Source organism: Rutidosis leptorrhynchoides, chromosome 11, assembly GCF_046630445.1.
Source record: "Rutidosis leptorrhynchoides isolate AG116_Rl617_1_P2 chromosome 11, CSIRO_AGI_Rlap_v1, whole genome shotgun sequence".
In the NCBI taxonomy this organism is placed as follows: domain Eukaryota; kingdom Viridiplantae; phylum Streptophyta; class Magnoliopsida; order Asterales; family Asteraceae; genus Rutidosis; species Rutidosis leptorrhynchoides.
In genome coordinates, this window is record NC_092343.1 from 73,097,545 (window position 1) to 73,169,633 (window position 72,089).

At 36.4% G+C, this 72,089-nt stretch overlaps 1 protein-coding gene across 1 annotated transcript; it reads left to right on the top strand.

Annotated features, from left to right (window-relative positions):
* Positions 1-30,355: 30,355 nt before the first annotated feature.
* On the top strand, positions 30,356-32,235 carry LOC139874682 (uncharacterized). Its single transcript, XM_071862091.1, has 2 exons — positions 30,356-30,839; positions 30,899-32,235. Exons 1-2 carry the CDS (start codon positions 30,356-30,358, stop codon positions 32,233-32,235), a joined length of 1,821 nt encoding a protein of 606 aa, XP_071718192.1.
* The last annotated feature ends 39,854 nt before the right edge of the window (positions 32,236-72,089 follow it).

Here is a 72,089-nt window from a genome sequence, read left to right on the forward strand (position 1 = left end):
CTAACCAGTTTAATTTCTCGATTCCGACATATATTATCTGCTGAAATTAATTTACCATTTGCTAATTCGAGTAAAAATTTACTATCTAAAGGCGTCAATGGACAACTTAATTTAGCACAAAAATCTCTACTCATATAGCTTCTATCCTCACCCGAATCAAATAAAACGTAAGCAGATTTATTGTCAATAAGAAACGTACCCGTAACAAGCTCCGAGTCTTCCTGTGCCTCTGCCGCATTAATATTGAAAACTCTTTCACGGCCTTGTCCATTCGTGTTCTCCTGGTTCTGGCAATTTCTAATAATGTGGCCCGGTTTTCCACATTTATAACAAACTACATTGGCATAACTTGCTCCGACACTACTTGCTCCGCCATTACTCATTTCGACACCATTTGTTCCTTTCGTTCTGTTAACCCCTGGTCCGTAGACCTCACACTTCGCCGCGCTATGACCATTTCTTTTACACTTGTTGCAAAATTTGGTGCAGAACCCCGAGTGATACTTTTCACACCTTTGGCATAGCTGCTTCTGATTGTTGTTGTTGTTGTTGCGGTTGTTATTGTTGTTGGGATGATTGTTGTAGTTGCTGTTGTTGTTGTTGTTGTTGTTGTTGTTGTTGTTGTTGGGCCGTTTGTTGTAGTTGCGATTGTTGGGATAATTGTTGCGATTATTGTTGTAATTGCTGCTGTTGTTGTATTGGTGATTCTTATCACCGTTTTCCTCCCACTTTCTTTTGACTTGCTTCACATTGGCCTCTTCAGCCGTCTGTTCTTTAATTCTTTCCTCAATCTGGTTCACTAGTTTGTGAGCCATTCTACAGGCCTGTTGTATGGAGGCGGGCTCGTGTGAACTTATATCTTCTTGGATTCTTTCCGGTAATCCTTTCACAAATGTGTCGATCTTCTCTTCCTCATCTTCGAACGCTCCCGGACACAATAGGCACAATTCTGTGAATCGTCTTTCGTACGTGGTAATATCAAATCCTTGGGTTCGTAACCCTCTAAGTTCTGTCTTGAGCTTATTGACCTCGGTTCTGGGACGGTACTTCTCGTTCATCAAGTGCTTGAATGCTGACCACGGTAGTGCGTACGCATCATCTTGTCCCACTTGCTCTAGATAGGTATTCCACCATGTTAACGCAGAACCTGTGAAGGTATGCGTAGCGTACTTCACTTTGTCCTCTTCAGTACACTAACTTATGGCAAACATCGATTCGACCTTCTCGGTCCACCGTTTCAATCCGATCGGTCCTTCGGTTCCATCAATTTCTAAAGGTTTGCAGGCAGTGAATTCTTTGTAGGTGCATCCTACACGATTTCCTGTACTGCTAGATCCAAGGTTATTGTTGGTATGTAGCACAGCCTGAAATGCGGCTATGTTTGAAGCTAGAAAAGTACGGAATTCCTCTTCATTCATATTCACGGTGTGTCGAGTAGTCGGTGCCATTTCCTTCAAAATAGTCAAATGGAACAAGTTAATCATACAGAATATTAAGAGTAGTTAATAGTATTTCGTAGCATAATATGAACTCATTTATAAAAGCTTTTTCTTCATATTAGCGTTTTATAAGTTTAAATTCGGGTAGTACCTACCCGTTAAGTTCATACTTCGTAGCTAATATACAATTCAACTACTACAATTCTATATGAAAAACTGATTATAATAATATTTCGCGTTCAAACTTTTACACAATATTTTACAAACTTACAATACCGCTTATTTTACATATAGCATGAAATATAGCACACAATAAATTTGATACAAGATGGTTGTGAAGATAATTCTAGCTAGTACACAAGTCGTTCAATAAAGGCAATAAAGACACGTAATTCATACGTCCAGAAACAAGTCATGCATTCTGGTTTTACTATGACTACTTCCCATCCTTGGTCTTGTGGAACATAATCGTTATGGCCGTTGATAAGACAGCGTGTTGTAACATCGTCAAAGGGACGAGGGTTACGTAATGACCAACAGTCTCGTAATAACCCAAAAACCTCATTTCTTACCCCAATTACCGACTCCGTCACTTGTGGGAGTTGTAGCTCGATGTTCTTTTTCTCACTTTGGTGAGAAGCGAACATTACTAACCCGTAAGCATAGCTTGCTTCTTTATGTTGCATGTTAGCCTCTTTTTCTAAATCATGAAGTCCTATATTCGGATACATTGAGTCAAAATAATTTCTTAACCCGTTGCGTAAAATAGCATTTGGGTTCCCCGCTATATATGCGTCAAAGTAAACACATCGTAACTTATGGGTTTCCCAATGTGATATCCCCCATCTTTCAAATGAAAGTCTCTTATAAACCAAGACATTCTTGGAACGTTCTTCGAATGTCTTACAAACTGATTTCGCCGTAAATAGTTGTGCCGAAGAATTCTGACCGACTCTAGACAAGATTTCATCAATCATGTCTCCGGGTAGGTCTCTTAAAATATTGGGTTGTCTATCCATTTTGTGTTTTTATACTGTAAAATAGACAAGAGTTAGATTCATAAAAAAAATACTTATTAATACAAGCAATTTTTACATATATCATAAAGCATAAGCACACTATATTACATATATTACACCACACGAATACAACTATCTTATTCGGACTCGCTCGTTTCTTCTTCTTCGATTTTGGTTCGTTTTGCCAAGTTTCTAGGGATATATGATGTTCCCCTAATACGAGCTGTCGTTTTCCACAACGGTTTAGAAAAACCTGGTGGTTTAGAGGTTCCCGGGTCATTGTTACAACTTAAGGGCTTCGGGGGTTGACGATACATATAAAGTTCATCGGGGTTGGAATTAGATTTCTCTATTTTTATGCCCTTTCCCTTATTATTTTCTTTTGCCTTTTTAAATTCAGTTGAGGTAATTTCTATAACATCATCGGAATTCTCGTCGGAATCCGATTCATCGGAGAATTGGTAATCCTCCCAATATTTTGCTTTCTTGACGGAAACACCATTGACCATAATTAACTTTGGTCGGTTGGTTGAGGATTTTCTTTTACTTAACCGTTTTATTATTTCCCCCACCGGTTCTATTTCCTCCTCCGGTTCCTCCTCTTCCGGTTCTGATTCTTCTTCCGGTTCTGATTCTTCTTCCGGTTCTTCTTCGGGAACTTGTGAATCAGTCCAATATATATTCGACTCTTCGTTATTATTAGGTGAGTCAATAGGATTTGTGCTACAGGTAGACATCTATCACACAATATCAAACATGTTAAGAGATTAATATATCACATAATATATACATGTTAATAATATATAGTTTCCAACAAAAATGTTAAGCAATCATTTTTAAAGAAAACACGATCGAAGTTCAGACTCACTAATGCATCCTAACTAACTCGATAAGACACACTAATGTAAATTTTCTGGTTCTCTAAGACCAACGCTCTGATACCAACTGAAATGTCCCGTTCTTATTGATTAAAAATGTTCCATATTAATTGATTTCGTTGCGAGGTTTTGACCTCTATATGAGACGTTTTTCAAAGACTGCATTCATTTTTAAAACAAACCATAACCTTTATTTCATAAATAAAGGTTTAAAAAGCTTTACGTAGATTATCAAATAATGATAATCTAAAATATCCTATTTACACACGACCATTACATAATGGTTTACAATACAAATATGTTACATCGAAATCAGTTTCTTGAATGCAGTTTTTACACAATATCATACAAACATGGACTCCAAATCTTGTCCTTATTTTAGTATGCAACAGCTGAAGCTCTTAGTATTTACCTGAGAATAAACATGCTTTAAACATCAACAAAAATGTTGGTGAGTTATAGGTTTAACCTATATATATCAAATCGTAACAATAGACCACAAGATTTCATATTTCAATACACATCCCATACATAGAGATAAAAATCATTCATATGGTGAACACCTGGTAATCGACATTAACAAGATGCATATATAAGAATATCCCCATCATTCCGGGACACCCTTCGGATATGATATAAATTTCGAAGTACTAAAGCATTCGGTACTTTGGATGGGGTTTGTTAGGCCCAATAGATCTATCTTTAGAGTTCATGTCAATTAGGGTGTCTGCTCCCTAATTCTTAGATTAACAGAGTTAATAAAAAGGGGCATATTCGATTTCGATAATTCAACCATATAATGTAGTTTCGATTACTTGTGTCTATTTCGTAAAACAGTTATAAAAACAGCGCATGTATTCTCAGTCCCAAAAATATATATTGCAAAAGCATTTAAAAAGGGATTAATGAAACTCACTTTCATAGATTTTTACTTCGTCGGGAAGTAAGACTTGGCCACTGGTTGATTCATGAACCTATAACAATATATACATATATATCAAAGTATGTTCAAAATATATTTACAACACTTTTAATATATTTTGATGTTTTAAGTTTATTAAGTCAGCTGTCCTCGTTAGTAACCTACAACTAGTTGTCCACGGTTAGATGTACAGAAATAAATCGATAAATATTATCTTGAATGAATCCACGACCCAGTGTATACGTATCTCAGTATTGATCACAACTCAAACTATATATATTTTGGAATCAACCTCAACCCTGTATAGCTAACTCCAACATTCACATATAGAGTGTCTATGGTTGTTCCGAAATATATATAGATGTGTCGACATGATAGGTCGAAACATTGTATACGTGTCTATGGTATCTCAAGATTACATAATATACAATACAAGTTGATTAAGTTATGGTTGGAATAGATTTGTTACCAATTTTCACGTAGGTAAAATGAGAAAAATTATCCAATCTTGTTTTACCCATAACTTCTTCATTTTAAATCCGTTTTGAGTGAATCAAATTGATATGGTTTCATATTGAACTCTATTTTATGAATCTAAATAGAAAATGTATAGGTTTATAATCGGAAAAATAAGTTACAAGTCGTTTTTGTAAAGGTAGTCATTTCAGTCGAAAGAACGACGTCTAGATGACCATTTTAGAAAACATACTTCCACTTTGAGTTTAACCATAATTTTTGTATATAGTTTCATGTTCATAATAAAAATCATTTTTCCAGAATAACAACTTTTAAATCAAAGTTTATCATAGTTTTTAATTAACTAACCCAAAACAGCCCGCGGTGTTACTATGACGGCGTAAATCCGGTTTTACGGTGTTTTTCGTGTTTCCAGGTTTTAAATCATTAAGTTAGCATATCATATAGATATAGAACATGTGTTTAGTTGATTTTGAAAGTCAAGTTAGAAGGATTAACTTTTATTTGCGAACAAGTTTAGAATTAACTAAACTATGTTCTAGTGATTACAAGTTTAAACCTTCGAATAAGATAGCTTTATATGTATGAATAGAATGATGTTATGAACATCATTACTACCTCAAGTTCCTTGGATAAACCTACTGGAAATGAGAAAAATAGATCTAGCTTCAAACGATCCTTGGATGGCTTGAAAGTTCTTGAAGCAGAATCATGACACGAAAACAATTTCAAGTAAGATTTCCACTCGAAATAAGATTGTTATAGTTATAGAAATTGAATTAAAGTTTGAATATGATTATTACCTTGTATTAGAAAGATAACCTACTGTAAGTAACAAAGGTTTCTTGATCTTGGATGATTACTTGGAATGGATTTAGAAAACTTGGAAGTAAACTTGCAATCTTGGAAGTATTCTTGATTTTATGAAACTAGAACTTTTTGAATTTATGAAGAACACTTAGAACTTGAAGATAGAACTTGAAGATAGAACTTGAGAGAGATCAATTAGATGAAGAAAATTGAAGAATGAAAGTGTTTGTAGGTGTTTTTGGTCGTTGGTGTATGGATTAGATATAAAGGATATGTAATTTTGTTTTCATGTAAATAAGTCATGAATGATTACTCATATTTTTGTAATTTTATGAGATATTTTATGCTAGTTTCCAAATGATGGTTCCCACATGTGTTAGGTGACTCACATGAGCTGTTAAGAGCTGATCATTGGAGTGTATATACTAATAGTACATACATCTAAAAGCTGTGTAATGTACGAGTACGAATATGGGTGCATACGAGTAGAATTGTTGATGAAACTGAATGAGGATGTAATTGTAAGCATTTTTGTTAAGTAGAAGTATTTTGATAAGTGTCTTGAAGTCTTTCAAAAGTGTATGAATACATATGAAAACACTACATGTATATACATTTTAACTAAGTCGTTAAATCATCGTTAGTCGTTACATGTAAATGTTGTTTTGAAACCTTTAGGTTAACGATCTTGTTGAATGTTGTTAACCCATTATTTATTATAAAAAATGAGATGTTAAATTATTATATTATCATGATATTATGATGTATAAATATCTCTTAATATGATATATATACATTAAATGTCGTTAAAACGATAATCGTTACATATATGTCTCGTTTCAAAATCATTAAGTTAGTAGTCTTGTTTTTACATATGTAGTTCATTGTTAATATACTTAATGATATGTTTACTTATCATAATATCATGTTAACTATATATATATATATATATCCATATATATGTCATCATATAGTTTTTACAAGTTTTAACGTTCATGAATCACTGGTCAACTTGGGTGGTCAATTGTCTATATGAAACCTATTTCAATTAATCAAGTCTTAACAAGTTTGATTGCTTAACATGTTGGAAACACTTAATCATGTAAATAACAATTTCATTTAATATATATATAAATATGGAAAAGTTCGGGTCACTACATTTATACCCCCTGAAAGTACACTTGGCAAGTGCGTATGTCTACAAAGTATTAAACACTCATTAAATGCTAGCGCTACTAGCCCGACTGGGGATGTCAAACTCTATGGATCCATATCTAAGATTCACGGTTTAAAAACCAATGATTAAACGTTACCGAGCTAAAGGGAATGTTTATGCCTTTATATAACCCACACATATATAAGTTTAAGTACTCGTGCCTAGTATGTAAAACATAAAATCCGCATGTATTCTCAGTTCCCAAAATAATTAAAGTAAAAAGGGAATGCTATAACTTACAATGATAAAGTAGTCGTAAAGTCGAGTCGGGAAAAGTGTGCAAGTAATCGGTCCGAAAGTCCTCAACCTAAGTCAAACAGTACTAAGTCAGTAAATCATCCGAATAGGTTTAAAAGTATGTAAATAAGGTCTTAAGGGTCATCATCATTCATCATCAAACAAAAGGCGTAAAGTAAGTTTCGTTTATGAAAGTAGTTTACAACAAAGGCTGAATTTAGTCAGTCACCACGGCCTCTACCCTTACTGAATTAAGGTGAGACCAGTGGCCATGGCTCCGTCTATGAGTCCTTTAGTTGTGGTAAAATTTACAGAAGCAAACTCGTCTTTGTTTGGCCGTGGCGACGGTCTAAGTGTGAGTAGGTCAGAAATTTCTGCACAACGTTAAAAGGACATAGTGACGATCGGAGGGCCATAAATCCTAAACCGTAACTCGGATTAAGTCGAGTCCTATATGAAAAGTTATCTACTCGAAAAGATCTATTTGAAAATCATAATCACAACAGCCCAAGTCTACTTTTCTGTTAAAGAAACCATAAAACAGTAGGCAGAAGACAGTAAGCAGAAAATTAGTGGGTTCTGGTGGGTTTGGTGCTTGATGTTCATCATGGTTCTCATCCTTGATTCCTATAGCTTCAAGTGTACAACTCATTGATGTGTTTACATCATCTTTACCAAGGTTGGACCATCATAACCCTTGTGTAAGTCTAAGACATGAAGCACAACTCACTTAAGAGTTGTATGAAGTTTGATGAACCAAAGTTACATCAAAGTCTTAGATCTAACAGATACATGAACTTTAAAGCTAATAACAAGTTACAAACTTGAAAGTAAACTAACTAATCAAGATCTTAAGATGTAGAACATAGTTCTTAGTTAGATCTTGAAGTTCCAAGACTCAAAAGTCTAGATCAAGCATAAGTATACAAAGTTATATTTAAAGAAAACTTATTTACATGTTCTTGAATTTTAAGTTAACTTTTAGTTCAAGATTAATGAGATCAAAGTTAACTAGTAACATTTGACCAATCACAACCAACAAACAAGAAATTAAAGTGTATAATATGAAGAAATAAACTAAGTAAATAAGTAAAAGGTTCATGGTTGTTCATACTTTTAAAGGTTCAACCAAAGTTTGATCTTTAAGTAAAGTAAACTTTAAGTTTACTTCAAGAACTACAAGTATGATTTCAACACATGAACTTACAATCTTTGAAACAATAAAAGTAGAATCATAAACTAGTAAGTTTATGTTCTTGTGTTCTTGATAAATACAAGATATTATGAAGAATCAAACTAGTAAGTTTGATCTTGTAACTAGTAAAGAACAACTAACAATTACATGTAACAAACTAACAACAACAACAAGTAATCAAACTACAAGTAACAAAAGATGATCATGATTGTGGGTTGTTGGTTCGGTTTTTAACAAGAAAAGAAGAAGAGAAAGAGCTTCAAGTTACTTACTATCTTTTAGAGAAAAAGAGAGAAAAGAGAGTAAGTTTGATGAATGTGTGTGAAGTAAAATGGAACTAGTGAAGAGTGTAAGTAATAAGTGAATGAAAAAAAAAATATTTGAACTCCCCTACACCATGAAGGCCACGGTTCAGCAGAAAAAAAGGTAGGGGGGAGAAGGTTCAAAGGTTACTAGTATGTAAAGCTTCAAAAGTGCGATAAAAGGGGTGGTTACATGGGGATTAAGAGGTAACAAGATTCCAAGTATTCTAACTAACTAGTTCACATTTAATTTGGTACTTACACATGAAAGAGTGGGCTAACTAAGTCCACTAATAATGTAGGGTGGGCTTATAAGCCCAAAGTCATAAGTCCTTAACACTAATAAAGCCCAAGTTCACTTAATTAACAAATAAACCCAATCAAAGCCCAAGTAATTAACTAATAGCCATAGTTAATCAAAATGATTAATAAACCTTAATCATGAATGCAAATAATATCTAAAAATATTATTCGTGAAGTTTCGTGTGTCACAAAGACGTTTCGGGCACTTAAAAGTCAAGTACGGGCAATCATGGCAACATGTAAATGTAATCACATACATTCGTTTAATCACAAGTATTAATAATAACAATTATTAATAAATAAACGTTGGAAAATCCAGGGTCGTTACATTACCCACCTGTTAAAGAAAATTTCGTCCCGAAATTTAAGCTGAGGTAGATGGAGGAGTCGAGAAAAGGTAAGGATACTTCGACATCATTTGATCCTCTCGCTCCCAAGTAAACTCAGGTCCTCGCTTGGCATTCCATCGTACTCGGACGATCGGAATCTTGTTGCGTTTCAAAGTTTTGATCTCACGATCCATAATTTCAATAGGCTCCTCCACAAAGTGGAGTTTGTCATCAATCGTAAGTTCTTCAAGTGGTATGATAAGTTCAGGTGCAGCAAGACACTTCTTCAAGTTTGACACATGGAAGGTAGGATGAACTGAGCTCAATTGTGGTGGAAGGTCCAAACGGTAAGCAACGGGTCCAACACGTTCCAAGATTTCAAAAGGACCAATGTATCGTGGGTTTAACTTTCCACGTTTTCCAAAACGAATCACACCTTTCCAAGGTGCAACCTTCAACATTACACGATCACCAACGTTGAATTCAAAGTCCTTACGTTTAAGATCGGCATAACTCTTTTGACGATCATGGGTAGTCTTAAGTCTAACTTGGATCTGAGCAATCTTCTCTGTGGTTTCATGGACTACCTCGGGTCCGGTGATTTGCTTTTCGCCTACTTCGGCCCAACAAATAGGAGATCGGCACTTACGGCCATACAATGCTTCAAAAGGTGCAGCATTGATGCTAGAGTGATAACTGTTGTTGTAAGAAAATTCGGCGAGTGGCAAATGCCTTTCCCAGGTCTTTCAAAAATCGATGACACGTGCACGCAACATGTCTTCCAAGGTCTGAATAGTTCGTTCACTTTGCCCGTCAGTCTGAGGGTGATAAGCAGTACTATGTCAAGACGAGTTCCCATGGCTTCTTGCAAAGAACGCCAAAATCTGGAAGCAAAACGGGGATCACGATCGGAGATGATCGATAAAGGTACACCATGACGAGATACAACCTCTTTGATGTATAGTTGAGCAAGTCTTTCCATTGTATCCATTTCCTTCATCGCTAGGAAGTGTGCAGATTTGGTAAGGCGGTCAACAATAACCCAAATGGTATCGCATCATCCCACCGTCTTTGGCAGCTTGGTGATAAAATCCATTGTGATCCTTTCCCACTTCCATTGTGGGATCTCTGGCTATTGAAGTAACCCAGAAGGTCTCTGATGCTCGGCTTTAACCTTCGAGCAAGTCAAATACTTACCTACATAAGTTGCAACGTCTTTCTTAAGATTCGGCCACCAATACTGTTCTTTAAGATCGTGGTACATCTTGCCCGCTCCAGGATGAATCGAATATCTTGATTTGTGTGCTTCATCGAGTATTAAATTTCGTAGATCTCCATAACAAGGTACCCAAATTCTTCCGGCATAACATCGGAGTCCAGACTCCCTAACCTTGAATTGAGAGACAAGTATGTTCAAATGTTCGTGAGATATGTTCTCCTCCTTGAGAGCCTCGTCTTGGGCTACTCTGATCTGGCTGTTGAGGTTCGAATGGATGGTGATGTTCAGAGCCCTAACACGAAGAGGTGCCGTCCTCTCCTTTCGGCTTAAAGCGTCAGCTACAACATTGGCCTTACCAGGGTGATAACGGAGTTCACAATCGTATTCGTTGAGCGTCTCGATCCATCGACGCTGTCTCATATTCAGTTGCTTCTGATCGAAGATGTGCTGGAGACTCTTGTGATCGGTGAAGATAGTGCTCTTAGTTCCATACAAATAGTGTCTCCACAATTTGAGTGCAAAGACAACGGCTCCAAGTTCAAGATCGTGAGTAGTGTAATTCCGCTCGTGAATCTTCAATTGTCGGGAGGCATAGGCAATAACCTTTGATCGTTGCATCAGTACACAACCAAAACCACTCTTCGATGCATCACAATAAACAACAAAGTCGTCACTGCCCTCAGGAAGTGATAGGATAGGTGCGGTGGTTAACTTCTTCTTCAAAGTTTAGAATGCTGATTCGTGTGCGGGTTCCCAAATGAACTTCTTGCCCTTGTGAGTCAGCGCGGTCAAAGGGCGCGCAATCACAGAAAATCCTTTAATGAACCTTCGGTAGTAACCGGCAAGACCTAGGAATTGGCGAATATGTGTCGGAGTAGTGGGGGTCTCCCACTTGCTGATAGCTTCAATCTTGGCGGGATCAACTTTAATACCCTGGTCGCTCACAACATGACCCACAAACTGTACTTCCTTCAACCAAAATTTTCACTTGGAGAATTTGGCGTAAATTTGCTCTTGCCTTAAGAGTTCAAGTACTAGCCGGAGGTGTTGCTCATGTTCTTCTTCGCTTTTGGAGTAGATGAGGATATCATCTATGAAGACGATAACAAACTTATCCAAGTACGGCTTGCAGACACGATTCATGAGGTCCATGAACACGGCAGGTGCATTTGTCAAACCGAATGGCATCACGAGAAACTCATAATGACCATAACAAGTTCTAAATGCAGTCTTCATTACATCGCTTTCCTTCACCCTCAACTGGTGATAACCGGATCGCAAATCGATCTTTGAGTAGACACTCTATCCTTGTAGTTGATCAAAAAGATCGTCAATTCGGGGCAGGGGATACCGATTCTTGATAGTCAATTTGTTGAGTTCACGGTAGTCGATACACATACGGAAGGATCCATCCTTCTTCTTCACAAACAGAACAGGTGCGCCCCAAGGCGAGAAACTTGGTTGGATAAATCCTCGATCAAGTAGTTCTTGCAGTTGGCTTTGTAATTCTTGCATCTCGGAAGGTGCGAGTCTATAAGGTGCGTGAGCTACAGGTGCAGCTCCTGGCACTAAATCAACCTGAAACTCTACTGCTCTCTGCGGCGGCAATCCAGGCAATTCCTCTGGGAAGACATCGGAAAATTCGTTCACAATTCGAACGTCATTCACGCTCTTCACCTCAGTTTCCACCGCTTTCACATGTGCTAGGACAGCAAAACGTCCCTTCTTCATAATCTTTTGCACTTTCACGCAACTAATGAGGTTCAACTTCGAGGTACATCTCTCTCCATAGATAACCAGTGGTTCGCCATCTCCTTGTGGTATGCGAAGTGCTTTATCTCCACAGATAATATCGGCCTTTATCTTGCTCAACCAATCCATACCGACGATCACGTCAAAACTTCCCAGTTTGATAGGTATCAAGTCAATTTCGAAATCTGTACCAGCTATGTTGATAATAGCTTCCCGACTAATATGGTCAACCTCTTCAAGTTTTCCATTGGCGACCTCGACAAGCATACTCTCTTTTAACGGGACTAATGACCAATTAATCTTATCGCAAAAATGTCTACATACATAACTCCTATCTGCACCAGTATCAAACAAGATAGAAGCTAAAAGATTGTTGATTGTGAATATACCTGTCACCAAGCCGGGGTTTTCCCGTGCATCCCTTGCATTAACATTAAAAGCTCGCCCGCGGGGTGGTCCGCCGTCTTTTTGCTTGTTTGGGCACGCATTTCTGAAATGGCCCGTCTGCCCGCATTCGTAGCACTTCTTCGGCCCATTGGTGTTTGGCTTCCCATTCAAAGTGGTGACCTTGCAGTCCTTTCCGATATGCCCAGACCGTTGGCACTTCTCGCAGACAACATTGCAATACCCAGTGTGGTGTTTGTAACACCTCTTGCATTGTGGTAAGGTTCCCTTGTAGTTCGGGTTGGAGTTGGTGTTGTTGTTGGGGTTGGGGTTTCCACCATTGTTGTGCCTCTTGGCAGGGGGTCTGGTCATAGGTTCTCCCCCTGTTGTTGTGGTGGTTGTTGTTGTTGTTGTTGTTATTATCCCACTTTCGCTTTTCGCTACTACCAACCTCAAACTTAGCCTTCTACGGCTCATCAATAAGAATCTGATTCATGAGGGTATGCGCCATGCGCATTGCTTCGGGAACATTCGGTGGTTTGGACGATGTGACGTTTCCTTTGATAGACTTAGGGAGTCCCCAGAAGTATCTCTTCATACGCTTGAATTCCGGGGTGACCATTGTCGAACACATAAGAGCTAGTTCCAAAAATCTCCTGTTGTAACCATCAAGGTCGTTCCCAACTGCCTTTAACTGCATGAATTCCATTTCCATCTTTTGGATTTCGGTTCTCGGACAATACTCATCAATCATTGCCGCTTTGAATTCCTCCCATGGCGTAGCATACGCCTCATCGATACCTTTCGCTTGAGCTAACGTGTTCCACCACGTTAGTGCGCCGTCAGATAGCGTGCAAGATGCAAACTTGGTCTTGTTGTCCTCCGAACAGTTGCTAACTCGGAATACTAATTCAAGTTTCTCGAACCATCTGGTGAGACCAACCGGTCCCTCGGTTCCACTGAAGTTATGTGGTTTGCAGCTCTGGAATTCCTTGTAAGTACACCCATTTCGAACGGGTGGGATAACCGGTGGTGGTGGCGGTGGAGCTTGGAGGTTTCTTTCTGCTAGGGCTGCGACTACACGTTCTTGGATCATCTCTTCAATTTGAGCAGCAGTAGGTGTGGATCGACCGTTAGCCATGATGTTCTAAACAAAAATTTTGACTCAAGTCAAAATCTAGTATTTAATATATAATAATACAGTATATAGTATCCAACGTGGAATCAAAACATCACATGTTATTAAATAACGCTTCTAGGTACAAATACCACAGAATCATTCTACATTAATGTAAATAGAACATCGTGCAAGAATTAAATAACGCAAAGTTCCATTAATAATAATAAGTTTCATACATCCGAATAAGTCTGTACAATACATGAGTAATACAACAAACTACAACTAGATTACACAACGAAATCTAAATATAAAAGTCCTACGGTGAAGGTGGGTGAAGGATGTCCATAACCTGAGACATCTGCTCCTCAAGCTCAGCTACCCGAGCTCTGAGGATCTCCACCTCCCTTGTCAATTCCTCGACAGTGGGAGATGGTGGAGCAGGTGGTGCTGGTGGTGCCGGTGGTGCGAGTGGTGTAGGTGGGGCCGGTGGTGCAGACCGCACGAAACGGGGTGCAGATGTCCCGGCTCCAGAAATAGTCAGCACGTAACGAGGTGCCTTACGTATGAGTGGGTCAGCAGGGTACGGCACAAGTCGCTTACGGGCAGTAACCCTCCGACGCCGACCAAAAGCGTCAGTGAAAGCACGACCTCCATTCACCCCTGGAATGACGGTGCCATCAGGACGGTACCGCTTCTTCGGCGGGGTGGAGGGTGCCTGAATAGGTATATCAGCAGGGTCCTCATCATCACTGGAGTCTGATGAAGAATCATCTGATGAAGAATCGGCAGATGATGAGTCATCCGAATCATGTGGTGGTGGTACGGGTGGCTGAACTGGCAGTCCGAAGGCGGCCAACATCTCTCTGTGTCTGCCTGGCGGAATCGGCACTAAACGTCCATTAGCAGCGCGTCGGCACGGCATGCGCATATGGTTACGGAATGGCCCTTCCCCGAACTCCGCGGGGATCACAACTCCACCGATGCGGGGCTGTGACTCCGAGGGTCCGGGAGCAGACGGAGCTGGAATATCCGTAGGGTCCACGTGTCCATCAGAAGTAGCCACTGGTGCAGGCGGCTGGCTGCTAGTCCCGGAAGATGAAGCGCCGAGGTCACTCGTGCGTATCGGGATCGGTGGATCGGCAACGGTGGTAGTTGGGGTAGCTGAAGAGTCTAAACTGCCCAAAATGCTAGCAGGTGGTACATCCGACATCTGAACAAGGAAAAATAAATTTTCCATGTCAGTAAGTCATAAAGCAAGCACGTATTAGGCCAACAGTTTAAATCGGTATAACAATAAGTAGCATGGCAATAATAGCAAATCGTACGAAGGTAGCATGCAATCGAGAGCAAGTAATAGCATGCAGTAGTGAAATCATGTAGCAGCATACGGCATATAGCAGTAAAAGTAAGCAGCAGCATGCAGTAAGTTCAGCAGAAACACGTAAACTAGCAAGTTGTAGATTAGTCCTATTAGTGAATCCTACTCGGGTCGGTCTTAGACTCACTAATGCAACCTAATTCCCTACAACCAATGCTCTGATACCAAATGTGATGCCCCGTACAAAACCATCGTGTACGAATCATCAACAACAGGATCATTACAAGGTTAAGTACTATATGCTGTAATAAAAGAAGTTGCATTCATTAATAAAGTGATGTCTAAACCAACATCGAAAGTTTTACAATCCAAAAGCATGCTTCACTAAGTAGAAGCAAATAATAAGTGTATGTGACCACAATGGTCGTTACAAGTCATAGTTCAAAAGTACTAAAGTTTGAATGCAAGGTAAAGTAGTTCATGCGATGACAACTCTAAGCAGCGGGTGTCTACAGCACGACTAGTACACAACGGAAGCTAACCTCAAGCACCTGAGAAAAACATGCTTAAAACGTCAACACAAAGGTTGGTGAGCTATAGTTTAAGTATAACAGTAAGTAAGGTAGGCCACGAGATTTCAGTGCTACAAAGAGCGTTTCAAAATAGTATGATAAAGTATATGTTAACCGTGGGCACTTGGTAACAAACTTAACGTTTATACCCCCTGAAAGTACACTTGGCAAGTGCGTATATCTACAAAGTATTAAACACTCGTTAAATGCTAGCGCTACTAGCCCAAGTGGGGATGTCAAACCCTATGGATCCATATCTAAGATTCGCGTTCACGGTTCAAAAACCAATGATTAAATGTTACCGAGCTAAAGGGAATATTTATGCCGTTGTATAACCCACACATATATAAGTTTAAGTTCTCGTGCCTAGTATGTAAAACATAAAATCCGCATGTATTCTCAGTTCCCAAAATAAGTTAAAGTAAAAAGGGAATGCTATAACTCACAATGATAAAGTAGTCGTAAAGTCGAGTCGGGAAAAGTGTGCAAGTAATCGGTCCGAAAGTCCTCAACCTAAGTCAAACAGTACTAAGTCAGTAAATCGTCCAAATAGGTTTAAAAGTATGTAAATAAGGTCTTAAGGGTCATCATCATTCATCATCAAACAAAATGCGTAAAGTAAGTTTCGTTTATGAAAGTAGTTTACAACAAAGGCTGAATTTAGTCAGTCACCACAGCCTCTACCCTTACTGAATTTAGGTGAGACCAGTGGCCATGGCTCTGTATATGAGTCCTTTAGTTGTGGTAAAATTTACAGAAGCAAACTCGTCTTCGTTTGACCGTGGCGACGGTCTAAGTGTGAGTAGGTCAGAAATTTCTGCACAACGTTAAAAGGACATAGTGACGATCGGAGGGCCATAAATCCTAAATCGTAACTCGAATTAAGTCGAGTCCTATATGAAAAGTTATCTAATCGAAAAGATATATTTGAAAATCATAATTACAACAGGTCAGGTCTACTGGTCTGTTACAGAAACCATAAAACAGTAGGCAGAAGACAGTAAGCAGAAAATTAGTGGGTTCCGGTGGGTTTGGTGCTTGATGTTCATCATGGTTCTCATTCTTGATGCCTATAGCTTCGAGTGTACAACTCATTGATGTGTTTACATCATCTTTACCAAGGTTGGACCATCATAACCCTTGTGCAAGTCTAAGACATGAAGCACAACTCACTTAAGAGTTGTATGAAGTTTGATGAACCAAAGTTACATCAAAGTCTTAGATCTAACAGATACATGAACTTTAAAGCTAATAACAAGTTACAAACTTGAAAGTAAACTAACTAATCAAGATCTTAAGATGTAGAACATAGTTCTTAGTTAGATCATGAAGTTCCAAGACTCAAAAGTCTAGATCAAGCATAAGTATACAAAGTTATATTTAAAGAAAACTTATTTACATGTTCTTGAACTTTTAAGTTAACTTTTAGTTCAAGATTAATGAGATCAAAGTTAACTAGTAACATTTGACCAATCACAACCAACAAACAAGAAATTAAAGTGTATAATATGAAGAAATAAACTAAGTAAATAAGTAAAAGGTTCATGGTTGTTCATACTTTTAAAGGTTCAACCAAAGTTTGATCTTTAAGTAAAGTAAACTTTAAGTTTACTTCAAGAACTACAAGTATGATTTCAACACATGAACTTACAATCTTTGAAACAATAAAAGTAGAATCATAAACTAGTAAGTTTATGTTCTTGTGTTGTTGATAAATACAAGATATTATGAAGAATCAAACTAGTAAGTTTGATCTTGTAACTAGTAAAGAACAACTAACAATTACATGTAACAAACTAACAACAACAACAAGTAATCAAACTACAAGTAACAAAAGATGATCATGATTGTGGGTTGTTGGTTCGGTTTTTAACAAGAAAAGAAGAAGAGAAAGAGCTTCAAGTTACTTACTATCTTTTAGAGAAAAAGAGAGAAAAGAGAGTAAGTTTGATGAATGTGTGTGAAGTAAAATGGAACTAGTGAAGAGTGTAAGTAATAAGTGAATGAAAAAAAAAATATTTGAACTCCCCTACACCCATGAAGGCCACGGTTCAGCAGAAAAAAAGGGAGGGGGGAGAAGGTTCAAAGGTTACTAGTATGTAAAGCTTCAAAAGTGGGATAAAAGGGGTGGTTACATGGGGATTAAGAGCTAACAAGATTCCAAGCATTCTAACTAACTAGTTCACATTTAATTTGGTACTTACACATGAAAGAGTGGGCTAACTAAGTCCGCTAATAATGTAGGGTGGGCTTATAAGCCCAAAGTCATAAGTCCTTAACACTAATAAAGCCCAAGTTCACTTAATTAACAAATAAACCCAATCAAAGCCCAAGTATTTAACTAATAGCCATAGTTAATCAAAATGATTAATAAACCTTAATCATGAATGCAAATAATATCTAAAAATATTATTCGTGAAGTTTCGTGTGTCACAAAGACGTTTCGGGCACTTAAAAGTCAAGTACGGGCAATCATGGCAACATGTAAATGTAATCACATACATTTATTTAATCACAAGTATTAATAATAACAATTATTAATAAATAAACGTTGGAAAATCCATGGTCGTTACAAAGTATTCCGAAGCTCGGAGTAGTGGTGATATGAAGCGTTGTCTTAAGAGCTTCATGAGGACTAAACCCCCGATGTACGACGGGAAACCGGATCCTTTGGTGAGCACAACTTGGATTTCGGATGTTAAAGGGTGTTTTCGTACTATTGATTGCCCTCCCGAGAAAAAGACGAGACTCGCTACTAGTCTGTTGCGGGGCAGGGCAAGGGATTGGTTGGATGGTAAGATCGATCTTGTCGGTGGCGAAACATTTATGGCCTTATCGTGGATCGAGTTTAAGGAGGAATTCTTCGAGGAGTTCCGGACTTCGGCCGATTTGTGGGAATTGCGTAATGAGTTGCGAAATTTGCGACAAGGATCTATGGATTTGAATACTCTCAAGACGACCTTTATGGCGAAGGCTCGTTTTTGCCCGGAGTATTTGGGGAATGATCGTTTGTTAATGGGGGATTTCTATCGGACCATGAATGATGACTTGAAAAGTAAAATTAGTCGGGGTTAAGCGAAATCGTTTGCGGAATTATTCAACTTGGCTAGAGGTTTCGAGTCGTATACGCGATCAAAGATGTGTGAACCTTCAAGTATGAGGAGGGTTGATTCGTACGGCGCCCCGGGTAAGAAAAATAAGGGTGCAAGTGCGAGTACGGGTAATGTGGGAAAAGGCACGGTGGATTCTCGTGCACCTAGATGTTTAAATTGTGGTGTTAGGGGCCACAAGTTGTGGGAGTGCACAATGCCGAGAAGTGATGACGGAATGTGCTACTATTGTCATAAGGAGGGGCATCGCAAGCCGGATTGTCCCGAGTTGGCGGTGAATGCCGCAAGGAGACGTTGAGGTACGTTTCGTTTTAATAAATATGTCATTTAAATATTTATGTGGCGTTTAAGTTCGGATTTGTTAAATGCATTGTGTTGTGCATTGTGTTGTTATGGGTGACGTTCCTAATGGAAGTACCCTATGGTGATGTTTGATTTTTTGGACGAAGGGCATAAGACTTGGTGCAACCAAGCATTCCTTAGTACTGGGAAATGTTTCTACTAAGCCTTGGGAATGGGCTTTGGTGTTCGATTGTTAAGAGCGTGTTCGCTTTCGTGTTGAAGTTGATGAACCATGAGGTTCGTCGGGTGAATTGGAACCTGAAAAAGATCGAGTGTTTGATCTCGATGTATGTTGGTGAAGGAGTCTACGTGACGCGACATTAGGTGCCTCTTTCATACCTACTAGCGTGGTGTTCGACTCCGATGGTGATGCGGTTACGTTGTACTTAGTGTATCGGAGAAACCCTTAGGTACATGAGTGACTGGGTTGAATTCTGACAAACTAAAGCAATTGGATGATTGCGAGGGTATAGTTTGTGTAATTGTGGTACACTTTTTCGTTCAAAGTGTTTAAGGATAGGTTAAGATCCTTAGTATGCTCAAGGTTGGAGCAAGATATGGTGATGGGTCGTGTGAACCCAAATTGTTGGTAAAGTCTACCTTTGGTAGCATTGTACGGTTGTACGAGTTGTGGATATGGGACATAGATCCAAGTGGGGGAGTTACACTCCAGCACGAGGAAGTTTTAGTGTGAGATTTCGGATGATGCTTTTGGTAGATCCGGAAAATGTTGTCGAGACCTGGTTTTGGTCGATTTGTGGTAGATTACAATTGCGGATAAATTGTACTTATGGTTTGGATTTGAATTATCACCGAGGTGGTAATGTGGTAAATCTCGTTGAGAGATAATGGACGTGTTTGGTGAGCAAGGTGAAATCCTTCGGTTAAGGGAGGTGTGTATCGGATTCTCTTCTAGAGAATTATTGTTTTGTGCCTATGTTTGATATAGGTGGTTCTTGTTCGAGTGTGTGAATGGTTAGTGGTATCCGTTAGGATTCACTATGGCGTAGCAGAGCGCGATGTTACGCTACTCGTCGTTCGAGGCCAAAAGGGCGTTGATTGATGAAGCATGACTTTCGGAGTCCTCTGACTTCATCATGGTATTGGTGATTGATGAAGCATGACCTCCAGGGTCCGCTGACTTCATCATGGGAGTACGTGATTGGTGGAGCATGACTTTCGGGGTCCGCTGACTTCATCATGAGCGCGGTGTTATATCGGTGAAGCATGACTTTTGGGGTCCGCTGACTTCATCCGGTGTTTATATTGGTGGAGCATGACCTTCGGGGTCTGCTGACTTCATCAAGGGAGTAGTGTTACGTCGGCATGGCATAACATTATCGGGAAATGCGAGTACCGGTGGGAAATGAGAGTACCATTCTTGAGTTGTGTTGTGGGACGTGAATAACGGGTTGTTCGTATTCACAATATTTCGGGTAGTACGATTGTCCCTGTTGGTTGGACACATGGTTTGAGGTAGTGAATGTCGGGTAGTTCGGATTCACTAAGGCTCGGGTTGTACGACCATCCTCGGTTATACTATGTGGCAGTGGTAGTGAATATCAGGTTGCGCGTATTCACGATGACTCGGGTTGTGCGGTCATTTCGTTGTGAGATATATGGACTGGGTTGGTGAATTTCGGGTTGTGCGAATTCACTAAGGTTCGGGTTATTTCGACCATCCTCCATATGTGTTTAGGCTCGGGTTGTTTCGGCCATGTTGTGTTATGTGACGATCGCTCCAAATCCATATGAACAATACGTCATTCATTGATTTCATTGCGAGGTATTTGACCTCTATATGATACGTTTTGTAAACATTGCATTCTTTTGAAAAGGCACACCATAAATGAATATTTAAATCAAAGGTTTTCGACATCTGATGATTTCTACATATAGACAATCACCGTAAATAATAGTTTACAATAGTACTTCCATTGACAATGCAGTCAAAATAAGATACATGGTGATAATTTGGTGAATGCAACGTTTCCTTGAAAAGTATGTCATGTAAGACTCCATGCACATAGCTTGTCTACCATATAAGCAACAGCGGAAGACTTCTAGGAAACCTGAGAATAAACATGCTAACAAGTGTCAACACAAAGGTTGGTGAGTTCATAGTTTTAATGTTTCGCATAATCTGTGTATAAAGGTGGATCACAAGATTTCAGTTGTTTCATCCAGAAACGTTTATCAAAATATTCTACAAAATTGAGCACCCTGGTAACTAAACTTAACGTATATATAATTTGTACCCTTTGTATAATCATCTTAATAAATACACGCAAACTAACGTGTACGCTTCTCAAATAGCATACGACCGTTAAAAGGCTAGTGCTCTAGCTCGGACGGGGATATCAAGCCCTATGGATCCATATACTACTACTCGCGCCCACCAGTTCTTATAACTGGCAGTTACTAGTTACCAAAGCTAAGGGATTTTCGGTTCAAACTCAGTGTAGAATTTAGTATGTACTTGTATCCATTGCGTTTAAAATAAATTGCATGTATTCTCAGCCCAAAAATATAGATTGCAAAAGCAATTAAAAAGGGAGCAAATGAAACTCACGCATATAAATATTGTAAATCAGTTAATAAAGCATTTGCATGTATTCTCAGCCCAAAAAATGTAGAGAGTAAAAGGGATCCTATGAAACTCACCTTAGCAGCACATAAAGTTGTTCACCAAAACGTGACCGAAACTCGAAATATCAAATAACCGTAGATCTCAACCTAGAGAACATATGTTGGTCAATAAATGTCTATCAAGCTAGGTCGGGTCATAGTGTATAACAATCCTAATGCTCGAGATCGACATACAAAAGTTATCCAAAGTCGTTTCAAAAAGTCAATTTTGACAATAGTTCAACAAAACGAGACATACCTTATATAAGGATTCATTTACTCGGTTGGTAATATTCAAAAATCCAATTTATCAATCTCGTAAACAAGTTGTTTAAATCTTAATTGTAGATTCAAAAGAAATTTCAATTAACGTTAATCATAATTCAGTTGATCATATCTTTTAATCCGTTCATCGAAATTATTCGATATCTAAATGAAATGTAATTGATTTTTCGCCAGCTTTCCAAAACCATGTATATCATATACCTTTTACCAGTAATATATGTATTTACTTCGTGATTCATCATAACTGTTTAACGACAAAATTTAGCATACAAGCATGCATAAATATATATACTCGAGCACTAGACATGGATACACAATTAATGTATAAAAGATAAAATATGAGTGCTTACGTATCAATATTGAGATTCAATATTGTAGGAAAGTACGTAGACGCAACAGAGATGATAAACACTAGATTTTATTCACAAATATACCCTCGAACATTACCCATAACCTCCTTGACAATAACCCATAATTTCCTTAGCTCTATCCCGCTCAAAAACCCATTTTGAAGGTGAAACGCTCATAACCTCGTCGTAGTATTTTAGGTATATATACTACTAATAATAATATTATAATAAGATTAATAATAATAATATTAATCTTAATAATAATAATAATAATAATAACAATAATATAATAATAATATAAAAAAAAAATAATACAGAGGAATGAATCGAGCTTTTATAGTATGTGGCCTGCTACAGTACCTCATGCGATCGCATGAGTTTTCAGTGTTTTTACCATGCGATCGTATGGCCGCCTTATCCTGTTTTTGTTTTCTAGTTCGTCGATTTCAAATAGTGTTTACTGTAGCAAATAGTGTACTGTAGCATATAGTGTTTACTGTAGCAAATAGTGTTTCACTGTAGCACTGTAGCAAAATACGGTTTCACTGTAGCAAATAGTGTTTTACTGTAGCAAATAGTATTTTACGGTAGGAAAGTCATTTTACTGTAGCAAATAGTATTTTACGGTAGAAAAGTCGTTTTTACTTGTACATATATATATATATATATATATATATATATATATATATATATATATATACCTATAATTGTTCATGAATCGTCGAGAGCAGTCAAATGTAATTTAATACATGAAACAGTTCTAAAATTTTAAGATTCAACTTCATAGACTTTGCTTATCGTGTCGGAAACATTAAATCATTTAAAGATAAAGTTTAAATTTGGTCAGAAATTTTCGGGTCATCACAGTACCTACCCGTTAAAGAAATTTCGTCCCGAAATTTAAGTGAGGTCGTCATGGCTAACAATAGAAATGTTTTCATGACGAATATGAGTTGATAAATAGAATTTTATCACCGTTGAATTATATGGATAAAACAATCTGATTTCTCGAAGCGTATAAGAGAAGTTATCGTAAAAGAGTGAAATGAAAGAATAGAGATTCGTCTTAGCTTTTGACGTAGTTACGATTGATTTCCGGAATTTAAGGAATAGAAAATCTTCATAATCTAAATAAGATTTGATTCTTCGGAATTTGCGGAAATTATGATTTTCTTTGATTAAATGCGTAATCTGTCTCGATTGCTATAAATTGACCTCTTCCGTTTTATTTATTTTCACCGCTCCTATAATCTTCTTTCTTATTTCATACATCCCAATAGATTGTGAAAATGCTTAATCCAGTTCTGATTCTTGATATTTTCCTGGCTATCGTATCCTTCATTCTTCTTTTTCATCTGCCACCAGAGGAAGTTATTTTCTTCTACTATTACTTTGGGTTTATAGTGTTTTTCATTCTCCCGTGTCTTTATATTGCTATACGCATTGATATACACGATTTGTAATTTCGGGGTTGTTATCGGGCTTTATGTTCTCCATTATATTTCGGAGCTTCATGCTTTCGTTTTCTCTTCCCGACCTTAAGTCAACCGAATAATGGTCCAGAATTCGTAGGTATGAATTTCAGAATAAACATAATTAATGTTCTAAGAAAGAAACGGTAATGGCACAATCCGACTTGTCAAATTAACAGAATATCCGGAAAAGACCGAATCATCAAGAAATATATTTTCTTGATATATTTAGAGATTATATAGAATGAAAGAGTTATGTAACATGATTTATGATGAGGGTGTGATCTGTGAACCTTTGTCACATTCCATTAGAAACTCAACATGACTTACTATAATATAATCACGTTGATCAAGTGTCATTATATTATACTAACTCATGCTTCAGTTCCCAACATTACTTCAAAACATCCATTTTTTTTTCGAATTTTTCAGATTTTAGAAACTAAAATAGTTTCTTTTATGATGTAACACAGATAGCGCGAAGAGGTAATGATTTCAGATAAGAATGGTTTCGAAAAATATCTTCAGAAATATGGAGGATATTTATAATGGGAGATACGATGATATCTTAGAATATTTAAGATAAGATGATGATGAAGAATATTATCCGCAAAGGTTTTAGAGTAAGGAGCAAGGTATTCGCTAATGATTTCAGCAGACTCTGAATCATTTGGATTCTTTGAAGGTATATTTAGTCTTTGTGATTTGTCCACAGCCTCCTTCATAGTCTGCTCAATCCGTTTTTCAATTCCAAACCTTCTCTTTTTCTATGCTTTACCACTATACTATTCTTTATTATCAAACTTTTGACTGTTAAGGTCGTTTACAGTTTTTGCTGCTTCATCAACATTTTTCCAAAATTCGGAGAACTAGTTTCGTAGTTTGGGGTGTTTTTCGGAAACTTCACATTCGAAGTATGTAAGTCCAGGAGGTACATGTTATATGTACACATATAACTGTTGGCGTAGACGTGCTACAAGATTTCAAGATACTGATTGCTAATTCCCGATAGTTGGTATGGCAATTGCCGTTACAAGATGTGGATGAGTACATGATACAGTTTCAATGAGTATAAGGATTTTTCGGAAGGTCAAAGATCAATAAAGTTGTTGGTAAATTTACTGCTAATGTGGTAGAACATGAAAGGTTCCCCAGTAACGAAAACGTATATGCCAAAATTACAAGTCTGAAAGGTCATCGTTGACTGGTTGAATGGTTGATAATACTGGATACTTTGAAAAGGAATTGCAAGGTTATTTTTGGTAAAAACAATACCAAAGGATCTTTCACAGTTTTGAAGTCAAAGTATAGCTTTGAAAGATGTAGAGATCTAAGAATGATTTCACCGGTTCAGAGTTATGACTTGGATTCTGATCCGTCAATATCAGAATATGTAATTGAATTTGTATGAAAACGATTGTATATCGCTGTGAGCATAGTTAATAATTTTTGAATCAAAGTTGAAGAATGTACAATATAACATATTAATTGTGAACTTATATATTTCCCGAGTATTTCCTTAGCTCTATCCCGCTCAAAAACCCATTTTGAAGGTGACACGCTCATAACCTCGTCGTAGTATTTTAGGTATATATACTACTAATAATAATATTATAATAAGATTAATAATAATAATATTAATCTTAATAATAATAATAATAATAATAATAATAATAATAATAATATAATAATAATAATAATAATATAATAATAATAATAATAATATAAAAATAATAATAATACAGAGGAATGAATCGAGTTTTTATAGTATGTGGCCTGCTACAGTACCTCATGCGATCGCATGAGTTTTCAGTGTTTTTACCATGCGATCGCATGGCCGCCTTATCCTGTTTTTGTTTGCTAGTTCGTCGACATCAAATAGTGTTTACTGTATCAAATAGTGTTTTACGGTAGGAAAGTCATTTTACTGTAGCAAATAGTGTTTTACGGTAGGAAAGTCGTTTTTACTTGTACATATATATATATACATACATATAATTGTTCATGAATCGTCGAGAGCAGTCAAATGTAATTTAATACATGAAACAGTTCTAAAATTTTAAGATTCAACTTCATAGACTTTGCTTATCGTGTCGGAAACATTAAATCATTTAAAGATAAAGTTTAAATTTGGTCAGAAATTTCTGGGTCATCACATGTTGTGATCTATTGGTTGTTTTATACACCAATGGTGGGGTCGTAAGGACCGTGTGGTGTGATCTATCGGTTGTTTTATACGCCGATGGTGGGGTCGTGAGGACCATGTTGTATAATTAGTGGTGCGATAGCCGTGTTTCGCTCACGTGTTGTTACGGGTGTGACAATAGTCGATTTGGTACACCTTGGGATTTACGTTGCCATAGTCGTTTGGGCGCTATCGGTTTTAACCGTTGGATTATGATGTTACGGTAATTGCGTATTGGTTGTGTTGCGCAATACAATGGATGGTTAGTGATTTGGTGTTATCCGTAAGGATTCGTTTGGTTCGGTCTTCATCGTTTCAGGTTGTTGACCTTAGGTTGAGACTTGGTTGCTTTTAGCATTGTACTTGGTAATGGTACGCTAGAGGGTTGGAATCTCGGTTCGAGATTGGTTGAGAGTTTCCCGATGTGAGGGATTGATCAAGTTTTAGTGCTCGGATTGTGGAATTTATAAATCGCGGGTGACGATTTAGTTGGTAAAGGCAATTCATTGGGAAGAATTGCTTAGGAAAGTCGGTTGGGACTTATGTTTGAGGACCGTGAAGTGTGGTCCGTTTGGTTAAGTGACGAGGATCACGAGGACGTGATCAAGTCTAAGTGGGGGAGAGTTGTAACACCCCATTTTCCCCGTATATGATTTATAGGTGTATTGTGTATGTACGATAGGCGTGTGAAGGGTTCGAGACATGTTTGGGTGTTGAGGTCTTGTATGCAAGGAAAGGTGTCAGACCACGTTGAACGTCGCGGCGCGACGAAAGAGGCCGCGGCGCGGCATTTAACTGGAATCCAGATAAGAAGCTTGAGAAAAAATGATCCCAGACCTAGGCAAAGGTCGCGGCGTGACGATTAAGGCCGAGGCGCGACATTCTGGGCAAACTGGTGCCGGATTTTTGTAATATTAAATGAGAAGCAAGGGCATTTTGGTCTTTTCACGTTTGAGCCAGATTTGAGGCTTTAACCTCATCCACCCATTTCATTTCTCATTTTATTTTTCCTTTTCTTTTCATTTTTCCTCTCAAACTCAAACACCCACTTGATTTCAAAGGAATTTTTGGAAAGGAAGAAGCGGGATTTGATCTTTGGCGTAGTTGACAAGTTTGTTCTCCTCGTTCTTATCTACACGGTGATACTAGTGGTAAGCTCTAAATCCGAATTTCATTCTTGTGTTCATCATTCAATTTTGGGGCTTTTGATTGTATGATTCATAGATAGTACCCATTTAGTTGTTAATTGAAGGTTAACACCAAGATTCGGGTTTATTGTTGTTAATGTCGGGTTTTGGGTTGGTTAATGATTTAACCATGTTTAAGACTTGTAAATGGTGTACAATCACTAGCATTAGTGATTATTGGTGATTTGGAGACCTTTAGGGTTCTTGTGGTTGACTAACTTTGACTAGAGTCAAAATTAGAGTTTGTTGAGGATTATGACCCGAATGTCGATTCGATGAGGTTTGTAAACTTAAAATGGATTAAGTTGAAGTATAAAACCGAGTTAAACATGTTTTAGTGTCAAAACTTGTAAATGGTGAGATTTTGACCTTATGGGTCAAAATTAGGGTTTATGGGCGATTTTGAGAACGATAAGTGTTTAACACTTGTGTTCGGGTTTAATTGGCATATTAGGACCATTATCACTTGTGTTAGTGATTGTTGGTTAGTTTGGGCGCGGTTTGTCCTTGGAAGTGCATTTGGGTCGAAATTGCACTAAGTGTCAAATTGGGTTGGTTTGTAAATCCAATCTAAGTGTGTTGTTGAATTTGTGATAATGGAATAGGTACTTTCCATTGACGAGTTACGGATTATTTGGAAGCATTCATCAAGGCAACAAGGTGAGTGTTAATATCCTATGTGCATATGTATGTGTAGGATGGGTGCGGGTCGGGTGAAGTGGTTCTCGGTTATAGAGCTTACTTCACATATAGGTGGATTTGATGGACTTGTGTATAGGTCCAATTGGCATGGTTGTGCGTTTTGGTTGATTACCTTTAGCGAGGTACACATTGTGTGTACGTTATCACACGTGGTTATGATTTGGATGTTATAACCCCAAAGGCGAAGGGTTGATATTGTTGTGATGTGGATAACCCCGATGTGGTGGATTTTATAATCCCGTGACCGTGGGTTTGATGTTGTGAAGTGAATCTCGGGTAGTGCGGATTCATGATGACTCAGGTTGTTCGGTCATCTTATTGATGAGGTAGTGAATCTCGGGTTGTGCGAATTCACTAAGGCTCGGGTAGTTCGGCCAACCTCGGTTGTTGAAATGGTGAAGAAGTGAATATCGGGATGTGCGAATTCACTAAGGCTCGGGTTGTTCGGCCAATCTTCATTGTGGTGTTTGGTATTCGGTAATGGGTTAAGGGGTTAACCTTATTCGTTTATATATTGTGATATATATATATATTTATATATATATATATATATATATATATATATATATATATATATATATATATATATATATATATATATATATATATATATATATATATATATATATATATATATATATATATATATATATTGTTGTATTGTCGTGATGTAGCTAACCCTCCGGGTGTAGCTATTTGGCGTTGTTCACATCCTCGTTGGTGAACTTATGTTTGTTGTTGATATCTTTAGCTTGTTGCTTAGAGATCGTACAGTATACGGTATTTGATATTTTTGTGGCGTGTCCATTTTATACATATATATGTATGTAGCATATTATCATTCACTAAGTGTTAGCTTACCCTCTCGTTGTTGCTATTTTTATAGGTTGCATGTTTGGCGGCTCGGGTAAGCTTGGGGATTAGAGATCTTGGCTAGGTTGCTAAGAAGATCTTGCTTTTGTACTCGTTTTAGGATTGGGTAGCGTATCCCCAATCACCATGCTCGTTTTGTTTGGAATTAAATAGTCGGGTCATGTTTACCCGTTCGGATATTTAAACTATGTATTAAATGTTTTAAAAGCTTATTGAACTTATTATTGTGATAAAGATGTTTTGGAAACATAAATGGGACCTAAAGTATTATTTGACGCGTATTAAAAGGAAGAATTTTTATGGGCCGGCTTTTAATACGGGTTGGGTTGTTTCAATCCACCTTAGGTTTATAGTTGGTAGCTTTGAAAACTTTGATAGGTTTCTCTCTAAACCTAATCCCTTCCAATCGTCTTAGCATTACATCTGAATCTTTGACGTCTGCGAATCGGATAAACGCATACTTTTCACCTCCTTTGAGACGATTACCCGCAACATACACATCTCGTACTGAACCGTATGGCTTGAAGGTCTTCCATAGATCGATAACTTTGAAGTCTCCCAGAAAGTTGAAGAACATGAACGATGTTAGATCGTTTCTGCTTTACCATTTGAATCGTTGTTGGAAGTCACCGCCGTTGTACCTCTTCGATGCCCTAGCCGAACTCGCCCTCTATATATATATATATATATATATATATATATATATATATATATATATATATATATATATATATATATATATATATTTTCTCTCTCACACATTTTCACCATCGAGTAACGAATTAACTAACACATTTTGGGATTTTTTTAATTAAATTTAGTGGGCTAGCATTGCTCTTATTTGTTTTAGAAGGATGCAACTCATAATATGATTTTATCTCGTACTAGAAATATATCGATCCATTGACGAAATATCAGGTAAAATATACCGTAAACATCCCTTGTAATGACACACAAAATTAAAATAATTTAAATATGTTGGGACATAAGTGAACTTTTGTAAAAACTATAGAGCTATGTTGAAAATTAAAACAGAAGTACATAACTTATCTTCTTCTTGTTTCTGCTTTGCTCCATCGCCATTTTTATAACTTCTTTATTAAAATCAAAATTTAATTTTCATGTTTCCTTCTACAACAAATTAACCATATACACTAACTATTTGGGATTTTGGGAGGGCCAAGGCCCCTCCCTGCCACCTCGTAAATCCGCCCCTTATGTATGTACATAAGACAAATTGCTAAAAAGAGTAAAACTATAAAATGATAAAAAAAAATGTAATAATCTTTATATTAACCTACATGTATTTTTAAAAAACTATATATTGTGAATTGTGCGGTTGTAGGACGGTTTGGAATCATTTACGGGACTAGCTCTATGCTTATTAGTTTACTGGTTTAATTGTGGTGGTTTGTCGGGGTAGTTTGTGTTAGCGGATATTGTTCTTAGACTATGTTTATGTTTATCATATTGGCCCGTGTTCTATAAGGGCTCACTATAGTCCATTAGGTTTAGCTCTAGCTATTATTTATATGGTTTGTACATAACTCTTTTAATCAATGAAAATGCATCGTATGTATTTCTATCACTCTAACATGGTATCGAGCCTACCTTCCCAAAAACCTTAAACAAAAAAAAAACAAAAAAAAAAAAACTACTGCAGCATTTTTATTTACGCTCCTTTTCCTTCTTTTTTTCTTCTGCAATCGATCATAACTCTCTCAAATCAATGGCCACCTATGACAAGGTTTATACGGTCACTTCAATTTCTAATCTTATTCCTATAAAGCTTGATCTATCAAAATTAAACTACCCTCATTGGAGCAAACTTTTCTCCGTTCACTGTGAGGGTTTCAAAGTTGGCAAGTTCATCATAACCGCAACTACACCTGAAGAATTAGCATCAGCTACATGGCGTAAGGCTGATGCTGTTGTCCAAATGTGGATCTACTCAACGATCTCTGAGTCTCTTCTTGAACGACTCTTAAATTCTGATTCTACCAACGCGTTCCTAGCATGGTTGTTTCTAAAAAAAAATTTCCAAGATAACAAGAGGTCTAAGACACTCGAGTTAACTGCTGAACTACGCAACATCACCATCGTGGATCAAACCGTCGAAGAGTACTTTCGTTCCATCGACAAAATTGCAACACAATTGAAGAACCTTGGCTCCACTGTTAGTGAACCTGACCTCGTCACATACGCCGTTAATGGTCTCAATGACAAATACCGCACGCATCCCTCATCATCCTTATTCGTGAACTGTTTCCAGATTTCAAAACCGTTCGATCGATGTTAAAGTTGGAAGAATTGCAACTCAATCGAAAGAATCACACTAGCTCGTCACAAAACTCCATCGGCACTCCATCTTCACCATCGGTTCTACTTGCTCAGGCTGCACCACCATCGCCGCAACACCCTAGACCACCCCAGGTATGCCGTAATTTCAATAGGGGTTCATGTTGCTTCGGTGAAAAGTGCAGGTACCTACACCAACCCCATCGTACACCTGCTCCCAATACGTCTGGTAATGGATCCTCTAATTTTATTATGGGTACAATCAGACCAAATAATAATCATAATAGTCAGGCCCAACTTCTGGGTATTATTCAAGCCCAGCAGCAGTTTATCAATAAATATACTTTGCCCAAGCCCAACTTCTGTCCTCCATTGGCCGAGCACGTAAGCCCACCTGGCTTCCCTACTTATCCACAAGCTAATTATGTTGGGCCTGGTACTGTTAATGGATCGCAACAGGCATTTCAGCCCAATAGTGCTGGACAGTCGCAAGTTTTTAATGGACATGGACATACTAGTGGGCCTAATACTCTTTTCAACCCACAATCAGGCTTTTTCAGTCACCAACCTGCAGCCCAGGAAACTGTTATACCACAGGCTTTCACTGCTACTACTTTACCTGACTATGGTAACACAGGCTGGACTATGGATACAGGTGCGACTACTCACCTTACATCTAGTATTAAAAATTTAAGTACCATTTTTGATCATTGCATGTACCTTTCTATCTATGTTGGTGACGGGAAATCCATTCCTGTCATCAACACTGGTCATAGCATTTTGCCAAACCCCAACCGTCCACTTTACCTTAATAACGTTCTTTTTACACCTGATATTGTTAAAAACCTTATTTCTGTACGCCATTTTACACGTGATAATAAAGTTTCTGTTAGTTTTGACGAATTTGGTTTTTCTGTGAAGAATTACCTGACCAGCCATCTCCTTCTTCGATGTGACAGCACCGGGGATTTCTACCCATTCACGTCCCAACCTGCCTCTCCTACTCATCATGCTCTTCTCACCTCTTCAAGTATATGGCATCAGCGTCTCGGACATCGAAGCATCGACGTTTTTCGTCATCTTATTTCCAATAATTCTATTGCATGTAATGAAACGAAGTCTCCCGTGCTATGTCATGCTTGTCAGCTTGGCAAACACGTGAGACTTCCATTTGATAGTTCTGTTTCGCATGTTACTTCTTTATTTGATATTGTCCACTCGGATTTATGGACTTCTCCTGTTCCGAGTCTTAGCAGTTACAAATATTATGTTATTTTTTTGGATTATTTCTCGCATTATTTATGGGTTTAACCATTGCATAATAAATCTGATGTGTTTGATAAATTTATTCAATTCCGTGCTTATGTTAAAACTCAATTTAATACTGAAATAAAAGCATTCCAATGTGATCAGGGTGGTGAATTCGACAACAATCAATTTCACAACTATTTCAAAATAATGGCATCCAAATCCATCTCTCTTGTACTCAAACCTCCCAACAGAAGGGAAATTCAAACTTATGATCCGCACTGTTAATAACCTTATTCGCACTCTCCTCTTTCAAGCTCTCCTTCCCCCTACATTCTGGGTGGAGACTCTTCACATGGCCACATATCTTCTGAACCTTCTCCCATCTTCCTCAATCAACAATGAAATTCCTCATACTCGTCTCTACAAATACTCGCCAAACTACTTCACTCTTTGAGTCTTCGGATGTCTCTGTTACCCTCACCTTAACACCATAAATAAACTTGAACCTCGATCTACCCCCTGCGTTTTTTCTCGAATACCCATCTAATCACCGTGGTTACTGATGCCTTGATCTCACCACTCACAAAATCATTCTTTCCCGTCATGTCACCTTTGATGAGACATCTTTTCCATACACTTCCAGTTCCATCACACAACCCTCCTCTTACGAATCCTTGACCCTCCGCCTAATCTCCTTTCCCGTCACCTTGATGAAACCATCATCCCCATGCCACCTTCTCCTGCACCTCCTACCCCACCTTCTCCTGCACCTCCTACCCCACCTTCTACTGCACCTCCTACCCCAACCCAAACCAATCCACCTTAACCTCAAACCCTGTGCCGCCAACGCAAAGTAATCCATCTACCACCACATCTACACACCCCACGATCACACGGCATCGTGTAGGCACCACTAAACCTGTTCAGCGTCTCAATCTTCACATATCTCATCCATCCCCCACACCAAAAACTTACTCCAATGCCTTTAAAGACCCTAACTAGCATAACGCTATGACAGAAGAGTATAATGCTCTAAATATCAATGGTACTTGGACCCTTGTACCTTGCCCTTCGAACACGAACATAATTCGCTCTATGTGGTTGTTTTAGCACATGTTTAATGCAGATGGCTCTCTTAGGAGGTATAAAGCGTGACTCATTGCTAATGGTCGCAGCAAACGGGTTGGTATCGATTGTGACGAGACATTTAGTCCGGTGGTTAAACCGGGCATCATTTGTACTGTTCTCAGCATTGCCGCATCTCAATACTGGCCGGTTCATCAAATTGATGTCAAGAATACGTTTCTTCACGGGCATCTCTCGAGACGGTGTACATGCACCAACCTCCGGGCTTCCGTGAACGTTCTCGCCCCAATCATGTATGTCTTCTTCAAAAGTCTCTCAACGGCTTGAAGCAGGCACCTCAGGCATGGTTTCAGCATTTCGCAGGGTATGCTCAGCGTGTTGGATTTCAGCATAGTCGGTGTGACACATCTCTTTTTATTTACCGACAGGGTACTAACATCGCCTACTTACTTTTATATGTGGATGATATCCTTTTGACTGCTTCATCGCCTGCTTTTCTTCAGCGGATCATCAGTTCCTTACACAAGGAGTTTTCGATGACAGATCTCGATCCCCTGAATTACTTTCTGGGTATTTCGGTTACTCGTACTGCTTCTGGGATGTTTCTCTCTCAAAAAATGTATGCGTCTGAGATCATCGAGCGTGCCGATATGGGTAATTGCCATCCTTGTAAGACAGTGATTGACACCAACGCCAAGCTCACATCTTCGGGTCCTCCAGTGAAGGACCCTACATCATATCGTAGCTTGGTCGGTGCACTCCAGTATATGACATTCACTAGGCCTGACATTACTTACGCGGAGCAGCAGATATGTTTGTTTATGCATGATCCTCGTGAGCCCCATCTCACCGCCCTTCGACGGATAATTCGATACATATAGGGCACCACCGATCTTGGTCTTCGGTTATATGCTTCCTCCACCTCATCATTAGTTGCTTATTCAGACGACGACTGGGCAAGCTGTCCCTCCACGCGTAGATCTACCTCCGGCTACTGTGTTTTCGTGGGCAATAAGATGTTGTCTTGGTCGTCTAAATGACAGTCTACTCCGTCTCGCTCCAGTGCAGAGGTGGTATCACGGAGTATCATGGCGTTTCTAATGCCGTTGCCGAGACCTGCTGGGTTCGTAACCTTCTTCGTGAGCTACACTGCCCGTTGTCCTCTGCTACAGTTGTCTACTGTGACAACGTTAGTGCCGTCTACATGTCTGGTAACCCGGTTCAGCATCAGCGCACTAAGTATTTAGAGATTGACATCCACTTTGTTCGTGATCTTGTGCTAAAAGGTCACGTCCGTGTCCTACATGTTCCCTCACGCTATCAGTTTGCTGTCATTTTCACCAAAGGACTTCCTTCGGCACTGTTTGATGAGTTTCGATCTAGTTTTAGCGTACGTGCTACTCTCGCTACAACTGCGGGGGGCTGTTAGAGGATATTGTTCTTAGACTATGTTTATGTTTATCATATTGGCCCGTGTTCTATAAGGGCCCACTATAGTCCATTAGGTTTAGCTCTAGCTATTATTTAATTGGTTAGTACACAACTCTTTCAATCAATGAAAATGCATCGTATGTATTTCTATCACTCTAACAATTTGGTCATTTGCTCGTGATTTGTCTAGATTTGTCATGAGATTTGGTTAGATCGTCTTTGGTTCCGAATGTGCGGTTTTTTCGTATCGTTGTATTTGCTAGCTAATTACTAGTTGTATTTCATTCCTTTTTATCTATAGTAATAAAAATTTTGCATTTCAAAAAAATAAACTATATATTGTGGATTGTCGATTTTTTTGGAAATTAGAGTATACTTTTATGTGACATGGATATTCTAGATTTACTTCTCGAACTAATTTTTCTAAAAGTCAAAAACTTTCCTTTACAAATATCGTCTCCTTGAGTTTCCTTACAAAAATGTAAAATTCATGGACTTTATCTATTAAGTATTGAATTGAATTTATAAACAAATAAAAGCGCTTTGTCCTTTTTATTCCTCACAAAAGGCAGCTTAAGTCAAAATATTCCATGTTGTCAAGTCTATGCTTATTTCATATTTTATAGTCGTAACATAATACGGAGTAGTCGATATATATAGTCGATAATACGATTATATCAAATGAGATATAAATTAAGGGTGATGATTTGTTCATCATCACTTTTTATGAACTCAGTGCAAATACTGAAATACGTATTAGTAAGTTATAGTATAATACAGCTTGTCAATACATATGTATAGTGAATTTACTCAAAATGATGATAAATTCATCATTGATCATAAATTAGGCTCATGTTGTGAGTAGTTTTGACGATAACGTAATCAACTAAATTAATCATCAATTTCGGATATAATAATTCGAATAAATCCAATTCTTTCTTATATGAGAACTGAAATACTTATACTTCAGTTAAAAAAGTGATAATAAAATTTTTCTCTCCATCTCATAAAAAGTGTTCTGTTGACTTTTCAATGTCTTATTTGTAAAATTTTAACTTCAAATAATTTTATTTATATTATGTAGTATTTGATAAAACTTATATGAATGGATTCGGTTTTATAATGTGTTTTCATTGATAATAAGTTTTATTAGATATTATATAACATAAACAATAATATTGAAAGTCAAATTATAGAAGTAAGACCTTGAAAAGTCAAACATTACACTTATTATGGAATGGAGAAAGTATTTATTAATTGTACTATCTGAAGTGATGGATCTCATGTGAAACTGAAACCTAATTTGAATTCTCATTTGACACTGAAAATTCGAATTTACTACAATCATGTTAGAAATTTATCAAACAAAAAAATTCAATACTAATGTGTTTAGGTTTCAATCAAGGCTTATATAACGAATGATATACTCAATCATTGTCTCATTGACATCTTATTATCGACATCTTATTATGGCATATATACACACTTTTCATTCGAATATATCGATATGCTAAAGCGATTAAAAATCTAAACTTTCTTCACTTGTTATATAAATTGTAAAAAAAAAAAAAAAAAAAGGTTATTCCTTGTGTAGATAAAGCTTAAAATGGCAAAAGTAGTCCCCTTTTGTGCCAAAAAAATTGAAGGAATTTTACTCGTAGGTAAAGCCTTTGCTTTTACAAGTACCACCACAAAAGATGACGGATTCGTTTGAAGAAGAATATAAAATTAGTGACTAAGAAATTGAGTATGAGTCCATTTTTCACTATTTAGATTCTTAAAACGAATATATTTTATGCTTTTAGATTTGGTTGTTATTATCAGAAAATGAAATTATACTATATGTTAAATATGGACAAAACCCACCAATCATACCCCGCCACCTCCCCCAAATTCACTGCAGCTACTGTAGCACCGCTGTAGCTACTGTAGCAAATTTTTTTTTTTTTTTTTTTTGGATTTTCTCTTACCACAATGGAGTATAAAAATATAAATTCATAGATAAACAAAGTTGCTCTGAATTATCATTTGGTTTTTCCTTACCACAATGGAGTATAAAATATAAATCCATAGATAAACGCAGTTGCTCTGAATTTTTTTTTCTTACCACAATGGAGTATAAAATATAAATCCATAGATAAACACAGTTGCTCTGTATTTTGCAACTATAAATATACATATTATGTATATCGATATATAAACAAAAATTTGAGTCGAAAAACTATATATATATATATATATATATATATATATATATATATATATATATATATATATATATATATATATATATATATATACACACACACACACACACACCAACTAGATTAACTAAAATGAAGTCGTGTGGCTAAAAGGATTATACAACAGATCTAAAAACCTTCAATATTTCAAGTATTCATAACAAACTAATTTTAATTACCTAATTAGATATTAGATATTAGACATTTAGTAGATGATAAGTAAAAGAATAACAAAAAAAGAATGAGAAGGAAAGTGTGGTATATGGGATGAAAGAAAGGGGAAAGAACACTGGAGAAATAAGTTAATTAATGCAAAAGTGATTTTGTTTGTATAATATATAGTCTGATTAGGGTTTTTAGTAGACGGGTCAGCCCAGAGGCCCATTGGTGGGTTTTGGAGGTTAAAACGTTGGTTAAGTAATTGAACAAATGATTTCTTTGATTTTTGTTTAAAATATAAAATTTGGTGTACACAACAACACAACAACAAAACTCAATCCCACATGTATGGGTTATAGGAGAGGTGAGACGTTGATAATTCTTCATTTATCCTTCAATAAAGAAAAGTTGTTTCTCAACCCTAAGTGAAACACTCACAAAAGCAGAGAAAGTCATCTCTCTCTTTGACGGGTTGAGAGATTGCTTCCAAGGAGACCACCGGCCAATATGAAACCGAACATATACAAATATTACATACAAAATAGAAAAATTGTTTACTTTTTTAAGTATTATAAAATATTGTTATATGTTACTCCTCGGTCCAATATTAATAGTTTTTAGGTAAAAATACACAGTTTAAAACATTATATTCATTATATTATACTTTTTAATTACTTTACCATTTAACCACTTACTTTTTACCTATATTTTTATCTTATATACAAAAGGTAATGATTATTTTTATCTATTTTTGGAAGTCATTGATTAAGAAAAGTATTGAAATTATATGTGTATGTGGATTTGGTCTCCGTAGCGAAGCACGGACTTCCAAACTAGTTTATACTAAAAAGTGATACTACAACTCAAGACATATGCAACTCATAAGAATTTATTCTGTAATGTAGTGTCGTACATACATATGTCCTATTCTTTTTTTCGAAAAACAATAATATAAATAAATGAATCTCAAGATGAACATCTACAAAATTGATATAACCAGAATAGAAAAGTAGTCTAGTCAACATTAAAAAAAAAACATACGATCAAATCCTCTGGTAGGTCTTCTAAAATATTCGGTTGTCTACCCTTAACGTCCATTTTATTTTTATACTGTAAAATAGATAAGGATTAGATTCGTAATAACAAACAATATAAGCAATTTTTACATAGAACATAAAAGTACAAGCACACTACAATACAGTTATTACACAACATGCTCACATCCCTCTAATCTGAATCACTGGTTTCTTCTTCTTCGGACTTGGTTCTTTTTCCTAATCACAACCGAGACCTTACTTTGAGGCGTCACAATATATCACAAAATTATCATTCCCTTCAGGTAATGACAATATAGGTGCCGTAGTTAACTTTTTCTTTAACAATTGAAACGCTTTCTCTTGTTCATCTTTCCATTCAAATTTCTTCCCTTTATGCGTTAATGCAGTCAAGGGTTTTGCTATTATGGAAAAGTCTTGGATGAACCTTCTGTAGTAACCCGCTAGTCCTAAAAACTGGCGTATGTGTTTCGGAGTTTTCGGAGTTTTCGGGGTTTCCCACTTTTCAACGGTTTCGATCTTTGCTGGATCCACCTGAATACCTTCTTTGTTCACTATGTGACCGAGAAATTGAACTTCTTCCAACCAAAATGCACACTTTGAAAACTTAGCGTACAGTTTTTCTTTTCTCAGCAACTCTAGCACTTTTCTCAAATGTTCTTCGTGCTCTTGATCATTCTTCGAGTAAATAAGTATGTCATCAATGAAAACAATGACAAACTTGTCAAGATATGGCCCACACACTCGGTTCATGAGGTCCATGAACACAGCTGGTGCGTTAGTCAATCCAAACGGCATAACCATAAACTCGTAATGACCGTAACGCGTCCTAAAAGCAGTCTTTGGAAATCATCCTCCTTCACCCGCATTTGATGATATCCAGAACGTAAATCGATCTTCGAATAAACAGACGAGCCTTGTAGTTGATCAAATAAGTCGTCGATTCTCGGTAGTGGGTAGCGGTTCTTGATGGTAAGTTTGTTCAACTCTCGGTAGTCGATACACAACCTGAATGTACCATCTTTCTTCTTGACAAACAAAACAGGAGCTCCCCACGGTGATGTGCTTGGTCGAATGAAACCACGCTCTAAAAGTTCTTGTAATTGGCTCTGAAGTTCCTTCATTTCGCTCGGTGCGAGTCTGTATGGAGCACGAGCTATTGGTGCAGCTCCCGGTACAAGGTCTATTTGAAATTCAACGGATCGGTGTGGAGGTAGTCCCGGTAATTCTTTCGGAAATACATCGGAAAATTCTTTTGCGACGGGAATATCATTAATGTTCTTTTCTTCGGAATTGACTTTCTCGACGTGTGCTAGCACAGCATAGCAACCTTTTCTTATTAGTTTTTGTGCCTTCAGGTTACTAATAAGATTTAACTTCGCGTTTCTCTTTTCTCCGTACACCATTAAGGGTTTTCCTTTTTCTCGTATAATGCGAATTGCATTTTTGTAACAAACGATCTCTGCTTTCACTTCTTTCAACCAGTCCATACCGATTATCACATCAAAACTCCCTAACTCTACTGGTATCAAGTCAATCTTAAATGTTTCGCTAACCAGTTTAATTTCTCGATTCCAACATATATTATCTGCTGAAATTAATTTACCATTTGCTAATTTGAGTAAAAATTTACTATCCAAAGGCGCCAATGGACAACTTAATTTAGCACAAAATTCTCTACTCATATAGCTTCTATCCGCACCCGAATCAAATAAAACATAAGCAGATTTATCGTCAATAAGAAACGTACCCGTAACAAGCTCCGGGTCTTCCTGTGCTTCTTCCGCATTAATATTCGGCCCTGCCCATTAGTATTCCCCTGATTCGGGCAATTTCTAATAATGTGGCCCGGTTTTCCACATTTATAACAAACAGCGTTAGTACTACTTGCTCCAACACTATTCGTTTCGGCATTACTTGTTCCGGCATTATTTGTTCCTTTAGTTCTGTTAAACTTTGGTCCGTAGACCTCACACTTTGTCGCGCTATGACCATTTCTTTTACACCTGTTGCAAAATGTCGTGCAAAACCCCTGATGATTTTCTTCACACCTATGACATGGCTGTTTTTGGTTTTTGTTGCCGTTGTTGTTATTGAGGTTGTTGTTGGGATTGTTATTGTTGTTGAAACGGTTGTTGTAGTTGTTGTTGTTGTTGTTGGGATGTTTGTTGTAGTTATTGTTAAGATTGCGGTTATTGTTGCGATTGTTGTTGCGGTTGTTGGGATAGTTATTGAGATTATGGTTGTAATTGTTGTTGTTGTTGTACTGGTGACTCTTGTCACCGTTTTCCTCCCACTTCCTCTTGAGTTGTTTCGTGTTGGCTTCTTCAGCCGCCTGCTCTTTAATTCTTTCCTCAATCTGATTTATGAGTTTATGAGTCATTCGACTTGCCTTCTGTATAGAAGCGGGCTCGTGTGAACTCACATCTTCTTGAATCCTTACTGGTAACCCTTTTACAAATGCGTCGATCTTCTCTTCTTCATCTTCGAATGCTCCCGGACACAATAGGCACAACTCTGTGAATCGTCGTTCATATGTCGTAACGTCGAACCCTTGTGTTCGTAACTCTCTAAGTTCTGTCTTGAGTTTATTGACTTCGTTTCTAGGACGGTACTGCTCGTTCATCAATTGCTTGAATGCCGACCACGGTAGTGCGTAAGCCGCATTTAAATACCTATTCAAGATAGGTATTCCACCACGTTAACGCAGTACCTGTGAAGGTATGCGTAGCGTACTTAACTTTGTCCTCTTCAGTACACTTACTTATGGCAAACACCGATTCGACTTTCTCGGTCCATCGTTTCAATCCAATTGGTCCTTCGGTTCCATCAAATTCCAAAGGTTTGCAGGCAGTGAATTCTTTGTAGGTGCATCCTACACGATTTCTTGCGCTGTTAGCTGCATTGCTAGATTCAGCGTTATTGTTGGTATGTAGCGCAGCCTGTACTGCGGCTATGTTTGCAGCAAGAAAGGTACGAAATTCCTCTTCGTTCATATTCATGGTGTGTCGAGTAGTCGGTGCCATTTCCTTCAAAATAGACAACTGAATCGAGTTAATCATACAGAATATTAAGAGTAGTCAATAGTATTTCGTAGCTTAATATGAACTCATTTATAAAAGCTTTTTCTTCATATTAGCGTTTTATAAGTTTAAATTCGGGTACTACCTACCCGTTAAGTTCATACTTAGTAGCTAATATACAATTCAACTACTACAATTCCATATGAAAAACTGATTATAATAATATATCACATATAAATATTCTTCAAACTTACAACTTCGCTATATTACATATAACATGAAATATAGTACACTTTGATACATGACAGTTTTGAAGATAAATCTAGTTAATACGCAAGTTGTTCAGCAAAGGAAATAAAGACACGTAATTCATAAGTCCAGAAACAAGTCATGCATTCTGGTTTTACTAAGACGACTTCCCATCCTTGGTCTTGTGGAAAATAACCGTTATGACCATTGGCTAGGCAGCATGTTGTAATATCGTCAAAAGGACGAGGGTTTCGTAATGTCCAACAGCCCCGTAATAATCTTAAAACCTTGTTTCTCACCCCAACTACTGAATCCGTCACTTGTGGGAAAGTTTTATTTAAAAGCTACAATCCGATGTTCTTTTTCTCAGTTTGGTAAGAAGCGAACATCACTAACCCGTAAGCATAACATGCTTCTTTATGTTGCATGTTAGAAGCTCTTTCTAATTCACGAAATCCTATGTTGGGATATGTTGAGTCAAAATAGGTTCTTAACCCGTAGCGTAAAATTGCATTTGGGTTCCCCACATTTAACGCTTTAAAGAAAACACGGTGTAACTTAAAGTCTCCCCAATGTGATATACCCCACCTATCAAAGGAAAGCCTTTTATAAACTAAGGCATTGCTGGAAAGTCTTTCAAATGTTTGACAAGTTAATTTCGCCATAACTAAATGTGCTGATGAATTCTGACCGACTCTAGACAAAATTTCCTCAATCATATCCTCTGGTAGGTTTTCTAAAATATTCGGTTGTCTACCCTTAACGTCCATTTTGTTTTTATACTGTAAAATAGACAAGGATTAGATTCGTAATAACAAACAATACAAGCAATTTTTACATAGAACATAAAAGTACAAGCACTCTACAATACAGTTATTACACAACATGCTCACACTCCTCTAATCTGAATCACTGGTTTCTTCTTCTTCGGACTTGATTATTTTTCCTAATCTTCTAGGGATATATGATGTTCCTCTAATACGAGTCGTCGTTTTCCACATTGGTTTAAAAAAACCTGGTGGTTTAGAGGTTCCCGGGTTATTGTCACGATATTGAAAATACTGGTGTTGACGGTACATATAAAGTTCATCGGGCTCGGAATCAGATTTCTCTATTTTGATTCCTTTTCCCTTATTATTTTCTTTTGCCTCATTAAATTGGGTTGGGGTAATTTCTATAACATCATCGGAATCCTCATCGGGATCCGATTCATCGAAAAATTGGTAATCTTCCCAATATTTTGCTTCCTCGGCGGAAACACCATTGACCATTATTAACTTTGGTCCGTTGGTTGAGGATTTTCTTTTATTTAATCGATTTACTATAGGTATCAATATTTCTTCCTCCGGAACCTCTTCTTCTTCTGGTTCCTCCTCTTCCGATTCCTCATCTTCTGGTTCCTCTTCTTCCGGTTCCTCCTCTTCCGGTTCCTCTTCGGGAATTTGTGAATCTTCCCAAAATATATTCGACTCTTCATTATTATTAGGTGAATCAATGGGATTTGCACTAGAGGTAGACATCTATCACACAATATCAAACACGTTAAGAGATTAATATATCACATAATATTTACATGTTAATAATATATAGTTTCCAACAAAAAAAATGTTAAGCAATCGTTTTTGAAGAAAAACACGGTCGAAGTCCAGACTCACTAATGCATCCTAACAAACTCGGTAAGACACACTAATGCAATTTTCTGGTTCTCTAAGACCAACGCTCGGATACCAACTGAAATGTCCCGTTCATATTGATTATAAACGTTCCATATTAATTGATTTCGTCGCGAAGTTTTGACCTCTATATGAGACGTTTTTCAAGGACTGCATTCATTTTTAAAACAACCATAACCTTTATTTTATCTATAAAGGTTTAATCTAAATGAGACGTTCCATATTAATCTAAAATATACCGTTTACACACGACCATTACATAATGGTTTACAATAAGAATATATTACATCAAAAATAAGTTTCTTGAATGCAGTTTTTACACAATATCATACAAGCATGGACTCCAAATCTTGTCCTTATTTTAGTATGCAACAGCGGAAGCTCTTAATAATCACCTGAGAATAAACATGCTTAAAACGTCAACAAAAATGTTGGTGAGTTATAGGTTTAACCTATATATTATCAAATCATAATAATAGACCACAAGATTTCATATTTCTATATACATCCCATACATAGAGATAAAATTCATTCATATGGTGAATACCTGGTAACCGACATTAACAAGATGCATATAAGAATATCCCCTATCATTCCGGGAAAACCTTCGGACATGATAAAAACGAATTCAAAGTACTAAAGCATCTGGTACTTTGGATGGGGTTCGTTAGGCCCAATAGATCTATCTTTAGGATTCGCGTCAATTAGTAGATCGGTTTACTAATTCTTAGGTTACCAAGCAAAAGTTGCATATTCGGCTTCGATCATTCACCCATATAATGTAGTTTTAATTACTTGTGTCTATTTCGTAAAACATTTATAAAACTGCATGTATTCTCATCCCAAAATATTAGATTTTAAAAGTGGGACTATAACTCACTTTCACAGATTTTTACTTCGCCGGGAAGTAAGACTTGGCCACTAGTCGATTCACGAACCTATAAAAAATATGTACATATATATCAAAGTATGTTCAAAATATATTTACAACACTTTTAATACATTTTGATGTTTTAAGTTTATTAAGTCAGCTGTCCTCGTTAGTAACCTACAACTAGTTGTCCAAAGTTAGATGTACAGAAAAAAATTGATATATATTATCTTGAATCAATCCACGACCCAGTGTATACACGTCTCAGGCTAGATCACAACTCAAAGTATATATATTTTTGGAATCAACCTCAACCCTGTATAGCATACTCCCACATTACTGCATATAGAGTGTCTATGGTTGTTCCAAATAATATATACACATGGTTCGATATGATATGTCAAAACATTTGCATACGTGTCTATGGTATCCCAAGATTACATAATATATTAGAATACATGTATAATACAATATAAGTTAGCTAGGATATGATTAATATAGATTTGTTACCAATTTTCACGTAGCTACAACAAGAAAAAATATCCAATCTTGTTTTACCCATAACTTATTCGTTTTAAATCCGTTTTGAGTGAATCAAATTGCTATGGTTTCATATTGAACTCTATTTTATGAATCTAGAAAGAAAAAGTATAGGTTTATAGTCAGAAATATAAGTTATAAGTCGTTTTTGTAAAGGTAGTCATTTCAGTCGAAAGAACGACGTCTAGATGACCATTTTGGAAAACATACTTCCACTTTGAGTTTAACCATAATTTTTGGATATAGTTTCATGTTCATAAGAAAACTAATTTTTCCAGAATAACAAATTTTAAATCAAAGTTTATCATAGTTTTTAATTAACTAACCCAAAACAGCCCGCGGTGTTACTACAACGGCGTATATCCGGTTTTACGGTGTTTTTCGTGTTTTCAGGTTTTAAATAATTAAGTTAGCATATCATATAGATATAGAACATGTGTTAAGTTGATTTTAAAAGTCAAGTTAGAAGGATTAACTTTTGTTTACGAACAAGTTTAGAATTAACTAAACTATGTTCTAGTGATTACATGTTCAAATCTTTGAATAAGATAGTTTTATATGTATGAATCGAATGATGTTATGAACATCATTACTACCTCAAGTTTAGTAGGTAAATCTACTGGAAGTGACAAGAAATGATCTAGCTTCAAAGGATCTTGGATGGCTTGAAAGTTCTTGAAGTAGAATCATGACACGAAAACAAGTTCAAGTAAGATTTCCACTCGAAATAAGATTGTTATAGTTATAGAAATTGAATCAAAGTTTGAATATGAGTATTACCTTGTATTAGAAAGATATCTTGCTGTAAATAAGAAATATTTCTTGAGGTTGGATGATCACTCTACAAGATTGGAAGTAAGCTAGCAAACTTGGAAGTATTCTTGATTTTATGAAACTAGAACTTGTAGAATTTATGAAGAACACTTAGAACTTGAAGATAGAACTTGAGAGAGATTAATTAGATGAAGAAAATTGAAGAATGAAAGTGTTTGTAGGTGTTTTCGATCGTTGTTATATGGATTAGATATAAAGGATGTGTAATTTTGTTTACATGTAAATAAGTCATGAATGATTACTCATATTTTTGTAATTTTATGAGATATTTCATGCTAGTTGCCAAATGATGGTTTCCACATGTGTTAGGTGACTCACATGGGCTGCTAAGAGCTGATCATTGGAGTGTATATACCAATAGTACATACATCTAAAAGTTGTGTATTGTACGAGTACGAATACAGGTGTATACGAGTAGAATTGTTGATGAAACTGAACGAGGATGTAATTGTAAGCATTTTTGTTAAGTAGAAGTATTTTGATAAGTATCTTGAAGTCTTTCAAAAGTGTATGAATACATATTAAAACACTACATGTATATACATTTTAACTGAGTCGTTAAGTCATCGTTAGTCGTTACATGTAAATTTTGATTTGAAACCTTTAAGTTAACGATCTTGTTAAATGTTGTTAACCCATTGTTTATTAAATCAAATGAGATGTTAAATTATTACATTATCATGATATCATGATGTATTAATATATCTTAATATGATATATATATACATTAAATGTCGTTACAACGATAATCGTTACATATATGTCTCGTTTCAAAATCATTAAGTTAGTAGTCTTGTTTTTACATATGTAGTTCATTGTTAATATACTTAATGATATGTTTACTTATCATAATATCATGTTAACTATATATATCCATATATATATGTCATCATATAGTTTTTACTAGTTTTAACGTTCGTGAATCACCGGTCAACTTGGATGGTCAAATGTCTATATGAAACCTATTTCAATTAATCAAGTCTTAACAAGTTTGATTGCTTAACATGTTGGAAACACTTAATCAGGTAAATAACAATTTCATTTAATATATATAAATATGGAAAAGTTTGGGTCACTACAGTAACCTTCCTATTAACCTACTATAAGAATCTGGTTCAATCGAAGCTTTACCTTTATCTAGTGACAACTTCAAGTTTTGAGGAAAAGGTGATCTTGAAAAGTTTACTAGCAGTCATTCCAGCATCTGATAAAAGATCTAAAATATACTTTCTTTGGTGAAGATATGTTCCTTTGTTAGTTCTGAACAAATCAATACCTAAAAATTATCTGGCCAATCCAATATCCTTTAAGATGAACTTATGATCCAATGCTGTTTTTACTCCTTAAATGTCTTCTTTTGAATTTTTTGTAATAAGAATACTATCTACATAGAGCAAGGAAACGGTAAACAGTTCTTCTCTCTTCCTCACAGATAATGAGTAATCAAGTTTGGATTGAATATTACCCAAAGAAATCAAGTACTTAGTCAACCCATGATTCCTTTTGCCTTGATGCTTATTAAAGTCCATATAAGGATTTTTTAATTTATAAATCTACCCTGGCATTGCCTTAATGTAACATTCAGGTGGCTTTATGTAAATCGTTTCTTCTACATAGCCATGAAGTTAGGCATTATTGACATCTGTTGGATGCAATGGCAAATGTTTTTCAGTTGCAATAGCAATAAGAAAACGTACAGTTTTTTGCTTTTGCCATAGGTGAAAAGGTGTGTTTGTAGTCCATTCTTTCCTTTTAGTTATAACCCCTTACCACCAGTCTTGCTTTAAGTCTTTCAACTCACCTATCAGGATTATATTTGGTTTTAAATACCCATTTAGAAGAAATAACTTTATGAGTAGCTGGTAGAGCAGTAGGTTCCCACGTTTCATTGTTTTCCAGTGTACTTAATACTTTTTTCATTACCTCTACTTAACCAGGATGTAATGCATCTTGCTTGTAACTGGTTGGTTTAGTTGTTGACAAAACACTAAACAAAGAAGCTATATAATCCCTTGGATATTCTTGAAATTCACTGTGAGTAAAAAGAGGATAAGTAGGAACATAATAAGCAATATTAGCTCTTCTTTGAGGTTGAACAAGCTCCTTTATCTATGATGATTGATTTTGACAATCTACCAGATCTTCTGACAACTAGTTCATTAGTAGAAGTAGAATCGGTGTTAGGGATAGTAAGGGGAATATGATCGATTACCTCATTTGGTTGATGATTTGTAATATTAGTTGCCACATCACTATCATCACTTTCTCCATAATCAACCATTGACAATTTATTTCCAGCATTTTCTCATGAACTATTTTGTTCAGTTCGATTATAAGGGAAAATATCTTCTTCAAAGTTAACATCTCTGCTACAAATAACCTCTTTGGTATCCAAAGCACACCGTTTTTACCCTTTCTATTATAGTGGATAACCAATTATAATGCATCTAATACCTACGACCTCAAACTTATCCTCATGAGGTTTAGTAACATTTGCATAACATAAGCACCCAACGGTCCTCCGATTATCATAGATTAGGGCAGTTTTATGTGAACTTCATAAGGTGACTTCCAGTTCAGTATTTTCATAGGCATCTTATTTATCAAAAAAATTTCAGTAAGTATAAAATCACCCTAAAATGTTTTTGGCAAATTAGCCTGTAATTTCAACGATCTAGCAGTATTTAATAAATGTCTGCTTTTTTCTACTATCTCATTTTATTGAGGTATGTAAACCATTGATCTTTGAAGTATAATTCCTTTTTGTTTGAATAGTGTCATGCATGTTTTATGGACTATTTTTGAGCCATTATCAGACCTTATAAGCTTGGGTAGTGTCAAAAATGGGTACAAATGTACCTAAAGAAACTAGACATGACAACACTTATGTTATCTTTGGTATACAACAAATAACACCAGATACATCTAGTGTGATCATCAACAATGGTAAAGAAATAGTGATCACCATTAAGAGAAAAAAATTTATAGGGGCCTCACAGATCAACATGCAACATGCAACCAGTAAAATGGTTTAGTTGACCTAGTTTGACTAAGTGGGAAAGGTAATCAATGAAAATTAGCAACAAGACAAGTATCACGTAAATGATCAAATATTTTAGTTTGCATACAGATTTTTATATGAATAAGTTTTGACATGGAAGAATGACTCAATCTGAATGGAATGTCTCAATTGACACATCATGAGACTTATTCTTAACAACACTATATATAAAAGAAGACAAATTAATTAAAGATTTAGAAGTAACATTAGTAGAAGATTTGTAGAGGTAGAGATTATTGAGCTATGACGTGCTTAATTGAAGAGTCTCGAAATAAAAATCAAGTGGGAAAGAAAATAGCAATAAGAAACTTTTCTTTAAGTAATTTTCCAAGTGAAAGAAGATTTATGTTGAACTCAAGAACATAAAAGACTCCAGAAATAGTTAAATTGGGTGTGATTTGAATACTACCAATTTTAGTGAATCATTCACTTTTTCATCAGCTAGTTTTACCTTAATAGGTTTACTAAGGTATCTAATGGTCTAAAATAAGTGAATATTTAGTGACATGTTATCAGAAGCTCCAATATCTATTATCTAATATTTATCATAATTAAACCTAATATCATTATCAGTTAAAATTTTGAGTGATCCTTAAAATGATTTATCTGCATAAGGCCTTGAGGTACTGACTGCATCTGCTTCAGCTTTTCCTTTGAACATTTTCATCATTTCCTGACAAACTTCATTCACTAGTTTATGATTCAGGTTCATCTTGTCATTACCAATTTCAATTTCATAATCCAAGTCAAATAGGGTGTCTTTTTGTGTATAATTTCAAAATCAGTTGTGACATTTACATCAAAATTATTCTGTTTCTTTCCTTTCTTTCACTTGTACTAATCAAGGTAACTAATTATTTCAAAACACTTTTCAAAAGTATATCCTTCCATATTATGATAATTTCACTTCTTTTCATCTTTATTCCCTTTAACCACTTTTTTATAACCATCGGAAGCACCGTTATTGTAGTTAGCATCGAAAACAATAGGATTTTGATCATGTTGAGTCACTCGTTTTTGTTTTTCAGCCTTGGTGAACTATGTAATATGCTTTGTTGATGCTAGGCAAAGGATCAATGGATAAAATTTGACACTTAGAAGTTGTGATGTGGTCCAGCAGTTGGTGGCCTGCCTTCTTTAGGGGAGGTCAGGAGTTCGACCTCAGTTGACTACATATTAACCCACAATTTCATCCGTGCCATGAAGCTCCATTTATGGCACCTTTCCCACATCGCGTTTGGTGGGGGTGGGGTGTAACATCCCGCCTTTTTCCGTCAATTTTCCGTTTAGCTATTTAAGTTCCGTTATATGTTTATAACACATCTCGTTAATACGTGCTTTAAAAATATCTCGTCTAGGTAATTCACGCACCCGCACCCGAACTAGAGGGACTAAACTTGCAAAGAGGCCAAAGATTTGACTAGGTCAACTAGTCAAACCTTCAACCTCCTCCTCTCATTTTCTCTCTTTCTCTCTTTCTCTCTTTTCATACTTCCAATTTCCTCTCAAGAACCCAACCAAGATTCATCATCTAATTTCGGATTTGGAGGCTAACATCAAAACAAATTACATATTTGGAATCCTCTCTTCATCCTCTTCGACTTGATACCAATTTCATCTCATTTGGGTAACTTTCTAAAATTACTAGATTTTGTGTTCTTGATGTTTTTGAATTATAAAAGTGTTAATTAGTGTATATGGCTCGTGTATAACATGAATATATGTTTTGTTTGTTCGATTTGTTGTTTTGAGTAACTAGTTTGAACACTTGAAAATGGGTTTGCTTAATCTTTGATTTTGGAAGATTAAATGTTGTTAAATTATTAAAGTTCATGTTTTAATTGTGTTCCTAGTATCACTAGCTTCAATTTGATGTGTAGGTTGCTTTAGAAAAGTTCATGAACTTGATTTATGATTTTGGTGAATTTGGGTTAGGGTTTGATGAACTTGAAATGGACTTTTGATGCATTGAATGCCATGGATTATTGTTGGTAAGTGTTTAGTTGGATTGTATGCTTGATTACCTTCGAAACAGCATATCATTCATGTAAATTGGTTGCCCGAATCATTGAATTGCATTTATGAACTTGTATGCGATTAATGTTGAGCATTAGATGCGGTTTTGGTTGTTATAATAGGTAGATTGATTGATGAATTGTGTTTAGTTGCATTCTACGTCAAAAGAGCTTTCCAACGATATAAGGTGCGAGTCCTAAGTGTTAGCGGTTTATGTTTTATGCACAAAAAGATTTTGGATCAAGACTTGAACATTTGAAACTGGCCAGGTACCAGCTCCCGTGTATTGTCGCGGCGCGACAATTGTGGGCCGCGGCGCGGCATAAGCCGTGTCCAGGCTCTGACCTCTTTGGTCAAAATACGAAAAATGTTTGGCACACTATGGACCTCCGATTCACATGAGACTTGTTCTAACATGCTTATATATGAATAAAAACCTCAGAAAAATAGTTCGGGACCCGACCCGAACGTGTTGACTTTCGTTGACTTTGACCGACCAAAGTTTGACTTTTTGTCAAACTTAACCAAATGATTATGCAACCTTCCTAACTTGTTTCTGTACTTGTATCTTGCATGAAACTTGACAATTTGATTCACATGCTACATAATCGAGTCGTAACGAGCCATAGGACTAATTGAACATCTTTGACCCTTCGTGACTATCGTTATTGATACAACCTATTTGTTTAGGTCAAGACTAGCATTGTTCTTTGCACACGTTACTTGTCGAAGTACTTTTTGGTTCGTGCATACAAGGTGAGATCATAGTCCCACTTTTACTCTTTTTGAACTTACTTTTGGGATGAGAAAACATAAACGTTCTTTTAAACTACGTGAACACAAGTACAGGGAAAACAAACATTCTACATACGAGTTTGAACACAAATCCTCAATTCGATTATCATTAGTTACATCAGATGGTGTAAGCGAGAACTTATGTTATATGGCCATATGGGTTTGACAAACCCTCACTTCGGACGGTTCGCTACCGTCTACGGGTGAAATATATTTTCGGGAAACAGTGTATGTTCTAACACTATTATTACGGGGTTCAACGGACGGAATGTTAAGCTTTGATAATTGAGTGCTCGTGAATATTAACTTTTAGAATGTACTATGACTTTATCGATGTTGCAAATCTTGTGGTTCAACTTACTTTTACTCACTTACTTATTTAAACCTATGATTTCACCAACGTTTTCGTTGACAGATTCTCTATGTTTTTCTCAGGTCCTTGAACTTAGGTGATACATGCTTCCGCTCATACTTTTTGATACTTGCATTGGATGTCGAGTATACTTGCATACGTGGAGCGTCTTTTTGACTACTTTTAATTGTGTCGCACGTGTTTCATACAAACTTTAAACATTGTTATGTACTTGTTATGGAAACTACTTTTGTAAACTTTGAAACATCCTTATTTATGAAATGAATGCGACATACCTTTCGGTCAAACTTTGTTATAAAGACTTACGACCATGTAATGGGACCATACGTAGATGACGCCGTCATTTGACGATTTGTCGGGGTCGCTACAAGTGGTATCAGAGCCTTGGTTGTAGGGATTTAGAGTTCATTGGTGTCGACCCCGAGTCATAGGGTACATTGGTGAGTCTAGACTACAACCGGCATATAGATTTGACATAGGAATTACTTGACAAATTGTGCATTTATACTCTGACTCTTCTACTCATATCTACTCTTATTCTATCTAAATCTTGCGTTGTATAATTTAATTGACACGTCACCTTGACTATATGATGTAATGTCGAATGCACATATGAATTAGGGTAATATAATTCCCGGAAATTATATTACGGTGACTCATATGAACATACCGACATTATGACATAAAGAATTTAAGGCGAGTCAAGGATAATTTTATCTTTATCTTTATTCCATATCACGGTTAGTATTATTTAAAATACTAACCAACGGTATTCCTTTGTTTTGAAGGAACAATGCCTCCTCGCCGTGTACGATGCAATGAAACTCCCGAACAAGCTTTGCAACGCATGATAGCCACCGCCGTGGATGCGGCCATGGCCGGTCACTCGTCTAACAACAACAATAACACCAACCACAACAACAATAACCAAGGAGCCGGTAACTCTAGCGAAGGGTGCTCCTACAAAGCTTTCATGGGGTGCAAACCTCACACTTATGATGGAACCGGGGGACCGGTTGTGCTTACTCGTTGGTTTGAACAAACGGAGGCCGTCTTTAGCATAAGCGGTTGTCGGGATCAAGACAAGGTCAAATACTCCACCCACACTTTCTCCGGGGTTGCTCTAACATGGTGGAACACCTATGTTCAATCGGTGGGTACCGATGAAGCTCATGCCCTCTCTTGGGCCGATCTAAGGGAAAAGATGATTGTTGAATATTTTCCGCGCGAAGAAACCCGAAAGCTTGAGGAAGAATTAAGAGCTTTGAAAGCGGTCGGAAACGATCTTAAAGCTTATAATCAACGCTTCGCCGAACTATCCTTGATGTGTCCTAATCTTGTTAACCCCGAATCTCAAAGGATTGAGCTCTACATGCTCGGTCTTCCAAAAAGCATCAAACAAGGGGTGATGTCATCCAAACCCGCTACTCATCAAGCCGCTATGAACATGGCCCGCCAACTAATTGAAACGGTTGACGAAATCGTAGTGCCGGCTCCTAAGGCCGAGGACAAGTCGGGTGGCAACAAAAGGAAATGGGAAGCCACTCCATCAACCAACTACAACAACAACACCTTCACCAAAAAGCCTTTCAACAACGACGGCAAGAAGGGTTATGTCGGAAACTTACCTTTTTGCAACAAATGCCACAAGCATCATCACGGCGAATGTAACAAGCTAGTTTGTCACCGTTGCCAAGGTGTTGGTCATAGGGCCAACAATTGCACAAGCGCCGCCCCCGTTGCTCGAAAGGGGCCCAATCCTCCAAAAACGGTCACTTGTTACGAATGTGGCCAAACGGGCCATTATAAGAACGAATGCCCGAAAAAGAAAGCCAACCCCAACAACCGAGGCCGAGCCTTTAACATCAACACCGAGGAAGCCCGAAATGACAATGAACTAGTCACGGGTACGTTTCTTCTCAACAACTCTTATGTTACTTGCTTATTCGATTCGGGTGCCGATAAATGTTTTGTGTCTAAGACTTTGGCTCCTACCCTTCGCACTCCACCACACCCTTTAGATACTACTTATTCCATCGAAGTGGCCGACGGAAAACTCTTAAGTGCCGACACATATTACCGGGGGTGTACTTTGAACATTTTGGGTAAGGAATTTGAAATTGACTTGATACCCAAGGAATTAGGGAGTTTTGATGTAATAATCGGTATGAATTGGATGGTCAAAAATAAATCTCACATTCTTTGCGATCTTCACGCAATCCGAATTCCTATCGAGAACGGTGAACCCTTGATTGTCTATGGCGACAAAAATTGCACCGGACTCAATCTCGTTTCGTGCCTTAAAGTTCGAAAGCTACTTCGCAAGGGTTGTTTCGCGATTCTTGCTCACGTTAAGAAAGTCGAGGCCGACGAAAAGCGCATCGAAGATGTGCCAATTGTTAGTGACTTTTCCGATGTATTTCCCGACGAATTACCGGGTCTTCCACCTCATCGACCGGTTGAATTTCAAATCGATCTTATTCCAGGAGCCGCACCCGTAGCACGTGCACCGTATAGACTTGCTCCATCCGAAATGCAAGAATTGCAAAGTCAAATCCAAGAACTACTTGATCGTGGTTTTATCCAACCTAGCCATTCACCTTGGGGCGCTCCGATTTTGTTTGTTAAAAAGAAAGACGGATCCCTACGAATGTGCATTGATTATCGTGAACTAAACAAATTGACGGTTAAGAACCGATATCCTCTTCCTCGCATCGATGACCTCTTTGATCAATTACAAGGGTCTTACGTATATTCAAAAATCGATCTCCGCTCGGGTTATCATCAATTAAGGGTTAAGGGGGAAGATGTCTCCAAAACCGCTTTCCGAACTCGTTATGGTAGTTATGAATTTCTTGTAATGCCATTTGGTCTCACTAACGCACCGGCGGTGTTCATGGATCTTATGAACCGCGTGTGCAAACCGTATCTTGACAAATTCGTTATCGTGTTCATCGATGATATTTTAGTCTATTCAAAAAGCGAAAAAGAACACGAGGAACACCTTCGACTTGTGCTTGAACTTCTAAGACAAGAACGACTTTATGCCAAATTCTCCTAGTGTGAATTTTGGTTGAAGGAAGTTCAATTTCTTGGTCATGTTGTAAGTGATCAAGGTATTAAAGTCGATCTCACGAAAATCGAAGCCATTAGTAAATGGGAGACTCCTACTACTCCTACTCACATTCGTCAATTCTTGGGTCTCGCCGGGTACTATCGTAGATTCATCGAAAACTTCTCTTTGGTTGCACGTCCTCTATCCGCATTAACTCACAAGGGAAAGAAATTCATTTGGGCGACCGAGCAAGAATCCGCGTTTCAGATCTTGAAAACGAAGCTAACCACCGCTCCTATCTTGTCACTTCCCGAAGGCAATGATGATTTTGTTGTATATTGCGATGCCTCGAAACATGGTTTTGGGTGTGTATTGATGCAACGAAAGAAAGTCATTGCTTATGCCTCCCGACAACTCAAAATTCATGAACGAAACTACACGACGCATGATCTCGAACTCGGAGCCGTTGTCTTCGCACTTAAAATGTGGAGACACTATCTTTATGGAACCAAGAGTACTATCTTCACCGATCACAAAAGCCTTCAACACATCTTCGATCAAAAGCAACTAAACATGAGACAACGAAGGTGGATTGAGACCTTGAACGATTATAATTGCGAGCTTCGTTACCACCCCGGGAAGGCAAATGTAGTGGCCGATGCCTTAAGTCGAAAGGAAAGAGCGGTGCCTCTTCGTGTCCGAGCTTTGAATATCACCATCCACTCCAACCTTAATAGCCAAATTCGGGTAGCCCAAGATGAAGCTCTTAAGGACAACAACATCGCACGCGAACTTTTAAACATTCTCGTCTCCCGATTCGAAGTTAAGGAGACCGGACTTCGATATTACGCCGGAAAAATTTGGGTGCCTAGATATGGCGATCTACGAAGCCTCATCCTAGACGAAGCCCACAAATCGCGATACTCGATTCATCCCGGCGCCAATAAGTTGTACCATGACCTTAAAGAACAATATTGGTGGCCGAACATCAAAAAGGAGGTTGCTAGATACGTCGCCAATTGTTTGACTTGCGCTAAAGTCAAAGCCGAACACCAAAGACCGTCCGGGTTACTTCAACAACCCGAGATCCCACAATGGAAGTGGGAAAGGATCACGATGGATTTTATCACCAAGCTACCAAAAACGTCGGGCGGTTATTATACTATTTGGGTCATTGTCGATCGCCTCACCAAATCCGCGCACTTTCTCGCCATGAAAGAGACCGACAAAAGGGAGAAACTTGCACGACTTTACATTAAGGAGATTGTAGCCCGACACGGAGTACCGTTATTGATTATCTCCGACCGAGATGGTCGTTTCGTTTCTAGATTTTGGCGTACGTTACAAGAAGCGTTGGGAACGCGTTTAGACATGAGCACCGCATATCATCCTCAAACCGATGGACAAAGCGAACGTACAATTCAAACCTTGGAGGACATGTTACGAGCTTGCGTGGTTGATTTTGGAAAAGCTTGGGACAATCACTTACCTCTCGCCGAATTCTCTTACAACAATAGTTATCACGCGAGTATTAAGGCCGCACCTTTTGAAGCGTTATATGGTCGAAAATGTCGCTCTCCTCTTTGTTGGGCCGAAGTGGGTGACGTGCAAATTTCCGGGCCCGAACTCATTCACGAAACAACCTAAAAGATTCTTCAAATCCGAGATAGGCTTCGGACGGCCCGGAGTCGTCAAAAATGCTATACCGACAAAAGACGCAAAGACCTCGAATTTCAAGTCGGTGACCGCGTCATGTTAAAAGTTGCACCTTGGAAAGGTGTCATCCGTTTTGGGAAACGTCGGAAACTAAATCCGCGGTACGTTGGTCCTTTCGAAATCTTAGAGCGTGTTGGAACCGTTGCGTATCGTTTGGATCTTCCGCCTCAACTAAGCTCCGTCCACCCTACATTTCATGTATCTAACTTGAAGAAATGTCTTGCCGAGCCCGATATAGTCGTCCCTCTCGAAGAACTTACTATTAATGACAAACTCCATTTTGTGGAGGAACCGGTTGAAATTGTGGACTACGTCGAGAAGGAATTAAAACAAAGCCGGATCCCGATTGTTAAGGTCCGTTGGAACGCCAAAAGGGGACCTGAGTTTACTTGGGAAAGAGAAGATCAAATGCGAAAGAAACACCCTCATCTATTCCCGGTTCCGGAAACGTCAGATTCTGAGGAAGAAACTACGATTACTACGCCTGCTTAAATTTCGGGACGAAATTTCTTTTAAGGTGTAGGTAATGTAACATCCCGCCTTTTTCCGTCAATTTTCCGTTTAGCTATTTAAGTTCCGTTATATGTTTATAACACATCTCGTTAATACGTGCTTTAAAAATATCTCGTCTAGGTAATTCACGCACCCGCACCCGAACTAGAGGGACTAAACTTGCAAAGAGGCCAAAGATTTGACTAGGTCAACTAGTCAAACCTTCAACCTCCTCCTCTCATTTTCTCTCTTTCTCTCTTTCTCTCTTTTCATACTTCCAATTTCCTCTCAAGAACCCAACCAAGATTCATCATCTAATTTCGGATTTGGAGGCTAACATCAAAACAAATTACATATTTGGAATCCTCTCTTCATCCTCTTCGACTTGATACCAATTTCATCTCATTTGGGTAACTTTCTAAAATTACTAGATTTTGTGTTCTTGATGTTTTTGAATTATAAAAGTATTAATTAGTGTCTATGGCTCGTGTATAACATGAATATATGTTTTGTTTGTTCGATTTGTTGTTTTGAGTAACTAGTTTGAACACTTGAAAATGGGTTTGCTTAATCTTTGATTTTGGAAGATTAAATGTTGTTAAATTGTTAAAGTTCATGTTTTAATTGTGTTCCTAGTATCACTAGCTTCAATTTGATGTGTAGGTTGCTTTAGAAAAGTTCATGAACTTGATTTATGATTTTGGTGAATTTGGGTTAGGGTTTGATGAACTTGAAATGGACTTTTGATGCATTGAATGCTATGGATTATTGTTGGTAAGTGTTTAGTTGGATTGTATGCTTGATTACCTTCGAAACGGCATATCATTCATATAAATTGGTTGCCCGAATCATTGAATTGCATTTATGAACTTGTATGCGATTAATGTTGAGCATTAGATGCGGTTTTGGTTGTTATAATAGGTAGATTGATTGATGAATTGTGTTTAGTTGCATTCTACGTCAAAAGAGCTTTCCAACGATATAAGGTGCGAGTCCTAAGTGTTAGCGGTTTATGTTTTATGCACAAAAAGATTTTGGATCAAGACTTGAACATTTGAAACTGGCCAGGTACCAGCTCCCGTGTATTGTCGCGGCGCGACAATTGTGGGCCGCGGCGCGGCATAAGCCGTGTCCAGGCTCTGACCTCTTTGGTCAAAATACAAAAAATGTTTGGCACACTATGGACCTCCGATTCACATGAGACTTGTTCTAACATGCTTATATATGAATAAAAACCTCAGAAAAATAGTTCGGGACCCGACCCGAACGTGTTGACTTTCGTTGACTTTGACCGACCAAAGTTTGACTTTTTGTCAAACTTAACCAAATGATTATGCAACCTTCCTAACTTGTTTCTGTACTTGTATCTTGCATGAAATCTGACAATTTGATTCACATGCTACATAATCGAGTCGTAACGAGCCATAGGACTAATTGAACATCTTTGACCCTTCGTGACTATCGTTATTGATACAACCTATTTGTTTAGGTCAAGACTAGCATTGTTCTTTGCACACGTTACTTGTCGAAGTACTTTTTGGTTCGTGCATACAAGGTGAGATCATAGTCCCACTTTTACTCTTTTTGAACTTACTTTTGGGATGAGAAAACATAAACGTTCTTTTAAACTACGTGAACACAAGTACAGGGAAAACAAACATTTTACATACGAGTTTGAACACAAATCCTCAATTCGATTATCATTAGTTACATCAGATGGTGTAAGCAAGAACTTATGTTATATGGCCATATGGGTTTGACAAACCCTCACTTCGGACGGTTCGCTACCGTCTACGGGTGAAATATATTTTCGGGAAACAGTGTATGTTCTAACACTATTATTACGGGGTTCAACGGACGGAATGTTAAGCTTTGATAATTCAGTGCTCGTGAATATTAACTTTTAGAATGTACTATGACTTTATCGATGTTGCAAATCTTGTGGTTCAACTTACTTTTACTCACTTACTTATTTAAACCTATGATTTCACCAACGTTTTCGTTGACAGATTCTCTATGTTTTTCTCAGGTCCTTGAACTTAGGTGATACATGCTTCCGCTCATACTTTTTGATACTTGCATTGGATGTCGAGTATACTTGCATACGTGGAGCGTCTTTTTGACTACTTTTAATTGTGTCGCACGTGTTTCATACAAACTTTAAACATTGTTATGTACTTGTTATGGAAACTACTTTTGTAAACTTTGAAACATCCTTATTTATGAAATGAATGCGACATACCTTTCAGTCAAACTTTGTTATAAAGACTTACGACCATGTAATGGGACCATACGTAGATGACGCCGTCATTTGACGATTTGTCGGGGTCGCTACATGGGGTAAAGAGGAGGGGGTTTACTGGTGCAGGTTTCTTCCTGGATACGTAGTTGGGGGGCGGGTATAACTGTGTAGGAGATGAACACGTGGGTGGTTAAGTCCCCCTGGTGATCCTAATAGCTGTCAAAAAAAAAAAATTTGACTCATCACTGATTCAAAGTCATCATTTAACCACATTAATAATTACATCAGTTTCATATGCTGTCAATTTCCACAACTTTTTAGTGATACCACACGTGCATTCTCTCATTCTACCACAAGCGTAGGTTGGGATATCATTTAGACTTTGCAATTCAGTTCAATATCTTTTCAACTTATTGTAATAAACAGAAAAACTTAGATTAGCTTGCGTTATTTTGCTCGGTTCTCGTTTCACTTGATATATCAATGGTCCATTATTTTGAACATATCTTTCTTCTAGTTCCTTCCATAGCGTACCAACACAAGTTGCATACCAGAAGGACTCATATGATTCATCTATCATTGTGTTTGTAACACCCTAATATTTAATGTACATAAGTGTAAATAAGGTACATGAAGTGTGGGAAACAGTGTACAATTAAACTGTGATCAGAATCCTTTCAGATCATTGTGCGCGCCGCGCACCCTTTCCAGCTGGCAGTTCCTGTTTCTTTTAATTGGATATTTTTGAAGGGTTTTTTGGTTAATTTACTTGGGGACGAGTTTAAGGCCACTAGGTCAGATCTTGGGGTGTCATTACTCCACTTTCAACTACTTCATCTCTTCCACATCAATTTTAGAGAGAGAGAGAGATTTCTAGTGTGAGAAAGCTCAAGCAAAGGTAGAAGAAGCTAGTTTCGGGTTTTAGCTCGAGTTATAAAGTTGTTCATCTCATCACTAGCTACGTTTTGATTGTGGTGGTAAGTCCTAATCTTGATTTCCTTGGTTTGATTTGATTAAGGGTTAGGGTTTGGGTTAGTGATGAACACAAAACCCACTGTGGGTGAATTTTTGGGGTTTTTTGGGTAAGATTGAGTCATGAGGACTCATGAATGACCAACCTAGGGTTTCAAGTAATAAATGGTTCTAAAGAGTCTTAAATGGTTAGTTAATCACTAGCCTTTAGTGATTAAGTTGGGGATTTGAACCTCGGTTGGGTGATTCTAGTGCAAATGAGCCATAAATACCCTCTTGGGTTATAAATGCATTAGTGAGGTTAGTTGGTGCACAATCCAACTTCTTATGTGATTTAATTGGGCATAAATTGTATTAGGTAACTTGCTTTGAAGTTACAAGTGTTGGAAATTTCGCCAAAACGATAAGGTGAGTGGAATATCTATGTATGTATATATATGGTTTATTTGCCCGTATTATCGGTGTCACATGGCCGTTTTATGATCGTAAGATGTGAGGCATAGCCATTTTGTCCACATTTAATAATTGTGCACATAGTCATTTTGTGCACAATGTGTGAGTATAGGCTCGTCTATACTCATACGATGATTAAGTATTACGATAGGCTTTTTTCGTACAAATTGGGGGTGATACCATAGCCGTTTTGGGGACACCTAGGGGTTAGCATACCATAGCTGATTTGGGCACTAACGGGTGTTATGAACACCAGTGACTCGTTTGTGAGGCATTCCCTTGCGATATTGGTTTACCATGGTTTGTATATTTGTTGATGTTTCGCATTTCATTATTATTATGATTATGATGCTAATGAGGTTGCTAGTTGTACGTTTTGATGATACTAGCTTTTGTTACGAGATGAGATGCGATATTATGTGGTATGTGATGTTGTGGATGCGAGTAGGTAAATTGTATATGCATGTATATATTTATTCTACTCACTAAGCTTTAGCTTACCCTCTCTTTGTTTACCTTTTTAGGCTCCGGCTTGGATAAGAGCAAAGGTATTCGCTTGGATTAGTGGCTCTCGGAGGTTTTAGCTTTTGGAAGTTCGACCAAGATTGGGTAGTTTAACCCCAAACACCATGCTCTAAGTGACGTTTGGAAATTAAACTTTTGTGGGCCCCGCATTGTAAAACTCGTTTTATGATTGAATCGTGTTAGTTTTACAAGTGGTATCAGAGCATGGTCTAAGGGATTTAGGTGACTTGAGATAGGCGCCTAGACTTAGACTTTTGTGTTGTTGTTATATGCGGGACTTGTAGGACTACGGGTCGGTATGGGTTTTGATTAATTCTTTGATGCATATGTGGACTAACTATGCAATATTATGATATTACTAATCATGCGTTATTGTCTTGAACATCGAAGCAAGATGGTTGTGATACGTTTGAGCATGGCACGGCATGCGAGCGTAATAGTGAGTCGCGACCACTATTATGGTTACAAGTCAAGTCGCGACCACTATTGTGGTGTGTGTGCGGTCATGTGTATATATCCTTATTGTTTTGACGTGATGTCTAATCCGTTTCAATTTTTAGAATGAAGATGAGAAATGGAACGAACACAAATAATGGTGGTCCTTCACATGTGGAGGAAGATGAAATGACTACAGAAATAGAGGCTGCTCTAAAAAACTACGTCTCGGTTTTCTCTTGTAAGGTTAAACAAATACTCGAAGAGTCGGTTTCGGAGCATATAGTCGATTTGATTCGAGAGCAAATGGCCGATGTCGTGAAAGAAGAAGTTGAAAGGAGGTTTCCTAGACTTCAAAATGGGGGCGAGAAGGTTTTTAGCTGTAACACCCCGTCAAAATCGGCATTAACGCAGATGTTAACTTTGGTCCCAATGCATGGCTTGACTTCTAAGTACATCAAAGTTCTATAGCAGAAGTATAATATATAAGTACCTGAGACAAAACATGCTTAAAAGTGTCAACCAAAAGGTTGGTGAGTTCATAGGTTTATCATAAACAATTATTTTGATAATAATGATTGATCACAAGATTTAGTTTAAAGTTGATTGATATAGAAATATCAATCTAAAAGTGTTGCTGCAGTTTGTAATATCGCTACCAAACAAAATTTACCTTGTGACACCTTGTACTGTCAGTGTCGTGGAATCATTATTATGTAACCAAATGCCAGCGGTCAAATGGTTAGAGACGTTACTCTCAATAGATCTATTCACAATAATTAAGTTTGTATTTAAATGTAGCTATTAACGATATTACGGTAGGGATTTAGCATGAATCAAAGCATGACAGCATAGTTAACAATTTAGTACTTGTATCTAAGCGTAAAACAGTTATAAAACAAGCATGTGTCTCACCCCAAAAGTTGTAAAACATTTATGAAACAGTAAAAAGTGGGGCTATGAAGTTCACCTTAGTAGCAAGTAAGTTATTCCACGCAAAGAAGAATGAACGGAGTAAGTGATCGGAGATCTTAACCTAGAGATATAATCTTTGATTAGTTAATATCTAACAGACATAAAGTTTGTTTATTAATATAGCAACTATATTAACAGTGACGGTTTTCGAGAAAAGTTCCTATTTCTCAAAAGTTTCTATTTTTGGAAACCTACTATTTATGGAAAGCTTCCACTTATAGTAAGCTTCTAGTTTAAGAATGTTCGGGTTATAATCCTCAACAAAGACGTTGTACAATCTCGCCCAAACTTCATTGCTAACATGCGAGTCACTAGAATGATCTATTGTTACCGAGCGGCCCAGGATCTCTTGACCAGAATCTAAATCTTGGCATTCGAGATCCACAAGCGTTCCATAATGGTAACAAGGATCACCCTAGGCCACAAGTAGCGGTGATGTTTGTAGTCTTTGTACACTATCTTTAATTATAACCTTCGCGTTATAGGTGTATACACACAACGAATTATTAATGTACTTAATAATGATAACATAACCTAAATATTATTTAATATTTAGTTATTATACCTTAGTATGTCTTATATATATATTAAATATAATTACCTTTAAATAAATACTTAAATTACTTCAAAAATAATAGTGTTTTATTAATCGAACATTATCCAAAAATGTCTAAATAATTAATTAAATATCTAAAAATTATATACATAATTTTTATAGTCTTAGTTAATCATATAGATTAGTAGATAAATTTAAGAAAACGTTTTTATTATATTTTTGTATTTATCTTTGTTTTTACCCTTAATTTATTCACAAAACAAGTTTAATTCTACATAATTACTAAATAAACCCAAAAAATTATTTTTATAATTTTTATAAGTTTCTATCAGTCTAATAACCTGTAGAAAAAATATTTTAAAAAAATATTTTTATATTATTTTATATTTATTCTTAATTTACCTTTGAATTACACAATAATAGAGTTTAATTATATAATAATTACTAATTCGAACCAAGTAATTATTTTTATAATTTTTGCAGATTTATATAAGTTTTATAAACTCAGCAAAAAATTATATATATTTTATTTTTGGTTAAAAATATTTATTACAAATTTTACATTGTTTTTACATTTAAATACTACATAATTCGTATTTAATTATAAATAATATTCCATAAATAATCAAAATTATTTTTATACATCATAATACTTATAATACTAATTATAACATACAAACATAATTAATTTCAAATTTTACAAAGAATATACAATAAATATAAATATAATCGACAATATTAAAAAAAATAGAAAGTACCTCAAATTTTATTCAAGGTTTTGAGAGAATAACTTAGGTTTTTGTTTTTGGCAAGAAAAAATGAATGAGGAGCCATGTATTTATAGGTAAAAATGGTTGGTGAAAAGAAAAAAAATAAAATAAAATAAAGGTGCCAATTTTGACAAAAAAAACATGTTAAAAATGTTTTTAATAAGTTTTATCTTTGAAAATATTTAGTCAAAATTCATGGGCTCATTATTTAATTTATAAAAAAATCTTTTTTTATAAGCTAAAAATATATATAACGATTGAAATAACTTATCATTTAATTAATAATTATGTTAAATATAGTTTTAAATATAATACACATTAATATTAATATTAACTAAAGTTATTTTATATAATTAGTGTAAACTTTAGTTAACAAAACGTGTTGACTAAAAATAAATATTTGATCAACGTTGAATTTAATTATATATTACGTATGGATAACAACCCTATAGGCAAATTAGTCAATTCAAGTATGGAAATGTGAGGGTTGTTATAGTACCTCCCCGTTAAAGAAATTTCATCCCAAAATTTGATTGTGGTTATCATGGTTAACAATAAAAATGTTTTCATGACGAATATGAGTTGAAAAAAATAAAAAGAGTTTTATCACTTATTGAGTAATAATTCGATTACGTGAAGAGTATGAGTGAAGGTATCACAAAAGAATGAAATGAGGAAATTAAATGTTCGCCTTAACTTTTGACGTAGTCACGGTTGATTTTCGGAATTCAAGGAATTTAAAGAAATCTTCGTGATCTTTATAAGATTTGATTCTTCGGTAATTAAGGAAATTAGGATTTTCTTTAATTAAATTCGTAATCTGCCTCGATTACTATGTCTGATATTTTCACTATAAATTAACCTTTTCCGTTTCATTATTTTCATCACTCCAATACTTTCTTCCTTAATTCATACTTTAAAGCATTCGTCAATATGCTCCATCCAGTTCTGATTCTTGATATACTCCTAACTTTCATATCTGTCATTCTTCTTTTTCATCTGCCGCCAGAAGAATCTATTCATTTCTACTATACTCTTGGTTTTATAGTGTTTTTAGTTCTCCCGTGTCTTTATCTTGCTATTCACATAGATATACACGGTTTGTAATTTCTGTGTTGTTATTGGGTTTTATATATATTTGTTTCCTTCTATTTCGGAGTTCCATGCTTTTGTTTCTTCTTCCCGACTTCAAGTTAAGCTAATAATGGTCCAGAATTCGTAGATATGGAGTTTCGAATGATCATAATATACAAAGTAGAAAGGAAAGGTAATAGTACGATTTGATTTGTCAAATTACCAGAATATCCGGAAAAGACCGAATCATCAAGAAAAATATTTTCTTGATAGTTTAGAGGTTAAATAGAATGAAAGAGTTATGTAACATGGTTCATGATGAGGATATGATCTGTGAACCTTTATTACGTTCCATTAGAAACTCAGCATGACTTACTGTAATATAATCACGTTGATCAAGTGTCATTATATTATACTAACTCATGCTTCAATTCCCAACACTACTTCAAAAATATTCAAATTTAAACTCGAAGGTTTACAGAATATAGAAACTAAACAGTTTCCTTTATGATGTAATACAGATAACGCGAGGAGATAAATGATTTCAGATAAGAATAGTTATGAAAATATCTTCAGAAATATCGAGAATATTTATAATGAAAGATACGATGATATCTTAGAATTTCTAATATCAAAGGATGATGAAGAAGATTTGTCCGCAAAGGTTTAGAGTCAGGAGCAAGATATTCGTTAATGACTTCAGTAGATACTGAATCATTTGGATTCTTTGAAGGCAGGTTTAGTCTTTGTGATTTGTCCACAGCCTCCTTCATGGTTTGCTCAATTCGTTTTCCAGTTTCAACTCTTCTGAGCTTTGCCAACACACTATTCTTTATCATCAACCTTCGACTGTTAAGGTTGTTTACAGTTTTTGCTACTTCATTCAGCTTTTTCATCATTCAGAGTATTGATTCGTAGACTGGGTACTTTTCAGAATTTAAGAATGAAAGATCATAATTCTAAGAGATAAATATTATATGTATACATATAACTGTTGATGTAGAAATGCTGCGAGATTCGAAATACTGATTGCTGCTTCTTGGTAATTGGTATGGCAATTATCGTTACAAGATGCAAATGAGTAGATGATGAGGTTTCAATGAGTACATATAATGATTTTTCGGAGAGGCTTACGCCAAAGAGTAACAAAGTTGATGGTACATCTGCTGATAATGTGGTGGAATATAAAAGGTTCCCCGGTAACAATGACATACAGGGCAACGTATATATCAAGGTTATAATAAGGCTAATCCGAATGAAAAGTCGAAATTGATTTTGCTGGAGGTGTGACAAAATTGGCTATTTTGGAAAGGAATTGCAAAGTTATTTTTGATAATAACAACGCCAATGGATCACGGATTTGTGTTAAACTTCTACTTAGGTTCCGGGAGTTTTCCAGGTGCATGACTGTGGATAACATGTGGTTGGATCATCCTCTCTATTGTTTCTTAATTGAGGTGTTTTCAAGAATCATGAAGAGTTGAATGCAAATTGTAATCGTCAATATACATATGATGTTCTAGAATTTTGAATGATACGAATATTTTTCTGAGTCTTATGAATAGAAGTGATGTTCTATCATAGTTTTGAAGTCAAAGTATAGCTTTGAAAGATGTAAGAATCTGAGAGGGATGATATCTGTTATATCTCGACTTGGATTCTGATCTGTTAAAATCAGAATATGTAATTGGATTTGAATGAGTATGGTTGTTCAGATTTCTATGAAAGAATGTATATCGTCATGAAAGTAGTGAGTATAGTTGATGATTTTTGAATCAAAATTGAAGAATGTACAGTGTAACATATTTAATTGTGAACTTAAATATTTCTCGAGCATTACCTACCCGTTAAAAATTCCACAAGTAATATTGTGTACAAGAGTATTTTTATTACAGTCTTTATGAAAATGTATATTTTCTGTAGATGTAATATAGATTTAATGAGTTAATATACTATTAAACTCATTTAATTTTAGCCGGAACTAGAAATGAATAATCCCTAAAACTTTAGAGATTACATAATCGTCGCGAAATATTTCTCCAATGAAGTTATAAATCAATACTTCATCGGTTATTGTCATTGGTATTTCTTGGTATCTATGGGGCGTATGATGTTGATGTTCGAGGTACCGAGTGTGATGTTGAGACGTGTGATGCGGATGTTGTTGTTGGTGGTGGTAATGGTACTGTTGGTGTTGATGCTGGTGATGCTGCTGGTGCTCGTAAATTTTGCACCATATTCTCCAAAGCCACTACTCGAGCGCGAAGCTCGTTGACTTCTTCTATTACTCCAGAATAATTGACTGTTGGAACAAGGGGATGAATAGGATCTAGAATTCTAGATATTAGATACTCGTGGCGAGTATCCTGGAAATGAGGGTGAAAATGGTGTTCCGGATTGGTTCGCCGGTAAGTGCTTCAGGTTCTTCGCCAATAGGACAATTTTGTGGGTGGAAGGAATCACTTTCTTCTTGTCTCCATTGATTAAATAGACTACGAACCCACCCCCAATTCATCCAGAAAAGATGATGACTAAGGTTGGTTCATTTCGGTTACGTTGCCATTGGAGCTCGAGGAGTTCGAGGAATCAAGTGAGAAATCCATATTATATGATCGAATAAAGGGTTTTCGATATGAGATGGGTGTTGAATACTGAATGATATCTCCGTCTCCTCGAATACGTATATATAGCAAAGAGATTTCGTAATTTACGAAGGAAATTTAGGAAAAGTGTTAGACAAAGTCTATTCAGATAGATATGATAAGATGTGATTTGTCTATACTCTATTTATGCAATAATTGCAGTATGACGTGTCTAGATTAAAAATGATAAGTATATAATCAAATAAACTTTCGATTAAAGACTTTCAATTCGTAATGGCCTATTCAGGTCTAGGGACTTGAGCTATAGGATCCTTTAAATCGGTAATCCAAACCCTTCCATTCTAGAGTTTCGTAGACGCCACCCGTCAAGAAAGTTCAATGATCAAAAATAGCGAGAAAAAAATTTAAAAGTAATGAATATGAATAGTGATGACATTATAATGTTTTTGAGTTATCGAGAATCTTTATGAGCCAATAATGACATTTTTCGGTTCGCAAACCAATGCACAAAGGCATAAGGGCACATAGGCACGTAATATAACAGGGAGTTTATATAGGTTTGAGTATGAGTAGTAACAAAAATAGAAATTTCAAAAATCATATATAACATTTCATGTAATACATACGTAATACACAAAACCATGATAGATGACATATGAATGTCAAGAATTTCAGAAATCATGAGTGACATCCCTTGGTTCCCTTAACCAAGGTAGGTTTATAAAGATAACTCGCGTGAGTTATAGAATATTTTGAAACACAATGGGAGTTTCCTCCTAGAGTTACAGAATAAGAGATATGTATATGTATAATGCAAGTAATAAGATCTTAAAGCTATAGGTCTGGCTGTAGACTAGAATTTAATGCACCCTATTAATCTGGGTTATCCACATTAAGACTGCCTAGTTCCCTACAACCACTGCTCTGATACCAACTGTAACACCCCGTCAAAATAGACATTGACGCAGATGTTAACCCTGGTCCCAATGCATGGCTTGACTTCTACGTACATCAAAGTTCTACATCGGAATCATAATATATAAGTACCTGAGACAAAACATGCTTAAAAGTGTCAACCAAAAGGTTGGTGAGTACATAGATTTATCATAAACAATTATTTTGATAATAATGATAGATCACAAGATTTAGTTTAAAGTTGATTGATATAGAAATATCAATCTAAAAGTATTGCTGCAGTTTGTAATATCGCTACTAAATAAAATTTACCCTGTGAAACCTTGTACTGTCAATGTCGTGGAATCTTTATTATGTAACCAAAGACCAGCGGTCAAATGGTTAGAGACGTTACTCTCAATAGATCTATTCACAACATAGTTAACAATTTAGTACTTGTGTCTAAGCGTAAAAAAGTTATAAAGCAAGCATGTGTCTCACCCCAAAAGTTGTAAAACATTTATGAAACAGTAAAAAGTGGGGCTATGAAGTTCACCTTAGTAGCAAGTAAGTTATTCCACGTAAAGAAGAATGAACGGAGTAAGTGATCGGAGATCTTAACCTAGAGATATAATCTTTGATTAGTTAATATCTAACAGATATAAAGTTTGTTTATTAATATAGCAACTATATTAACAGTGACGGTTTTCGAGAAAAGTTCCTATTTCTCAAAAGTTTCTATTTTTGGAAACCTACTATTTATGGAAAGCTTCCACTTATAGTAAGATTCTAGTTTAAGAATGTTCGGGTTATAATCCTCAACAAAGATGTTGTATAATCTCGCCCAAACTTCATTGCTAACATGCAAGTCACTCGAATGATCAATTGTTACCGAGCGGCCCAGGATCTCTTGACCAGAATCTAAGTCTTGACATTCGAGATCCACAAGCATTCCATATTGATAACAAGGATCACCCTAGGCTACAAGTAGCGGTGATGTTTGTAGTCTTTGTACGCTATCTTTAATTATAACCTTCGCGTTATAGGTGTATACACACAACGAATTATTAATGTACTTAATAATGATAACATAACCTAAATACTATTTAATATTTAATTATTATACCTTAGAATGTCTTATGTATTTTAAATATAATTACCTTTAAATAAATACCTAAATTACTTCAAAAATAATAGTGTTTTATTAATCGAACATTATCCAAAAATGTCTAAATAATTAATTAAATATCTAAAAATTATATATATAATTTTTATAGTCTTAGTTAATCATATAGATTAGTAGAAATATTTAAGAAAACATTTTTATTATATTTTTGTAATTATTTTTGTTTTTACCTTTAATTTATTCACAAAACAAGTTTAATTCTGCATAATTACTAAATAAACCTAAAAAATTATTTTTATAATTTTTATAAGTTTCTATCAGTCTAATAACCTGTAAAAAAAATATTTAAAATATTTTTATATTATTTTATATTTATTCTTAATTTACCTTCGAATTACATAATAATAGAGTTTAATTATATAATAGTTACCAATTTGACCAAAGTAATTATTTTTATAATTTTGGCAGATTTATATAAGTTTTATAAACTCAGAAAAATTTATATCTATATTTTATTTTTGGCTAAAAATATTTATTACGAATTTTACATTGTTTTTACGTTTAAATACTACATAATTCGTATTTAATTGAAAATAATATTCCACAAATTATCAAAATTATTTTTATACATCATAATACTTATAATACTAATTATAACATATGAATATAATTAATTTCTAATTTTACAAATAATATACAATAAATATAAATATAATCAACAATATTAAAAAAATAATAAAAATAGAAAGTACCTCAAATTTTTTTCAAGGTTTTGAGAGAATAACTTAAGTTTTTGTTTTTGGCAAGAAAAAATGAATGAGGAGCCATGTATTTATAGGTAAAAATGGTTGGTGAAAATAAAAAAATAAAATAAAATAAAGGTGCCAATTTTGACAAAAAAAAAATGTTAAAAATGTGTTTAATAAGTTTTATCTTTGAAAATATTTAGTCAAAATTCATGGGCTTATTATTTAATTTATAAAAAAATCTTTTTTTATAAGCTAAAAATATATATAATGATTAAAATAACTTATCATTTAATTAATAATTATGTTACATATAGTTTTAAATATAATACACATTAATATTAATATTAACTAAAGTTATTTTATATGATTAGTGTAAACTTTAGTTAACAAAACGTGTTGACTAAAAATAAATATTTGATCAACGTTGAATTTAATTATATATTACGTATGGATAACAACCCTATAGGCAAATTAGTCAATTCAAGTATGGAAATGTGAGGGTTGTTATATTAGCTACAAGAATTTCATGGCAACTAAGCCTCCTCTCTTTTTCGGGGATCCCGACCCCATGAGAAGTATGGCTTGGATCTCCGATATCGAAGGTTGTTTTCGCACTAGCGAGTGCCCACCCGAAAAGAAGACAAGGATTGCCACTAGTTTGTTGAGGGGCAACGCTAAGGATTGGCTTGATGGTAAGATAGCCGTGGTAGGTGATGCAGCTTTTGTAGGTTTGTCTTGGGAAGAATTCAAGAAAGAGTTTTTCCTCCAGTACCGTACACAAGCGGATCTTTCTAAGTTGCGCAACGAGTTAAGAAACATGCGTCAAGGGTCTTTGGACCTAAATACTCTCAAAACCAACTTTCTCGCCAAGGCGCATTTTTTCCCCAAATATGTGGGGAATGATCAATTGTTAATGGAAGATTTTCACGCAACCCTTAGAGATGATTTGAAGGGTAAAATTAGTATTGGTCATGTTGAAACTTTTGCTAAGCTTTTAGCGGTGGCAAAGGGGTTTGAAGCGCAAGCTGCAAGTTCGGTTAGTTATGGGGCGAGTAAGAGAAAATTTGAAGCATCTAGCTACTCCAACAAGAAAAGCAAGGGTGTATCCAAAAGTGTCAGAAGTGTGAAGGAGGGCGGTTCAGTTGGTTTCGTACCTACGTGTTATGGTTGTGGGAAGAAGGGTCATTACTCCCGCGATTGTTTGAATAAGACGGTCACGTGCTTTAATTGTCAAAAAACGGGACATCGGAAACCGGAATGTCCCGAGTTGTTAGGTGACCAAGTGAAGAAGCTCGAAAAGGCGGCAGGTACGGCTAGGGGAAGGAATTATTTGATGACCATCGATGAAGCTAAACAAATCAACGAAGATATCTCATGTACTTTCATCATTAACTCTAATCCGACGAGGATACTATTTGATAGCGGTGCTAATTTATCGTTTGTGACTCCTCGATTTGTGTCTAAGCTTGATAAATCACTAGCTAAGTTAAGTCATCCGTTAGAAGTCGAAATAGCGGATGGTAAGATGGTGCTTGGGGTTGATGTTTGTAAAGATTGTGATGTTGTGTTTGGTACCGAATCCTTTAAAATCGATCTCATCCCGATGACTTTGGGTGAGTTTGATATCGTCATTGGTATGGATTGGCTCGATCGTTATAGAGCCGATATTTCATGCCATGAAAAGTCTATTCGTGTGAAGACCCCAAGTGGGGGAGAATTAATTATTCACGGCGAGAAATAGAGAAGAATTGAGCCATTATGCACTTATGCACGGGCACGTCGTTTCCTTGTTAGTGGTGGCATAGCTTTTCTTGCCCATGTGGTTAATACTCGTGAAGAGCCACCATCCATTCGTGAAATTTCGGTTG

Coding starts and splice junctions, on each gene's coding strand:
- LOC139874682 (XM_071862091.1), top strand. CDS start 30,356: ATGGCCACCTATGACAAGGTTTATACGGTCACTTCAATTTCTAATCTT. Junction 30,840..30,898: donor CGTCACATACGCCGTTAATG/GTCTCAATGACA, acceptor AACTGTTTCCAG/ATTTCAAAACCGTTCGATCG.